This window comes from Panicum hallii, chromosome 3 (genome assembly GCF_002211085.1).
Source record: "Panicum hallii strain FIL2 chromosome 3, PHallii_v3.1, whole genome shotgun sequence".
Taxonomy (NCBI): Eukaryota; Viridiplantae; Streptophyta; class Magnoliopsida; order Poales; family Poaceae; genus Panicum; species Panicum hallii.
The window spans coordinates 19,103,821-19,175,289 of NC_038044.1; the positions used below are offsets into that span (position 1 = coordinate 19,103,821).

The 71,469-nt window shown below is 47.0% G+C and overlaps 3 protein-coding genes, 2 long non-coding RNA genes and 1 pseudogene across 6 annotated transcripts; 3 read left to right on the forward strand and 3 right to left on the reverse strand.

Annotated features, from left to right (window-relative positions):
* Positions 1-2,297: 2,297 nt before the first annotated feature.
* On the reverse strand, positions 2,298-6,384 carry LOC112884671. Of its 2 annotated transcripts, XR_003227156.1 has the most exons (4): positions 6,198-6,384; positions 4,199-4,253; positions 3,980-4,121; positions 2,298-2,619 (listed from the first exon to the last, which is right to left on the reverse strand). It is a non-coding gene; the product is annotated as an uncharacterized LOC112884671 (long non-coding RNA). The 2 variants fall into 2 exon arrangements; XR_003227155.1 differs by lacking the exon at positions 2,298-2,619 and having other exon boundaries at positions 3,812-4,121.
* Positions 6,385-7,700: 1,316 nt separating this feature from the next.
* Positions 7,701-14,063, forward strand: LOC112884669 (LEC14B protein-like). The gene is made up of 10 exons (XM_025950146.1): positions 7,701-7,991; positions 8,682-9,102; positions 9,256-9,375; positions 10,103-10,180; positions 10,858-11,034; positions 11,320-11,397; positions 12,551-12,723; positions 13,093-13,248; positions 13,383-13,443; positions 13,685-14,063. The coding sequence occupies exons 2-10, from the start codon at positions 8,719-8,721 to the stop codon at positions 13,841-13,843; spliced, it is 1,386 nt and encodes a 461-aa protein (XP_025805931.1). The 5' UTR covers positions 7,701-7,991; positions 8,682-8,718; the 3' UTR covers positions 13,844-14,063.
* Positions 14,064-14,246: 183 nt separating this feature from the next.
* On the reverse strand, positions 14,247-15,005 carry LOC112884670 (small EDRK-rich factor 2-like). Its single transcript, XM_025950147.1, has 2 exons — positions 14,863-15,005; positions 14,247-14,640 (listed from the first exon to the last, which is right to left on the reverse strand). Exons 1-2 carry the CDS (start codon positions 14,867-14,869, stop codon positions 14,441-14,443), a joined length of 207 nt encoding a protein of 68 aa, XP_025805932.1. The 5' UTR covers positions 14,870-15,005; the 3' UTR covers positions 14,247-14,440.
* Positions 15,006-17,867: 2,862 nt separating this feature from the next.
* Positions 17,868-23,596, reverse strand: LOC112885317 (annotated as a pseudogene).
* Positions 23,597-24,834: 1,238 nt separating this feature from the next.
* LOC112887232 lies at positions 24,835-26,212 on the forward strand. The gene is made up of 3 exons (XR_003227534.1): positions 24,835-25,465; positions 25,579-25,695; positions 25,892-26,212. It is a non-coding gene; the product is annotated as an uncharacterized LOC112887232 (long non-coding RNA).
* A 36,894-nt stretch (positions 26,213-63,106) lies between these two features.
* LOC112886283 (transcription termination factor MTERF8, chloroplastic-like) lies at positions 63,107-64,485 on the forward strand. The gene has a single exon (XM_025952132.1). The coding sequence runs from the start codon at positions 63,121-63,123 to the stop codon at positions 64,342-64,344; it is 1,224 nt and encodes a 407-aa protein (XP_025807917.1). The 5' UTR covers positions 63,107-63,120; the 3' UTR covers positions 64,345-64,485.
* Positions 64,486-71,469: the final 6,984 nt, after the last annotated feature.

Genomic DNA, 71,469 nt, shown 5'->3' on the forward strand with positions numbered 1-71,469 from the left:
TATCCACCTGCCACCTGGTGCGAGCCACTGTCCCCTCCTTGGCTTTCTCTCTCCCTCTCTCTCCTGTCCTGCGCTATGGATAAGAGGGAGGGGGGAGAGAGAGGAGGACGGTACAGTCCTGCGCCGGGCGTGGTCCAGAGCCTGCCTGTGCCGCCGGTGTAGGCCCAACCGCCCAGGAGCCTACGAGCCGAGCCGACGCGAGAGAGGGCTCATCGTCAGCTCGGCTCGGCTCATCAGCAAATGGATTCGAGGTGGCTATGATTCTTTTTGTGAGGAATCTCAAGGGCTATAGGCGGCCCAAATAACAGTGGCCCACTGCAGCCATGGATTCGATCAGGCCCATCAATTTGCGAAAAACCCCGGTCCAGCCGCGCGCACAGAACAGAACCGCGCCTCTTTCGCCACCGTCTCACCGACCCCGACACCGCTCCCGCTCCCGCCGCCGCCGCCCGCCCGCCCCGCGCGGCGCGGTACGACTTCCTCAACTCCAAGCCGCCACCCAACTATGTCGCGGGTCTCGGCCGCGGCGCCACCAGCTTCACCACCCGCTCCGACATCGAGCCGGCCCGCGCGGCGCCCGCCCTGCCCGACCGCTCCGCCGCCGCCTCAGCCGCCGGCCGCGGCCGCGGGAAGGTGCCCGGAGAGGGCGGCGGCGGCGGCGACGAGAACCAGAAGTTCGACGAGTTCGAAGGCAACGACTCCGGGCTCTTCTCCAACGCCGAGGCGGACGATGACGACCGCGAGGCGGACACGTTCTGGCAAATCGTGTCCGCCTCGCGGTCCTCGCAATGGCAAGAAAGAAGAACCCAGCTACACCTGAACTCTAGCTTGCAGCCATTCGAGCTCAATTGAGGCATGGGAACAAAAAGGAAGCTGATGCTCTACTTGCCAAAGCATTACAAGAGTATCCAACAAGTGGTAGTCTTTAGGCTGCATCTATTGAGATGGTGCTACACCCCCAGCGTAAAGGAAAGAGTTCGGATGCTATTAAGCGATGTGCTCATGATCCACATGTCCTTGCAACTGTGGCCAAACTTTTCTGGCATGACAGGAAGGTTGATAAAGCTACGAATTGGTTGAACAGGGCTGTTACTCTTGCTCCTGATATTGGGGATTTTTGGGCATTGTACCATAAATTTGAACTTCAGCATGGAAACGCGGACACTCAAAAGGATGTTCTGAAAAGATGCGTTGCAGCAGAACCAAAACATGGTGAAAAATGGCAAGCAATAACCAAAGCTGTTGAGAACTCACACCAGCCAGTTGAGGCTCTTTTGAAAAAAGCTGTTGTGGCGCTTGATGCAGAAGAACGTGCGAATGCCACAGGTGCCTAGGCTCCTAGATCATTTTTTATAAGGTATTTGGCGAACGTGTTTTGTGCTACTGTTATATTATCTTTTAGTATTTCAGATTTTCAGTTGAGTTAATATGATTATCGCTGCCTGAGATTTACAAGTGAATTATTATTTTTGTTTGCATAATTAAGTACCTGTATCATGCTCCAAATTTAGTTCCTTTGTATGCCAACTCTGAGGTGTTATCAGAACTCTCTTTAACGGCAGTAGATAGAACGTACTGTTGCTTCTTTGCTTGCAACCAGCTTGCTGCAGAGTTTCTGCTGTAGTGACGTCGTTTTAGTCTAGCATTTCTTATGGATTACTTTTGCATTCCTGTTTGTCGTGACACTAAGGTTGCACCTGTAGCAACTATAGACAACCTATTCAAACCAGGAAGGGTTATGGAAGCCCAGAGTCTCTTGATACTTCAAGCAGGTGCAAGTGCAAAGCCTTACATTTTTTTGGTTGCATAATGCCAAAAAAAAAAAAGGCTATTGCTTATCTGGTAAACAGGACGAAGCAATGAAACACCTCAATGTCTGTGCTCTTGCAGGGCTTGAAAACTGGTGCTATTACACACTTACACTTAATAGTGTACTTGATTGCATGGTCTCTATTGGCTTGCAAGTTGCAACCAATGTTGTTACCTGTAACACTTTGATCAATGGTTACTGCAAGCATGGGTAGGACGTAGGATAGAGGATGCATTAACTCTGTTCAGAGAAATGTTGAGCAAGGGAAACTGATGCAGTGGCGGAGCCAGGAATTTTGGTAAGGGGGGGCCAACTCGATATATCATTATGATTGGATGTTGAACAATTTTTTTTTAGATTAAGGGATGTTGAACGAATGGAAGTCCTATATCCTTCTCAATTCAGATTATATCTTGCAAATCATAAATGAATTGTAGTCTTATATCTTGCAAAGATTAAACATTTAGTTAGCATGTATAAGCCTCGTTGTCTACGCAGTAACAACAAAAAAGTGAAAGTGAAAGTAGCAATTAAACCACAATAATTTGAGTACACAATCCATACTCGGCAATGCCATCGCTGGCCTGGCTCGCTGCAGCCTGCTCGCCTTGCGATTGTCGTGGAGGACTGGAGGCCGGAGGCATAGCGCAAAGCGACGGAGTGAAGTGAAGCCCTGGCGGTGCGCGGGCGCCTCGAGCCATCGAGACATCATGCAGTAGAGCTAGAGATCTGGGGAGGCGGAAAGGCGCGCGGCAGCACGGTGAGCACGAGGGCTTCGTATACTCATGTTGGGAAATTGGGATCGTGGCCTGCGTAACAAAAGGCAGGGGTAAAAACAATCACATTGGCTCATTTGCACTTAAACTACAAGTCTAAAGCGTGCAACATACAGGGGATAAAAAAAACTGTTTTTTGCTGCTTCTTCGTTGGGGGTGGGTGGGTGGGGGTGGGGGGGGGGGGGCACGGCCCCTCCGGCTCCGCCATTGGCTATATTGCTATCACATAAGGCATAATACTGTGTTATTTCAGATTGGAAGGTCTGCTAGGACTCTACCAGAAGATGGTAGAAACTACAAAGTATATAATGCATAGTCTTAACTAAAATGTGCTATCATCCTTTACCTGAAGATGATCGAAAGTGCCATCGATCTGAAGAACCTGTGTGCTTTCTTATCTGATCTGTAATATGTATGCAGTGTTTCAAAGGCGAAGGCAACCCAAGGCGAACTGGGTACACCTGGATGTCTAGGCGACAAGGCGTGACTGTTGCCCAAGGCGAGCTGGGTCTGCCTGGACGCCTAGGCATCCTAGGTGATGCCTTTGAAACACTGTAAGTATGTGGTGGTGCCTCTCTTAGTAAATTTAATGTTCCTGATGGTGCATGCTTGATCCTTGTGAAATGTAGAGGATTTTCTTTTACAATAAATCACATTTATATCTGCCTCTTTATCCTCCATTTTTTTTGTTAAAGAACTGTAGTACTGTACTTTCCTTTTTCTGCCATGGAGGACCAGAAGAAAAAAAATTCGTCAGGACAAGGACATAGACCCAAAATATGATAGCTGTTGCTGTTTTAGTTTGATATATTTGCTTAAAAAGTTTACATGATTTAACACTTGCAGAAGTTGCTCCATGCATGCCAGAAAGCAGGTCCAGAAGGAACCTTACATCACAGGTTAGTTGATTCTGTCGATTCTACTTCAATGTCTACTTAGCACAATAGTTGCATTTACTCCGTGCTTCAGTTTTTCATCTTCTGAGTGGTCTTCAATGTTGTTGAGATAATACAAAACTGAACTTTCTACTGGTCCTGAAAATAGTTCTTACATTGGCTGGGTGGCTATATTTCACCAAGATGTGATACACGGATACGAATATGGGTACGGCGATATGGAATTTGTCCAAAATAAGGATATGCTGGTACAGCAAGTATATACAAATGAATATTTAAATATCACTTAATTGTAAATGATCTCAAAATATATAAAGACACAAAACAAATTGAAGTTTGTTGGTACTTAGCAAGCCGCCAGTGTGAGGCACAACTACTAACTTGCGCTAAATACGTATCCATCACTAAGATAAAAAGTGAAAAGTGGGGAAAATAATAACAGAGAAACATATAATGGCCTTCCGGCCCACTTAGCCTAAATTAGGACCTAAGCTTACCCTAATAGCTCCTCTGCTCCTGCACTGCACGCAAAAGCAGCCGCCGCTGTGTCTACTGCTGTATCTCCAATCTCCCTCTGATTCTCCAAACTCTCCGATTCTCCTTCTCCCCATGACTATGTATGGATGAGAAGAAATGTACCTGCGGAGGTATCGGCAAGCATCAAAAGCCACATCGCTAATTAAATTATTTATTTTAGAATCGCAATTTCCTGATACCTGATGATACACGTTTCGGGCCGTATCACACCGTATCAGATTTGGGTACGGCAGCCTACATGAAGCATTTGTGATGTATGACTGGGTGGTACAAATGAGATCTGGAAAAAAAGCTATTTCTAGTGATACCTATGATACTGCATAGTTAAATTATAGTGGAGCATCAGTGAATATTATGCTCAGTTGTTACTTCTCAATGCAGCTCGATAAGATGTCTTTGTTCCTGAGTGGAATGGGGGTATCTTCTGATTAGATGAGTTGCAGCAAAACCTAGACAGAGAGCTGAAGCAACTACCAAGCCTGTTGAGAACTCACATCACATCAGCAGTTGAGGCCACTCAAAATAGAGCTATAGTGGCTTTTGGTAGAGAAGAAAAATCGCAGATGCCTCGGCTCCTTGATCAGACTGTCTTAATAAGGTATTTGATGCTCTATACTACTATTCTGATCAGGAGAAATATGGTGTGTTCTCCTTGTTCCATAACTCTACAATGCCTTGTGTTGAGATGCGTTTTCTTTCAGTGTCTTACAGTACTGTTCAGTTACAAGTTCTAATTTTGAAGAAGTATCTGACCCTTAAGATTTGAGCAGCAATTAGGTGATTTGGGACAAGCAGAGTTGTTTTATTCTTTTATGCCTAGCATGCTTTTAAGTAGGTGTGTATTGTTGCATGTCAAAGCGTTATCAATACTATATTTGAAGTAGCTATGTATTGTTTGTTGCATGTCAAAGCGGTATCACTTTGACAGTTTTGTTTTAGTTCTTAGGCTGATAGGTGGTTTGTCCTAGCTCACAGATTGATGCGGTTAATACATTTTGATTACGGGCCATCACTTAGTAAGTCCATCGCTACTTGCATTTTTGTGCACAAATGATACTGGTAGTTGTGCAAAGGCCAATCGGCAGAGAGCTGCTCTGTGCAACGAAGTCCAAACAAGCTTTCTGTGACTACTGACTGGGCACTCTTCAAGTTCATTCCAAACAAGCTTCTGTACTGGAAATCGTAGCAGAAATGGTCGGCTAGTCTTCAACTCTTCAAGTTCATTTGGAGAACAATGAAAGTTTGATGAAGTGCCTAGAAGGATATTTAGGCTTGATTGCGAAATGTTTTGTTCCCACTTATACCTGCATTACTCTTGATAGATAATTTTGCTTTGTACTGTGATTTTCCTCCACTTGGAATCAGATTTGTTTTTCCTGTCTGCTCACAGGTCTACATCTTGTGCACGCTGGCATTGGAATAATTGAAGAAAGTAGCAAGCGTTTGGCAGCAAACCAGCTTGGACTCGAGTAACTTTCAGTCGGGCGTCAACACCAAACTGGTTTTTGCATATTGCCCAAGACGAGTTGATGTTGCAGCACTTCCCAAATCAAAAGATCTGATTCGGAGCATTGCCAGAGACATTCTGTTTCAGTGATGATGTGTCTAGAGGATATCCCTCCACCCGCGTGGCTCTCCTAGGCGGCTCCGGGGGCGCCCCGCGCCGCCTCCAGTGGCCGCTGCAATCGTCCGGGCGGCGGCGGTGGCCCGACGCTGAACCGAAGTCGGCTTAGCTCGCAGCCTTCCCCCTTCTCTCTCTCTTCCCCCACCTACCTCCGCTTGGCCCCTTGCCTCGACCTGTCGACAGTCCTTCGCCGGCTGCCGGAGCCGGATCCGGCCTCCCCCTCGCCGGATCCGGGGTTCCCCAGGCCAGATCTGTTGCCGGCGCCCCCTTTCCCGGCCGGCCGGCGTGCTGTGCCTCTGAGGGCTCGGTTGGGCGGGAGGAGGGGGGGGGGGGGGGGGGGCGCGTGGCTGCGTCGCTGCCGCCGCTCGCTCGGGCCTTGCCGCTCCACGTGGCCGGCCCTGCGCCCGTGGCGTGGGCTTGCTGCGCCTCAGGGGGCTCGGTTGGGCAGGGGCATGTGGTGGGGCTGCCGTCGCCGCTTGCTCTGGCCTCGCCGGCCCTATGCCCTCAGTGTGAGCGTGCTGTGCTTCTCTGCTCAGCTGGTCGGGGCCACTCACCTAGGGACGGGTTGCCGGCGCTTATGCCGCCTCCGGACGGGCGCACGTCCTCGTGGGGGTTGGTGCCGACGCCTCTTAGTTCTCGGTTGCCGGGGCCGGCCGGCTCTCCTTCGGCTCGGCTGGCTGGGCTAGCCTTGGTGGTTGCCTTCTGTCCCCTAGTGGCCGCCCCTTCCTGCTAGCCTCCTGCGGCGAGGCGCCGGCCGGCGGGCTCTCTTGCGTTGGGGCGGCGTCGGTTTTGTGGAGGGAACGGGTGAATGTGAAAGCCTAGAGTTTGCTTGCGGGCTGATGACGGCGACGCCCTCGGACGTCGTTTACCTTGAAGGCGTCATCCTTTCCCCTCTTCTCTCCTCTCCGGTGAGCTCTCCGGGTGAAAACCTTGACCCTGGTGGCCAGATGATGACGGCGCTGGTGGCGTCGCTCCCTGCCTTGAGACGTCGTTTTGGAAGCTCTGTTGGTGGTGGTCGTCTGCTCTTCTCGGAGAGTTTCCGCTTCTGCACCTGCCTTTGCTCTGTTTCCTCTTCATCGTCCGGGTTGCGTAGGTCGCGTTTGACGGATGCTTTGCTGCCCCTCTTATCGCTGGTGGATGCTTTGCCGCCGTTCTGCTCTGGCGGATGCTTTGCCGCCATCATCATCTTGGTTGGAGATCGCTTCGGCGGATGCTTTGCCGCCATGGTTGGTTGGTCGGGTGGATGCTTTGCTACCTTGTTGCGTCGTCGACTAGTGTGCCCTTGATGTTGTATGATCTTTTAGCAGGTCCAGTTGTGTGCTCTTGTCTAGGTTTGAGGGTTGGTGAGTCTCCTCCTTCGTATTTCTTGCTGTTCTTGTTCGTTTATGGGGTCCTTGCTTGGTGGTCTGTATCCGCCTTATTAGCCTCTACCTATTAAAATTTCTAATAATGTAGATCTTCTGTTTACCACGATCCGCATCCTGTGCATTCCCATTCCCAGATATTACCAGAAATTGTTGAAACTTTGTAATTGTGTATGTGCAGTTTCTTTTCGTGCCTTGTATGGAAGTCTCGTCGTTCCGTATAATTCGGGTTAATGCTGGCAAAATCCAGCATCTGTTGCCAATGCTCTCTTGGGTGTTTTGCTCAGTATACCTAGCAAAAAGTTTCTCGTCTTTGACGAAGTTATTTTTTCTCTGCGAACGGACAAAACCTTGGTGTTCTAAGTAAGCAAAAATTGTAGTATCTGTAGATTTCACTAAAGAGTGTTTAAAAATGATGAGAAAGAAACAATTTGGAACACTTCTTAACTAAGCTTGTTGAACTTGCACAAATCGCTGATAATGTTCTCGTCCTTGTCCCCAAACCTGTTTTAATACTGAACATGGGCCACACATGAGAAGGTCCATAAACAGCACTGCCTACCTCGCCATTCAGCCTAGTTTTCTCGTGGGCCCGTTCCACCCCTCCACCGTGTTTGGTTGGCGGTTGGCCACCGATGGCTGTCAGCTCGCGGGACCCACTTGCGAGAGAGACACAGGAGAAGTCATATCCAGCAGTTTCCTGAATTCCTCACTCCAGGGGTGAGGGAGCCGGCGCGGCGCGAGCAGGACGGCAGAATCGCCGAGCACGTGGAGTTCCGAACCCGCTCCAGTTCCGGCGCCGCCGCAATCCGCCTCGCTTCATCGGGGGAAGCCTCACAGCAGCCGAGGGGACGCGACAAGCCAGGCCCCGCTTTCCGCACGAACTCTTCCCCCGCCCTCCTCTTCCCCGCCTGCCGTCTTCTGGAGCTTGGTTGCCGTGGGGTGGAAATTCAGCGGAACTTCCGCTGATTTCTTCACTTGTTGGTAAGCAAGGCAAGCTTTCCTCGACGCATTGTTCTCTGGCTGTTCGTTTTGTTCCAGGGGGCAGTCTCTCAAATCCAAATTTTACTTTCTCCTGTTAGACGCCGATTTATGTGCGGTTAGTGCTTAGGAATTCGGATAGTCCAAATTATTAAAAAAACAAATCGCAAGGTCAACTTTGCTTGTTTTTACCAAAAAAGAAGGATGTTCCCCATCCCCACGTTAAGTACACTGCTGCATATGTAACGTTTTTGAGTAAGGAGGTATAATACCTTAAGATTCCTAATTTCTGATAGTAGTAAAATTGATAAATCTACTGCACCTTTTAGCGTTGACTATTTGAATTGTACGCTATCGCTGAGCTAAGAATGAAGTTTTAGAGACTAATTAATTATCTGTAGTAAATCATTATTCCTTCATATTTGTATATGAAGTTGCAGTCATTGTTCCTTCATATTTGTATATGAAGTTGCAAAGCTTTGATATATCACAACAGTGTGGGTTGTATATAGAGCAGGGCTTTGAGTTGGTCTTGTTAATTCTAGTTACTTGAAGCACATTCCATAACCATGGCCAACAAAAGGTGGTCCATGTGATATCTGCACCTTTATGCAATCACAAAGATGTAATATGTCACCCTTGAAATCCTCACAATTTTCTTAAGCAAGCCTTTGACTCTATATTGGTGGGCAGGTACAGAGAAAATCAACCATGACATAAGCTGGAAAGAATGGGTTACGGCATGAGTAGGCTAGAAGATGAATACTATGAGCCTGAAGGGCAGGATACTGATGGATCTAGTTCAGTTCAAGTGAATGATGAGTTCTCAAAATTACATAATGATATTTTCCATATGACTCGAATGAGATCAGGACTTAGTGAAAGCATTTATAAGTCCATGGGTACCAACAGAGGCATAATATCAACGGCCAAGTTGTTATCTGGAAGGGAAGTTGATTGTTCTGGAAAGGGAAAGTTCTCTTCAGGTGACCGTGCATTTGTTCTAGGTCGCTATGTTCCAATGAACGGTCCTGAATTCTTGGATAGGATGGATTCTCGTGCTTATGTTTCACAGTTTTCTGCCGATGGCACTCTTTTTGTTGCTGGTTTTCAGGTACGCTATGCTCAACCAAAAATAGTAAAGGTTTTACAAAGTTCAAGTTGACAAATTTCCTGCAGTTTGTTTTGTTTCCCCCCTGTCACCATTTTGTGCATCTTTTTAAGAGAGAAATTATAGAAAGCATATAACGTTTCTTTTCATTTCCAGGGAAGTCACATAAGAATATATGATGTTGATAGAGGCTGGATCATACACAAGGACATTCATGCTAAAAGTCTGAGATGGACCATCAGTGATGTATCCTTATCACCTGATCAACGGTACCTTGTAAGTTTCTTCTGGCTTTTAACTAGTTTAGCTTGCCACCCTTATTCAACATGACTTTGTACCATTTTGATTTTCATATAACTCCGTTATGCAACTTTTCATCTGTCATTGTTGCAGTTGCAACTAATCTCTTTCATTATTCTTCGTATTGGGAAGAAACATTTCATATGCAACTATGCTCAACAGATTAAAAAATAATCCAAAATGTATCAGGCATCACTGTATTAGATGTGGGTACATGTTTGCAAAAGGTTTTTTTGCATCATGTATCACTGTATTAGATGTGGGTACATGTTTTCAACAGGTTTCCCCTTTTTCCTTATTTCTTTTTAGGGGAGAGGGTAGGGGGCTAGGCAGCATCCAGGTTCTTCAACACGATGAAGTTGGGCAAGGATGTTTAATGTGGACTTATCCAAGAGATTAGTATCCATAAATGAGTTTTTCTGCACTCATGTGGACCTTACCTGTGTCAAGCTACCAACATTAACTGTATGGAGGTTGTTTTAACCATTGAGTAAACTATAATGACAGAAAGTACCTGTAAGATAATTAATTTTACGGGGAGAATTTAGACTTACTAAATCCTTACATATTTCATGTGTTGGTACTAGCATGTCTTGGAGGTTTGCGAATCCATGCTAGCTCTTTTTGTCTGCATATTATTTATGTATATAGCCTTCATCAGTCTCTGTGGCTGAATTACTGTTTTTGATCTTTAAATCTGCAGGTCTACTCTAGTCTGGCACCTATTATCCATATTGTCAATGTTGGAAATGCGGCAAGAGAATCCTATGCTAATGTCACTGTGAGTTCTTATTAGGTTCTTTCAATGCTGCACTCAGGTGCCCGAACTTTTCATTTTGTAGGGTAAAAAAAGTGTGCCTGGTTTTGCACAGCAAATGATCAATTTTAAGAAACATGTCTCTTTCATACGATTTTTATGTTAATAATCAATAACTGCATTTCATCTTTACTTCCATTGTGAATAAATAGAGTGAAATAGACAAGCGCCAAACCTATCTTAGTGAAGGAAGCTCTGGGGATTTTTAGACATGTTTCTTACTAAAATAGTAGCCAGCTCATTAACTTCTTATTTCTTAAAATTGGAATTCGATCCATGATCTGGATTGTGCTAAATATTAGAAGACAAGATTTGTTCCATCAACATACAAATTTATTGACGAGCTCAATTTACGTGGTAGAGCTTATGTAGATGTCTTTGGAGATGGTATTCACTTTGTTTTGCATTTAATTATTCTGGGTGCTTGAAAGTTGAAAGCAGCTAAAATACCTTTTGTCACTTAATGTTGGAATCTGGTGCTGAAATTCACCTTTTTTTAGATAATGGGAAAGTTTCCAGCCTATGCTGTTGTTAGAATTCGACAATTCGCCTACCTCTTTGTATTTTGAAAAACGTACAATGTTAGACATAATACTGTTTACAAAGTCTAAAAGTAATCACAATTTTACATCTTTCTGCAGGACATTCATGATGGATTAGATTTTTCACAGCATGAAGATGTTCAATATGCCTTTGGAATATTTTCTGTGAAATTTTCCTCTGATGGCCGGGAACTTGTTGCTGGCAGCAATGATGAAGCAATATATGTCTATGACCTTCACGCAAACAAATTGACATTGCGTTTACCTGCTCATACAGTATGACAAATTGCTTACATTCTTGGCTTACATAAGCCATCAATTCCTCTTATGCCATTTGTTGGATGTTGTTGGTGCAAAAAAGTAAAAGAATGCTTACTTCTATATGGATATTTTATGATGCACCCCACAGAGGGGACTAATATGTGTCTTGTTACAGCTACAGAAACCTCACTTATTTGCTCTACGGCTGTGGATTGTTACCATGTTGATAGTCTTTCTGTACTTCATACTTTTTCTGTTGGTTTATAGAATGATGTTGTCATTCATTTTTCATGTTTTCAGTCTGATGTCAACACAGTAGCATTTGCTGATGAAAGTGGCAATCTCATATATTCTGGAAGTGATGACACATTATGCAAGGTAGGTTACTGTTCTAAACTATGTAAACTTGTCTTCATTAACATATAAGATCGAATTATTTCTTAGATTTCTTCATCATACATTCATACTCGAACATACCCATTTCTAAGGCGTCTTTATTGGCACTCCATTTTCTTTCTAAGGAAAAGTCAATTTTACTTCCCTCAAGTCATTTAGTTGTCTGGATAGCCCCTTAGGACTATCCACCAGAACAACTAAAACAGGGTCACTTTACCCAACCACCTAATGACATTTGTCCTTTTTTTTATTACTAGCAAATATGTCTGGGTTGCCACACGGTCGAAGGCCCCATACGGGTCGTGGCTGATTTTTTTTCCTACGATGGGTTTTCTTTGACATGGATTTTGTTGTGTTTTCACGTTCTTATTGTATTCGAGTCCGTTTAGGTTACAATATAGTGTTGTTCAATTCTGATTATATGTGCTTTGGGTCCACCCGTCGGTGATTCTATTGGCCGAAATCAAAATTTCAGGTGGAAACGTTGCCTGATTTTGAAATAGGTAAAGATACACATATGTTACGAGTTGAAATTTTGTGGGATGATAGATGGCATCATGCCCTATGTTACAAAATATTTTCGTAACTATCAGTATAGGTTCAAGAGCACTTGAAACTGCTTTAACCCTCAATGTAGGAAAATGTTTGCTAATAGGGAAAAAAAAGAAGGAACTATTTTGTAACATGCTGCATGATGTTATCTACCATCACCAAAACTTAACATGCAACTTTCTCAAGGAGAAAAAAAAGACTAATGCCATCAGGGTTGAAGTGTCCTCGTTTTAGCAGTCCGGAGGCTAATGTGAGCCAAAAAAAATATTTTAGGGGTTATATGGACCATAACCTTGATTCAGAATAGTTTGGAGGCTCTAACTCTTAATGATCAAATTAAACTAGTCTCTGAATTTAATTCAGGATAACTGATTCAGATGACGAAATCAGCTTATCAAACCTGAAATATTTCTTTTGTGCCAGCGATTGTATATTCACCCTTCTGGGTTTTTCCGCAATCTGTTTCAGTGCTTTAGGGTTGGATCTTCTGAGGTTTCCCTGGGAACATATTAAGAAAATGTTAGATGTTCAAAATTCTGCTCATTTCATCAGTGCTATGGTATCTGATCTCTGTAGTCTGCAGGTCTGGGACAGACGTTGTTTGTCCACAGGACAAGCTGCTGGGGTTTTGACTGGACATTTGCATGGAATAACGCATATTGATAGTCGTGGAGATGGCCGGAGTTTCATATCCAATGGAAAAGACCAAGCAATCAAATTGTGGGACATTAGGAAAATGATGTCCAATGCTGATAGGTACTCTCAACAAATTGAAATACAAGTCCATCCCATTCTCACGCTTCTACCAGTATAAATTCATATACAACTTAAAGGAATGTTCTTGCCTCTTTTTCTGCTTTGCTTCTCTCTTCATCTAAAAATACTCTTTGACTTATATTCATGCGTGTCCAAATGAACTTATATGTGGAATGAGATGGAGTATGTGTTGAGATACTGATCTCAAATGTGTCTGATGTACATGAGGATCATGTGTTATTGGGCCCAACACCAGGTCCTCAGCAGTGGCCAGTTTGCCGACTCTATTCTCTTATTGCAAAAAAGGTTGTTCGTATTTCGATTAATTGGCCATCTTACAGTGTGATACTAGTCTATTCTTCCGTGCAGTTGTGCAGATGGAGCCCCGTCTTGGGACTACAGATACTCAAGGTATCCAAAGCAGCTTAAACAATTAAAACATCCGCATGACCAGTCATTAGCTACATACCAGGGTCATTCAGTCCTCCGCACATTGATCCGTTGCTACTTTTCTCCTGCCTATAGGTAACCTTATTCCCTTTATTCTGATATGAAACTCTGTCATACAAACAACCAATATGATTTCCTTTAGTTGTTATTTATCCATTTATGTATATCTAGGTGCTTACATCGTTGATGTATAATTTCTGTTTCTACAGCACCGGGCGAAAGTACATATATACAGGATCATTTGATTCGAACGTTTACATCTATGATGTGGTATGTCTGATCTTGACACGCACTTAGTTTATATTATTATAGAAGTTGATCTCCCTGTGGCAATGTCTGTTCGAAGAAATCATGCCATTTTTTACCGTAGTGGATAAAGAACTTTCTTATACCCATTTGGGAGAACCTGTGCATAATCTTACCAAAAAACAGAGCAAAAGTTGCTGATAATTGATAAGCAATGCCAACTGTTTGTGTATTTGGTTTTGAATTTCGTCGCTTCATGTTTCAGGTTAGCGGATCGCAAGTTGCGAAACTGAACGGGCATCAAAAGGCGATTCGAGACTGTAGTTGGCACCCAATTGAGCCGACGCTTGTGAGCTCATCCTGGGACGGCCGGGTGGCCAAATGGACCAGTGCCCGTGACGAAGAGGCTTCCGATGTCGATTAGCCGAGTGAGCAGTGATCGGTAATGCTCGTGGTCTGCAGAAACATACGCAATCTTATACGGAAAAACTAAGCATAGCTCTTCAAGCAACAGAAAGATCATGTGTTGTAAATTGTAAATTCTGAACAGAAACCAGCTTCGAGTGCCTAAGCACTATTGTGCATATGAAATAGTTTCATACTCTGAATAAAAGCTTCCTACCCTTCGGACGGAAATTGTGTTATCTTGGTTGTCGATGTAACGCAGAAATTGTACGATGTCCTCTTGATTATCGATGCTCCGCTGATCCTTTTTTTGTTAGATTGGTATGCGGAGGTTATCCTTTTTGTGAATGAAAATGTTTGGTTCCTGGAGCTCATCCTTTGTAAAAGAGGGAAAACTTAAAACGGTGTCCCGTAGCAAATTTTGCCAAACTTTGATCGGCCGATATTGTTGTGCTTTTGCAAGACGCATGTTCCAGGCGAAGCTAGTGCCAGCACCGAAGAAATCGAATCCCGTTCCAGATTTCCAGATCCACAAGCAACACAGGTCTTGCAAACACGTACGACAGAGATTTCAATACCTAGCCGCTACGACACAACACGATCTCGCCGGATCCGGCTACTTCTTGCCGGCGTTCTTGCCCGCGCCCTTGGCGTCACCGCCTCCCGCGGCCTGCGCCGCCTTCCTGGCCGCCTTCTCCTGCAGCGCCTTGGCGTCCCGCTCCCGCCGCTGCTCCGGCGTGAGCCCGTCGTCGCGCCCCTTGGCCACCGGCCGCCGCGCCTGCGCCCTCTGCCGGTCCCGCTCCCGCTGGTCGCCGCGTGCAGCCCCGCGCTCAGGTCAAGGACAACAGCAACATTATCCAAAACACACACCAATAGAGAAGAGAAAGGATAAAGAAAAAGAAAAAGATTCTACGAAGATCTACTGCTACTCCAAGCAAAGAACAGTGATCGTCCTCGCAAGAATGGATTGAACAACTGAACAAAATAATAAGATAAAATAAAGAGAGAGAGAGAAAGATTATGCGTGGTGAAGGATATGAGTCATTGTGCTGACTTCTTTAAGCTGTAGTGAGACAAGAGAGAGGAGGGAGGAAGCGTCTAGAAGCAGGGGAGATCGTGAGGTCGAGACGGGGCGGGCCGTGATGGGGGAGGGGTGGGGATTTATGCAGCGTGAGAGGGAACCGTCTTGTTTCCGGAAGCGTCTCCGGGTTCCGGAACCTTCCGCGCGGGGCAAAAAGGTAAAATTAGGAGTACACGCGACGCGCGCGCGCCGACCGGCCGATTCTCTGCTGCGTGCGCTCGACGCGACTGAGCTCGAGTTCAGGTGCGAGCGTGGAAATACAAGAAACCGGAATGTGATCCTTGCTGTCACGCAGCCATTTTCTATTGCTGGTGATAAGGTGAATCTTGGTCGAAATCTCTCCCCACCCAACAATGGTGCCCATGATCGGATGGTCCTTCTCATTCCATCTCAAAATTTGCATCCCACCACTAAAAGATAATTTGATAATCCACGTGTAAACTACGATAATGCATACTGCTGATGTTTTTCAGGGTATTTATTTGTCATCACGGAAACTATCTCTCCTATGCTATTACTGTGTTCATCACACGTGGGGCCCTTAGTCACTGGCATACGAGGGACTAAAGTTTTATAGTCAATGTTTCGAGTCCAATCCCTGATTTTCTCTTTTGTGTACATGTGCACCAGTAGAACGAAAGTTCCATTGTTCAAGCGTGGAACCTTTGATTTTGCCTACTTTCAAAATGAGGGTACGGTTCGTCGAAACTTATCTCTGTACACAGTACATACTACACACTGCTCACAAGAAAAAAAGAAGGGAGTAAAGGCATCCGTTTGCTCTATTTCCTTTAAGCAGGGTCCGCTGCCTTTAGGCCCCGTTTGAAGGGGCTCCCGCAGTGGCTCCGCCGGCAACTTGTGCAGGAGCCGCACCAAACGCCCGCAGCACTGAAGGGCTTCTGCACAGCGCGCTGGGAAAGCCGGAGCTGTTTTGCCTGGGGCTCAGGCGGAGCCAAAAAAGCAAGCTCCGCTGGCTCCAGCTCCGGCTCCACCTCGCGAGGAGCCCTTAGTTGTGCTTGTGCACAGGAAGCTCAATATGTTTCATTAATCCATAGGAAATGGTAGAGGTTAGAAAATCAGCACATTTCATTCCCCCCAAAATGCACTGAAAAAAGAATGTGCCAAAATGGTCGGTGGTGCATGGTTGGCCCGGCATCAGCCGTGACATTTTGCTTGACGGGCCTTGAATACGACGGACAGCCCAGTTGTGTCCCGCTACACCCCCAGGCGTACACCGTGTGTACGTACACGCCTCAGCCGGGTCAGCCTTCAGCCCTTCACGCCATGACAGGAAAAATGAAAAGAAGATTCCTGGGGAGCCTGGCGATGGCATCATACCGGCTTCAGACCTTCAGTGCTAGTTTTTTTAGATCGTCATGAAAGACTTTGACCGATAATTATCGAATTAATATAATATATATGGGATACAAACTCATATTCCTAAGTACTTTTTGAAAACAACTCTAACATAAACGTGGGGAAATGCCCAATTTGTACTATTGAACTATTAAAAAAATTTCGATTTTCAACTTTCAACTGCAAATCAGATAAAATAGTCTATCCAACTATCCAAACCAGACAAATATGACCCTTTAGGTGGTTTTAAAGGTGGTTTTATATTTAAAAAATAAAAAAATTGGTTAGATCTAAAAAAATCAAAACTAATTCATTTCAAATCAGAAAAATATGAAACTACTACCATTTTTTTTAAAAAATATAACCTATATGTTGGTGCTCTATTTGAATCTTATTTATTTAAAAATAATAGGCATAACTACAAGCAAACACATAATAGGAATATGGAAAAATTGAATCTGAATAACTGACGAGTAGAGTGCCAATAGATAGATTATATTTTTTTTAAAAATGTTGGCACCTATTTCGTATTTCTTTTCGATTTGTAATGAATTAATTATGAATTTTTTAATTTAAACTTGAATATTTTATTTTTTCACAAAATAAAAGATCACCTTTGAAACCACTCAAGTGGTAAAATTTGCTCGGTTTTAATAGTTGGATGGTCTTCTTTATCCGATTTTATCGTTGAAAGTTGAAAATTATATTTTTATAATAGTTTGAAGATGTAAACTAAACTTTTCTCTAAACTTTGAGTCACGAATACCACTTATTGATAGAGTGATGTTGGTCAAAGCCCAAAGGGTTGTCCCAACGAAATAAATTAGCCCCTATATTTTGAAAAGAAGAGAGTATTTATTTGGCCAAATTTTTTATCATTATGGGTGACAAACACATGCTCCTACCACAATAGGTTGAATGCAATCTATTCATGTAAGATCATGCGCATTATGATTTGAATTCAGGTGGGTCATGTCTCCGCTAGAGGTTATTGCATAATTATAGCCATACTTTTGTGCAGCCAAGGAGCTCCTTCAATTCCTCGGCAAGGGTTCGGCTTAATTAGAGTCCGGGGTTGGGTTTAGGCCTCCAGAGCAAGATTAGAGGAAAAGCCGTCGAGGGTCGGCAATCTTGGCCTGAGGCCTCGGCTACCCTAGCAATGGTGGCAGATGCGGGACAGGGTGGTGAGGAGGCTTTGAAGGCTCCCCGAGATGGCGGTGGATGATTGCCAATTGCTCGGATAGGGTAAGGTGGATATGAAAAATGAGCTATAACGACAGTGATATGAGGTGGTCGTTGGAGGTACCCGTGAAGAGGTACCACAATGAGAACGAGGGAATCAGGAAGGAATGAGAGAAGATATGGATGTTGGGAGGTAGGAGATCAAGATCAAAATAAAAGGCAGTGGGTGGGAATAACCCATCTCAGAATCCATTTTCTACTGTCGCGAAGCCTTCAGCAAATTGCTGTACAGAACAAGTTTACTGTCCAAGCTTTTATCAAAACTAGACTGAAACAAGTACAAGCTAGCCTCCCTTCATGCAATTCTGAGAGAGAGACATACATATACGAAGTAGACTTATTTATGTTCAATCGCATGGAAGGTTCAGATCTTATGAACAAGAATCTGAGCACCGTACTGGGGTCGGAGGTTGAGCATTAGCACTGGTGCATGAACATAGGATGGCGAGAGAACAAACGCAAACCGCTGAAGGATCATTGCAAGCGCCACCTTCGCCTCAACCATGGCAAGATTCTTACCAACGCAGATTGAAGGACCAAGACTGAAGGGGAAGTACGCGCCGAGGCGATATCTCCTATCGTCAAGCAAACCTTGATGGATTAAACTCGTCAGCATCGGTGCCCCAGACGTCGATGTCATGGTGAACGTCGATGATGGGGAACTCAAGCTGCGTGCCAGCAGGGATGTCAAGTTCACCCAGCTTGACATCCCTAGTGGCAGTCCTGTTGACAACCACCGCTGAGGGATACAGCCTGAGTGTTTCCTTCAGAACCATGTGAACCTGAAAGATCTCATGCCAACATTGCGAAAGCATTGTTACTAGCTCATTAGAATCAAGCCCAACATTGCGAAAGCATTGTTACTAGCTCATTAGAATCAAGCAAGCAAGGGGCAACAAAAAGGATATGAACAGAGATGTTAGTACAGTTTATAAGACTCACAATTTTGAGATTGCTCAGGTTTTCTGCGTTCGGCTGCTCAAGTTTCCCACACACCTGAAGAACTTCATCACGGGCCCTGTCTTGCCACTCTTGATTCTGTGCAAGAAGAAGCGTAGCCCAAGTCAACAACAGAGCTGTTGTTTCCTTCCCAGCAAAGTAGAGGGCCTTGCACTCATCAATTATCTCTTCAATTCCCATTCTGAGTTCGCTCTCTGTTTTGCTCGCTGATAGCATTAGCCCAAGCAAATTTTTTGCATCCTCGCACTTCCTTCCGTTGATCTCGATCAACTTGCGCAACGAACTGTGCAATTCCAAGTTCAGGCTCCACCGCCTCATGTTTTTCTTTGTTGGTACAAACCTATGTAAGGAAAATGGTCCTATTAGGCTATTATTATAATTTTGGTGATTCAGTGACAATATAGTTAATGGGGCTAATAAGTTTATGAGATTATATTTGTAGGATTTCTAGATTCTATAGATAAAGTCCAATTATATTCAAATTACATCCAAAACTCCAATTATATTCAAATTACATCCAAAACACTTAACATATAGGTGTCCAAATGACAGCCGAGGTGTTTTGGACAAGTACAGCGTGAAAGCAAGCGTCCTGGATGAACTGACGCAGTACTGGGCGATCCGGTGCAGCTGCCAAGAGGCTTCGGTGCAAACGTGCTTTGATTACTCAAAGAGCATGTCAAGCAGCAGAAGACCTCGGGGAAAAAAACTCTTCAGTTCCAGATGAATCGACGGGGCGTCGGATAAAGCGTTAGATGAAGCGTCGGTGCAACGACACAAGCAAAAGTGGCTTTGGCCAGAAAGGGACGTACGGCTATGTGGCAAGGGGTACCGGATGATCCGATACCCACCTAAATAGGCTTCGATTCATCCTACGGCTGCTGTACTTTGCCTAGCTGTTGGAATAATGACTCTTTGAAGTGCTGTTGGAATAATGACTCTTTAAAGTTGTTGGGCTATTTATACTCCATTCAATCGTCTGAGATTGTTGGAGTCTGGAAGAAGCCCATACATATTGAAGAAGATATCCAAACCACCATAGTGTTTAGTGATCATATTCAAAGATTTTATCATAAGCTTTGAGAGTGTTAGTACTACATTAGGCTTAGAGAGAGTGAGAGACAGGGTGATGTTGCCTTGTATTTGGTTCTAGAGTGAACCGTCGTTGTAATCTTGGTGCGCCGGCCCTTTGGAGTTTTGGTGGCTCGCCGGCAAGTCATCAACCCTCCGATTTGTTGTGGAGCAGTGATGACGGCTTCATGCGGGGATGAGAAGGTCCCTCCTTCGTGGGAAGATTCGTAGTGAAGATGATGTTAATATGATCGGGCAAGAGATGGTGAAGATTAACTTTATGGCGAAATCTTTATCTATTTGGCGTGAAGCTTAGTGGCGAGACCAAGATTTTAAACGGGAGAGAGTTGGTGAATCGGCCGGGAGCCTATGGTGGGCCGGGTGGGCCGCCCTAAGAATCGGCCCTAACTGCAGACTGACAGACTCACGTTGCGATTCGCGAGACTGCGAGCGATCAGCTCTAGGCTTTTTGGGGGTAGGGCCGCGCCGGAGTGGAGCAGGGCTAGCGACGGCGAGCTAGCTAGCTAGGGTGGGAGGCTGGAGCGTTGCTGTGACCAACGAGCTTCGACGACGCCGACATGGTGGATTAATTCTGGCGGGCGGCGACGGGCGCGAGCAGGCCGGTGCGATGCGCGGTGCCGCGGCGGCGTCCATGGTGGCTCGGCCGGCCGTCGGTGCACTCGCCACTGCAGTTGCGAGGGCTGCCAGCGGCTAGTGGGGACACCATTGGCACTTCAATTTGCATTTTAATTTGCAAGCATCAAGGAACCAATTAACAAGCTATAGCAAGCCAGGCAGTGGGCAAGGTAATTAGTGCGCACAATCGCACTTACATAACTATAATTTTTTTTAAAAAAACGAACCGACAGGAGAGTTGTCTGTTATATTAATTAGAAGGAGAAAAATCAAAGAAGCCTAGAGATACAAAACGATGCTGCCTACTCACGCAAGAAAAAGAGAAGATAAAACTTTACGCTCAACACTTAAACTTTGCTCACTAAACTAGCGTGCTTTGCTCCAGCAAGACTCCAAGTCGAAATTTCTTCTTTGATCTTTGTTGTGACCATGAAAGAAAGAAGGTGCCTCTGAGCCATCGAAAATCCGTGCATTACGCTCTTTCCAAATCTTCCAGCAGATAAGGATGATTAAGAGATCTAATCCCCTTTCACGAAACTCCCGTTGTCCTTGCTAGTGCCGTCCACCGGGCGTCAACTGACTCTGCCAGCTCCCATTTGGCACGAAGCAGTGGTGGTGTCACTAGCCAGCTACTAGCCAGCTACCTAGCTCCGTCCAAATAAGCCTCGTAAATCTACACTCAATTAAAGATGAGGTGGTTTCCGGTCTCAGGTGCTCTTCGGCACAGCGAGCACATCGGGTTGTGAGGCCAGCTTCTCGAGTGCATTCTGTCACCCGTCCAAAGTCCAATTTTGAATTGCTAGCCAGCTGAAAAATTTGCATTTCGGAGATGCTCAGGCTGTCCATATGATTTCACTGAAGTTTATGAAGTTTATACTACTGGCACCAAGAAATAAGTACCTTCTTATCGCTGAAGAAAAGGACGGAAGGCCCTTTGGTTACTGTTACTGATTTGCTAATACGCTGCAGAAATACTGTGTTGGCGCATGTCATGCAGTAGCAGCCGTCGCTGCACGCACTGCCTACGCTGTTGCACAACACTAGCTTGGTCGCACCTACTCTTTCCCCTTGCCACGTATACCTGTGGGGCTATGTTCCCGTGCCTCCAAAAAATGTATCTCCGTACGTATACCGTGGGGCCACGTTCTTGTGCCTAAAAAAAATTCATCTCCAAATTTAGGGCTAATGAAATTACAAGATGACAGGTATATTCATACGAACAGCTAACACTGCTAGAAACAGTCCGAATTCCTAACCTTCTTTAGTCCCAGGTGTGAAAATCGAAACTAGAAATCGGATCATTTATTCCGGCTGCGATACCCGGGATTAAAGGGCATGCGCTAAGAAAAAATTATTCCGCATCTAGAAAAAAATGCAATTCTGTATTTGAAAAAACTCCCACAAAAAGTACAATTCTAGAGGTTGAATCTCAACTACCTACCTAATTAAGTGGTCAGATTTAATTTAAATGCCAAAACTAATCGTATGTGATAAATAAATGAAGGTATGATATTAAAAAATAGAATTACATTTTTTATGGGATGGAGGGAGCACGTTCTCTGGTATTTTGATTACAAATAGCAAGTGATCCATAGGACTACAACATGTGAAGTGGGTATATTGCCTTAGCAGGTGTACCGGCTGGACGAAGCGCGCTGGCCCTCGTAGTTGTGCATGGTAGGCTGAGGTTGCCGAGTATTGGTTGGATTCGGTTAGCTTCCAAGTAATTTTGCATCTAGCTCTAGATTAGTAGGAAATAATAAGGGAATTGCAGGATTGTTTGCTTATTTGAATAGTATTAGTGTACGAGCTTCATTTGATTCAAATTTCATACGCAATTATGGATTTTAAGATGTTTGTAACACTTTATTAAACTATCGTAAATTTTTATTTTTTGCTATATTGGATCACCCTAGCTTCGAATCCTAGATTCGCCACTGTATGCTCGTACCTCTCTCGATTGCGATGTGATGTTTGAAAACTAAGCTTCAAAAAGGAAAGAGGCGACTAACATAAACTGTCCTCGTTGCAAGGGCAACAAGTTTCATCTGCTCTTCTTGCAACTGAAAAATCCGATTCCCCTCCTTATAGCTACTTCCAAATGCCACACGGGAAATGACATCTGCGCTCAAAGTGTGGAATCCTTCATAGACATCTACCTCAAACTCGGTGCGGCTTTCACATTGATCCTCCCATCTATCCAGCATGGACGAGGTGCTGGCTGCTATCTCTGGTATCCAAGCCTGCAAAAGGGTAAAGATTATTGCTGAGATAGTGAAATTACCAAGCAATGCTCATGTTTCAAGTTAAATTCAAGGATTGCACTGTCAGCTCGTCACCTTAACCCTCTCCATGTAGAACGCCGGCGCGATCACGCGGCGGTGGCGCGCCCACTTCTCCCCGGAGAGCCCTGGCAGCCCCTGGCCGAAGAGCTGCCGCGCTGGAGGCCGAGCGGGACCCACAGGTAGCAGTACAGCAGGCGGGTCAGGACCGCGCGCGCCACCGCGGCGAGCAGCAGGAAGAGGAGCGCAGACATGGCTCGCTCTACTGCTCTGCTTCTCGGCGGCACCTGGGTTTGGCTATTGGCTCCGACGGAGGAGACTCTTGGAGCACGAGCACGAGCACCGACCACGAGTCCACGAGGGCGGTTCTGTCTGCTCAGATGCAGCCTGCGCTGCGCGTCGTGCTACCTCGATCTCATTTTCAGGGTCATTTGATTCTGCTCATGTGTGTCTCCAACTCGTGATTGCCTTGCCTGGTTTAAAGCTGCATAAAAAACTGACGGTGCGAGATACGAATTAAGGAAGATATTCGTTCTCAAATTAACAATGTTAGGCACGTGAAAACCATTTCTTTACTGCACACGGGCCGACGATTTCAAATTATTTCTTGGTTCTCATCAATCACCCGATTTGACGTAACAGAAGTTCATTTCTACTATCATAATTATATTTGTAGTTCATTCAATTCCCAACGTATATGGCCGTGACATTAATATCTACCCATTGTTAAAGGCCTTTTTATCAGCACTCCAACTTCGGAAAAATAGCTTCACTCCATTAACTTTATATTTTCAGCTCCACTCCACGAACTTCAGGAAAAATAAGAAGTTGTTCTATTATTTTGCTGATTGGCTGACTCCAGCTCCAGAAAAAGAACGCTTTGGAAGGAATTGTCTTTTTTCAGCTTTCTTTTTTCTACGTACTCGCGCTACAGTATTTTTCGGTGTGCTACAGTACCGACCTGGGCTCGCTGCAGTGTTTTTTGCCAGTTTAGCCACCGTCTGGGTTGAACACTGAAACACCTGCTCCCACCCGTGGGGAGGAAATGTAAGACCGTCTTCATAGGATCATGTCTTGGGCTCAGCGGATTTGATGTCACCAGCTTACTCAATGAGTTGTTGATTATTTAAGAAAAAGTACCCATCTTCTGGAACATGTAATGGTTCCCATTAAATTATAGGTGACCGATTACAAATGAACTCTGACAGGAACACTCGAATACGAAAGAAATTGGAAAGGGAAGACCGGAGGAAACCTTTTTCTCTTTACCAAGACAAACCGGTGTTGTGTGCTTGTTGCATGACGTGATTGAAGCTTAAGGAACTAGGGGGATCCATATAGCCAGTGATGCCGCAATCCAGTATCCTCATGCCTCACGTATATCCTCCCCATCATTACTTGGTTACTTGTCATAGGCTCATGGGCGGCGGCCCACCAGGAGATCATCTCCATCGATAGCGGTGCGCTGTCCTGCCTCAAGCGCGGGCTGTCCACGGCCGGCACCAAGCACGAGGCCTCCTGGCTGGCCACAACCGCGCCCAGCCCCCTGGCTGGCCTCAAGGGTGCTAGGGTCGGCCGCGGTCGGCTGGATGAAGGGGGTTCGCCCCCTAGGCGAGAAGAAAAAATAAAAAGGATTTACAAGGAATTACTCCGTAATACCTAGATGAGAAGGGAGACCATCTTCAGTAGGACCCATTTTGCTTGAAGGCAGAGGCCGTTGGTGACGTCCACTACACGACGGTTGATTATCAGCAACTAATGGTCTGTCGCTATAATGGCTTTTAGCAACCTACCATCTGTCGCTAAAAGCCTTTAGCGACCCACCTGGACGGTCGCTGCAGCCGGGGTCGCTAAAAGTTTTAGCGACCCACCTCTGTATTAGCGACAGACTGTGAGTTGCTATTGAGAACTATATAGCGACCCACTGTGGGATTGTATAGAGTACATTAGCAACCAACTAAAGGTCAGTGATTCCTGACACCAGCATATAAGTAATAGTATTAATTATCGCTATTGACAATAATTATTAGTATTAATAGGAATTATTAGTATCAATGTTGACCATCACAAATACAATATCACTTGATTATATTGAGTACTAAATGGTCCATTCCATCACAAATTGTCATAAGTCATGAGCTAAACAATAACTAGATTAGCTTACAATATCAATCGTCATAAGCTGTGCATTAGCTAAACAGTAGCTAGATTTAGTTACAAAAGAGCTGTTTGCATTCTTGCAAATATATCATTGCATTCATCATGCACAGTATCATTCACAAAACAACTAGCTAGCTAGCAGCTTGCACATATATTTCTTGCCGCTCACAAAAAGAAGCTCCTGCCATGAGTTGCGAGCTTCCAGCTGAACCTGCCCTGTGATTGACTTGATCATGTCCCAACATGCCCTGTGAAGTAATTACAAGACTCCAAGTTACCACATGGCTAGAAAAATAACCAGAAATATATGCACTTTGTTACACTATCATCAATACTAAATATTATGCACTGTCAGGATAAATATTCTGCAAAATCACTTCAATCTAGGATAGAAAGAGCCCCAGAAAATAATATGCACTGGCAGTATTTGGCAGAAATGAGTCACAAGTTTGAAGAGGGAGGACAAGAAAATACTATACATTGGCAGTTTCCATATACTAGCTAATTAATCAACTTGGATTGTGAGAATGACTTATTCTTTGATCATATAACATGAAGAGTTAATAGCACCAGTTTTACAGAAATGAGGTCCACAAAACCAATGGAACCATATCTGACCACATGTTCAGCTACCATTTTTTGCAATGTACTTCCTAGTTACTACTAAATTACAGAAGGAAAAAAAATCTCAGATATTGTATCAGGTTTTAACCAAAACCAAATGATGACAATCACGAAAAAAATAACTCCAAGTATATGTGCTTTCTGTCCTCATTCTTGCCAAAAAAATAACGTGCAGATCACAATCACGAATGGGAGAAGCATGCACTACAACCAGAAAAAATAACAGCAAGTATATGTGCTCCCATTCATTCTTCTGTCCTCATTCTTGCCAAAAAAAATAACAACCCAATCTATCACCAACAGCAAGTATATGTGCTTTCTAATTATTTGTCAAACGTGTAGATCACAATCATGAAAGGGAGAAGCATGCACTACAACCAAAGACACCACCAGAAACACCACCAGCAAGTATATGTGCTTTCTACCTAATCTGAACTAGATCAACCTGCAGAAGAACAAGTATGCACTACAACTCTGTCCTTGATTCAACTCAAACTAAATGGCTGGAGTAAAAAATACCTGGAGTAGCTGGCTTTGATGCCTTCTTTGTTATCTTCAGCTGTCATAAGATAAAGTATAAAACGATGGTCAGCCATATGAAATTGAGGTTAATAAAATGGTTCAAGTTTAGCTAATTACTTTCTTGTATGGCCAGGCAATCGGCATCATGCTAGCATCAGCCAAAGTCTCCATACCATCATATGGACGAGGAAGAATTGTATCCCTTTTCAACACACAAGTCACAATGACCTCACAATATTGCCTACCAATGGGCTGACCTCCAAGTTTGATGCTTGGTTTAGTTCCAATAATTATTCCTTTAGCCACAGCTTGATCAGATCTCAACAAGGCATACAAAATGACTTCCTTTCCAACCTAATACAAATGAGTGAGAATGGAATTCAAAGTACTGCAGGGTAATAAAATGGCAAGTTGAAAATATAAGATAAAAGTATTACTAGAGCATCATGGTCAGAGCGGGGAGCATCAGCAGGCTGTGATGTTGCTGTCGCGATGTGTCCTGCAGGCCGTGATGTTGCTGTCGCGATGTGTCCTGCAGGCCGTGATGTTGCTGTCGCGATGTGTCCTGCAGGCCGTGATGTTGCTGTCGCAATGTGTCCTGCAGGCCGTGATGTTCCTGTTGCAATGTCACCTGCAGGTTGTGATGATTTTGCCCCTTGGATCTGATCCAAGAAATTCTGGTCATCCTCAGCATCCAAGTAGTCATCTCCAGAAGTACGGTCTTCCTCGCCTTGATTGTCCTCATCATCCTTTGTATTCTACATAGAAAGTCTCAATAATGGATGAGATAAATTACTAGATAAAAATTGATTTGTGCATAAATAAAGAAGTGTTATACCAGATTCTGTCGCATATTAGAACCATGTTGCGACCTAGGCTCTTCACTTGCACGGTCTTGTACTGCCCTTTGCTCAAGTTGGTCCTGCAGCTCACGCACCCGCTGTTCTAGAGCAGCTTTCTCACTTTCAGCCCTTTCACGGGCAAATATCTCCATTTGAAGTCTTGTTGGTGCATAACATTTCAGCCCCGGAGTGCCAACATCTTGAGGAGTTGGACCTAGACCCAAACCTCGGACATATCCTTTTGGCTCTTTCAACCCACAAATAACAGCAAATGCATCCCCTTGCTGAATTGTTCGCTCCGTTAACTCAGGATATATCTCAATTATGTCTTTAAGGGTTTTCTAGAAAAGTGTATCATCAGCTCATATGTCATATTATCACTAAATGCATATTATACAATCATTTATAAAAAAGGCCTTACAATTGTTACATCTGCTTGGGGTAAAGGAACTCCATTTTTCCTTGTATGAGTTTTGATAAATATTTCATCTCTTCGTGGAGAGCGTCCTAGTTGTACAGCCTGCAACAATTCCATGTTAAAATAAAGCTTTAAGTATTATCAGATTGAGTACACTCTAGCTATAATTATTATACTACAACAGATTGTTCCATGTTAAAATAAAGCTTGAAGTACTATCGGATTGAGTAAATGCTACAATAATTATATATTACAACAGATTGAGTGTTACCAGATCATGCTCTGAACATGCAAAGCTCACACTACCACATGTATGGGGCATCTCCACATTTTGTCGGTTTGCTTTACCAATTTTGGAGCGATCCTAACACACAAATAGAATATTATGCATTAATATAGAGATTTGCTTGCATATTTTACAAAAGAATACAACATATTATATGGTTCTTACCTCAAATTCAGAAGACATCCAATATGCATAAAGATATTTCCAATCCTCTGGATTGACCCTTTTGTCAGGACATTCTGGAATTTCTTCTATATTTATTTCTGGATTGAAGTACCGTTTCTTTAAATCTGACCTGAAATTTTTCCATTTTTTCCCTGCAGTACGCATAACCCAATTAAAGCCAGCACCGTCGATATCAAAATATTCCTTCACAGCATCCCACAACTTCATCTTATCAGCCTTTTTAACAAGCCTCCAATCAGACTGTCCAATTGAGATTTCCTTTCTAACTAGACACCCAATAGCTCTTGCAAATTTCTTAGAACTTTGACCAACAGGCTGACCATGTGCATTGAGTAATATTTTAATTTTAGGCTCATCTGGTTTCCTTGAGAAAACATTCTCCAGCTTAGTTATGCCTCTTCCAACCCTTTCCTTTTCAGTAGCATTGCTTTGCTCATCATTCTGAATATCTTCAACTATAGAATATAGCACCATAGTGAAAACACATATTAGTGAGCTGAGAATATCTCCAACTATAAAATGTAGTTTCATATCAATATATAGTATAATAATTCAGTACCATTGTCACTTAAAAAACCTCCAACTGGTTGCAAATCAGCAAGCACTGGATCATCTTCAGGCTGGGCAACCTTTTTTTGTGGTCTTGGGCGCAAGGTCCGAGGTGTTGTTGTTGGAATACTTGTGCCACGCTTTTCCTATTATAAAATGACATGTGCATGTGAAAGAAATACTACCACTATTATCCATGTTAAGTAGATTGTATAATAAATAAATTTACAACGCACCTTGCAAATTCTCTTAGCCCGATCTTGTTGTGCCATAGAGTTGACTAGTTCAGGGATGTTAAGCTCTGCCATCCTCCTCTTGTTTCTTTCAATGTTTTCTAGCTTTAGCTGCTCATACTCATTACTTGAGGCCGCTTTATCATTTCCTCTTGCGCTTGACATCTTGTTTCCTAAAAAAAGTTGACAATAAGCTCAGCTATATGTACTTAAATAGTAATAGAAACATAAGGGAATGCAGCTTCTACAGTTCAAGGAACCAGCAAGAGAAGGGGCATTAACAAACTTACTTTCTAGATTTTTTCCCTTGTTTTATTCCAGACACGATAATACCATCTATGTCTGTTCTAGCACAAGGAACACATCGAGGAAACTCATTTACAGCAACATCACAATTTACATCAGGCACTGTCGCAACTATGTCATTACCATCATCAAGGATGTCATTATCAGCATCACCACTTCCATACAAATCTCTAGATTTTGGTTGAATAACACAAACCCATTCATCATCAATTGGATCAGCAACATAGTAAACTTGAGTAGCTTGTGATGCTAAGATGAAGGGCTCATCCGATATCTTATCACCAGTATAGAATAAATGCTTGAAATTAACACTAGTAATCCCGAATTCATCTGTTTTGACCCACTTATTGTCTACACGGTTATCAACCCAATCACACTTGAAAAGCACAATATTTCCTTTGTGATGATAGTTTAGTTCAAGAATTTCTTTTATGATGCCATAATAGATGTGTTTCCCTAATATTTGATTGTCATTATTGCCTCTTTCAAAGCATGTTGACTCCGCAACTAGAGCTATACCGCTACTTTGAACTGGCCTATTCTCATCATGGGACTGCGTATGGAAGCTAAAACCATTTATTGTGTAGCTGTTATATTGTTGTGCAATCATCAATGGCCCCTTAGCTAAAATTTGGATCTCTTCCGAGGCAGCCTCGCCCATTTCCTCAACCTGTGGTTATTAATACTAATGTTAAAGGACAAGAAAATTTGATATCATGATCTACATTACACCTATGTTTGACACTTACATGCAACCTAAACCAATCATGGAAGGTTTCATGATGAAGCCGTTTGATCTCACGTTTATTTCGAACACCCTTTGAGGACAGATAAGTAGCATGCTTGCTGAAAATGCAAGAAAAAAAATTATAAGCATAAAAGACAAATCAGCAAACAACACAACATGAGTTCAAATTCTTACTTTAAGTATGGTTCTATATCAGCATAGTTGAAAAGCACATATCTATGTGCTTGAAGCCATGTCTTGTGATCCAAATTCACAAAACACTTTCCAGCCAGTCCTTGACCCATTTTATAAAAGAATGGAGTTGTCTTGGAAATTTCTGTGGACAGCACACCATGATTTCTAATTCTGTTGCTAAAGCCACTCTCATCTTGTAAATACCGAGAGCAAAATGTAAGAGCATCTTCGAACATAGCACCCTCCATGATTGATCCCTCCGGGTGACTTTTTGTGCGAACATAGCCCTTGCATTTCTTAAGAAACCTTTCTACAGGCCACATGCTGCGAAAATGAATTGGACCAGCCATTCTTGCTTGGGCAGCCAGATGTACCATCAAATGTACATTGATAGTAAAAAAAGATGGAGGGAATATAGTCTCTAGAAGGCTCAAGATCTCAGCTATTTCAGACTCTAACCTTTGCATGTCATTTATTCGAATTACAGGGGAGTACAATTTCCTGAAGAAGTTACTTAAACGAATCAAAACAGCACTAACATCTTTAGGGAGTACTCTCCTCACAGCAAGTGGTAACAAGTCTTGTAGAAGAATGTGGCTACCATGACTATTAAGACCAATTATCTTTTTTTCATTAACAAGAACATTATGCCGTATATCAGCTGCATAGCCATGAGGAAATTTGACCCCTTTTAACACTTTACAAAATATTTTCTTCTCAGCAGGGCTCATTGAGTAAGGTGCAGGAGGTAAATAAAACTGGTTATCTTCTAGTTCAACTGGGTGAAGATCCCTTCTAATATCTAAAGCTTGAAGATCCAAACGAGCATTCAAATTATCCTTAGATTTTCCAGCTATGTCCAGTAACGTATTAATTATGTTGTCACACACATTTTTCTCTATATGCATAGCATCAAAATTATATCGAAGCATCAAGTCCTTCCAATATGGAAGGATGAACCAAATAGGTCTCCTTTTCAAAAAGACTAATGCTTCCCCTTCCTTACGTCTTTGATTCTTTGCTGGCTTACGGGATGGGTCCTTGCCATAAACCGTTTTCAGATTTTTCGTGTATTCCAAAATTTCCTCTCCCGAAAGCGGAGCAGGTGCTGGCCTGACCTCAATGCCACCATCAAATAAATCCACATCAAACCTATATGGGTGGTCCGGGTGCAAAAACCTACGGTGTGCCATGTAACAGGACTTGCCACCATTTCCAAGTCGAACAGAACATACTAAAGAGTGACAATCTGGACATGCTGCTTCACCGGATACAACAAAACCAGAGACGCTTCCAAGACCAGGTAAATCAGTGATAGTCCAAAGAATTGCAGCACGTAATTGAAAATATTCACCCTTCGAAGCATCATAAGTTCTAACTCCGTTAACAAACATATCTAGCAGATCATCAACAAGTGGTTCAAAATAAACATCCATATCACTAGCAGCAGAAGACCGACCAGGAATCAACACAGACAAGATGAAATTTGAATCCTTCATGCACATTGAAGGTGGAAAATTCAATGGAATCAAAATACCAGGCCAAATACTGTAATTAACATTCATAGTCCTATGTGGGTTGAAACCATCAGTAGCAAATGCTAGGCGGATATTACGACTATCAGCAGCAAATTCTGGATGCTTTTTATCAAAATCCTGCCACAAAGGTGAATCGGCAGGATGCCTAAGTAAACCATCTTTCATTCGACTTTCGTCATGCCACCTTGTGAGACTTGAGGTTCTAGAGGACACAAACAATCGCTGAAGTCTTTTTTTGATGGGGAAATAACGAACAACTTTCCTAGGAACCTTGTACTCACGTTTCCCATCTAGGCTTCTCTTTTCTGATTTCCAACGAGATAACTTACATTTTGGACAAGAATTAAAGTTTTCATGCTCTTTCCAAAAGAGAATACAATTATTTTCACATGCATGGATACTAGTATACCCAACTCCAACAGATTTTACCAATTTCTTAGCTTCATGGTAGTTCTTGGGAAGTGCTGAACTTTTAGGTAGTGCATCAGCAAGAAGATCTAGCAGCAAATCAAAACTCCTATCGGTCCAACCCCCAATAAGTTTGATGTGAAGCAATCGAATCAGAAAACGTAACTTGGAGTAATTGTTGCAACCAGGGTACAATTCCTGACTATTATCCGCTAATAGCTTTTGAATACCAGCAAGATCATTAATAGGCAGCTCACAAGACCCATCATCTAGCAAATCCCCTTTATCATCTAAACCACAAGCTAAGTCCCTGATCAACTCAGATATATCATCATCATCGCTAGGCTGTTCAAAAAACTCAGGACGATCATTGTTACCATGGTTCATAGAAGAACTAGCTTCACCATGTAAAGTCCATGTTTTATACCCTTTTAGAAATCCATCACATATCAAATGCTCTCGCACTTCACTACCTTCTCTCCAAAATGTGTTAACACACTTTCTGCAAGGACACAATATTTTTCCCCCTTTCGCTGAATTTTGAAAGGCAAAAGCTAGAAAACTGTTCACCCCTTGTTTATAAGTCTTTGTCTCCCTATGGATAATCTTTATGTTAATTATAAGCTAAAAAACTATTAATTATTCTGAAAAAATGTAGTAATACCTAGACGCATTGTCGATCCACGACTTATCCATACACCTTATATGGGATATGAAATACCATCCAACATAAACATATAAGAAAACATACTTTAATCAGATTCATGCACATACAGAGAAATTCATAGATCCATACACATACAAAGAAATTCACACACAGAAAATTACTAATAAAAACTAAAATATATGAGACAGAAATTTGATGAAATTACCTTCTATGAGAGCTAACGATGCTCAACAATGACAGCTCTGGCAAAGGCACCACTAGCAGCTCGAGCTAACGATGCTCAACAATGACAGCTCTGGTGAAGGCACCAATAGCAGCTCCTAGCAGAACAGCTTCTCTGAACCAAGCTATAACTGCCACTGCAAAGAAAAACAAATGGAGTGCAAAGAAATTCACACGTAATGAAGTAGTAAGAGAAAGGAGTAAGCAAAACCAGCACCTAGGAGAGGACCTAAAAGAATAAGAAAGGAATAAGCAAACCAACACCTAGGAGAGGACCTAACAGAATAAAGGCTGGGAGCAGGGCTGGGCCGGCAAAATCGGAGGCCCTGTGCGAACTTCAAAACAGGGCCTTTTTTCTTAAGAAATAGGATCATAATTTGTAACATCATATATTATAATAAAATATATAAATAAACATACCTATTGAATTTCGAATTACAAAAAAATTATTTGAACAACATCATTCTTTTAGTGTTTCTTGAAATAGCTCTTTTTTAATTCCGGATGACACTTGTGACTCTTTTATAATAAACCTATCCATAGCTTCTTTTTGATATTGAATCTAATTCTCAATTCTTTGTTTTTTCTTACGCTTTTGGTAACCTGAACCATATTTTTTAGATGGATTCGTGGAAGACATTTGCACAAGCACATACATATATAAAAGAAATCAATCAATTCAATGTTGATGACTAGAAAAGTAGTACTAGCAGCTGGAACTAAAAAAGTGTTAAATACATGCACGTAAATTAGTCAAAGTACCTTCAGGCTTCGGTAGCACAGCAGCTTTTGTGAGGGACACCCGTTGAGGTGCTATCACCAAGCCTAACGCAGCACCAGCAGACAACACAGCACTCAGCAGGATGCGACGGGAATGGCACTGGGACAAGCACGGCAACGCTGGGAGGGAGCAGCGAGGCTGGGAAGGAACGGCGAGGCTGGCAGGATGCGGCACTGGGAGTGGACGGCGGGGGCAGGGGCGGCGCTGGGAGCGAAGGCTTCGGCGCTGCTCCCAGCCTCCCAGCGCAGGCGGCCTTCAGCAGGCGGGCTCAGGGAGGGGCCGTGGCTCCCAGCGCAGGCAGGCCTCAGAGGGAGAGGGCCGGCGCTGGAGCAGCCCAGGGGCGGCGTCGCCACCAAATGGTGAGGATGGGAGCGCTGCAGCTGGTTGGTGTCGGGCCTGCAGGGAGTGGCGGCTCTTGGTTGAAGAAAGAAGAAAGCAGGTTAGGGTAGAATAGAAGAGATTGTTCGCGGGAGGAAAAAAAAGACCGCGAAAGAGTAAAATTTTTCCCGCTTTCCGCTTCAGTCTCCCGGGAACGTGGGTTTTCACAGCAATTGGTTTAGCGACGAACCATTGGTTGCTATAAGATGGTTTTACTGACCCATCGTGCGTCGTTGTACTGTAAATGTTTTAGTGACCCACAGTCGGTTATCACAACAAGATATAGCGACCTACTATTGGTCTATAAGTTTTAACGACAGACTATTTGTCGCTAAGATTGGTCGCTAAAAATTGACTGTGGTGTAGTGGTCTCCCTGGAGGATCGGGCGCTAGGGTTCACAGGATAGGGGTGGCGGCGGGTGCCGACGAAGAAGAAAGGGGGTGCAGGGAGAAGAACGGATGGGTTTTTTTTCAGGAAGAGGTACCTTGTGTAACTAGTGGCAATGGTGGGTAATTTTATCCTAACTCCATGAGAATATCTATAACTAGTATTTTTGGAGCACCCCTTGAGGAGCTCCATGAAAAATATGGAGTTGGCCCCCAACTCCAAATTTTTTCTGGAGTTTCCAGATCCGAAGTTTCTGAAACTAGACGTGTTTGGGAGTTTGTGGATCGGAGTTAGAAAATTGGAGTGGAGCTCTTCCAAACATGCCCTTAAAGTTATTGGATTTCCAATTTCCAAATCGGGCTTGCATCACCTGCCAGTTGAACAAAGTTGAGAAGCAGACTTTCACGGATGAAAAGGAAACCAGCTGAGCGTAGTAGCTTAGCTTACCATAAGGTGCAGGTGTTTCGTACACCGGCCAGCGATTATGCGTCGCGCTTCTCCGTAGCTCGACGGTTAACACTCAAATACAAATGATTTATACTGGTTCAGGCGAATACCCTACATTGTCCGGTTCATGCTCGAGTTTGTTTTCCTTGCTTTTGAATGCTAGGGTGCTTACAACGGGATGCTTGAAAGCAGGAGTGTGTAGATGTGAGAGTGTGGGTCGAGAGAGAGTTCAGAGAAAGCCCAGCTCCCCTTACATAGACTTGGGGGGTAGCTAGAATGAGAAAGTAGGGGTCCTATAGCCCGTGGTGGTTGGCTACCTGTGGGTGTGGTCGGGGGCTTCACACGTGTTCGGGTCAGGGGTCCTTTGGTATGGTCCTGTGGCATGTCGTGTCATGACGCTCCGCATTGTGCATCAGGTCAGCCATAGTGCAGGTACGGCCTTGGTCATGTGTGCCAACTCCACAGTAGTTACTGTGGTATGGATCATCTTAGTTGGTGGTGGCGTGCTCTACAGTCTTCGTGGATCGGCTGGGTCAACGCTCCTAACCACCAATCATATGGTCGGGGGCCTATCCCCGTGCTGATAGCCCGAGTGGTAGGCTAGGGTGGTGCGGCGCGTGCCTTAGCCCCATGTCCATCCAGGGACGGCGGCCTCGTACAACCTCGTCATGGGGACGAGACGTGAGCATGTAGCATGGGTGCTCAGGTCCAACTCCCGCAAAATGAATCCATTAAGTTTAAGTAGTCCATAATTTGGCATTGTTGTGCTACAGTAAATATGTGCTAATGATAGATTAAGTAAGCATAATAGATTTCATATCATGAATTAGTCTCAATTTATACAATTAGTTTTATAATTAGTCTATATTTAATACTCCTAATTGGTCTCCAAACATCCAATGTGATGGAACTAAATTTTAGTCACCGGGCTCCCAAACATAATCTATCATCGTTGTCCCTCGTAGGTGGCCGCCGTCCACTCGCAGCAGCCGCTGGTCATACACCGCCATGCCACCCGCCCGGAACGAGATCCTCTAACATATTTGAAATCATGTCCGAGGGGCGTTCAACGCGCATCGTCGTTCTTTTGGCATCCAACGGTGGCATCAGTGAAAGGAGTAGAATTCACCGTTCGGCCCTAAAAAACATGATGTCAAGACTACTCAGTTCAGCCCATTTGCAAACCTCTCGCCTCATCGCCATGGCCGCCGCCTGCTGGCCGCGCCGCATGTGGAGCAGGTCCCCAAGGAAGACCCCTCCGCCGCCGCTCTCCTCCTCCTTGCTCCTCATCCATGTGTCCTCCCCAAGTAGCAGGCCCCAGGCCTCGCTACGAAGGTCGAGGGCGATAACAACGGCTTTAGTAGCTCCTGGTTCAAGGCCATCAGCCGGCGGCAGCAACTGATGCCAAGTCCGCTCCAAACCAGAAGTGTCAGCATCCAAACAAAGACTTTCAGAGAAAGAGGACATTTCTTCAATTCTTTTATTTCATCGGTAATACAGAATGTTAATTGATAACAAATCAATTTGAGAACAGATCATTGATATTGCCAGTTTGCCAATAGAGTTTGACAGTCTGATAACATCTAACGGTGGTGCAGAAACAAGTTACAATCCCAATTCACATCACTCTTGGTCTTAGTTCACATCAATTACAATCTTAAATTTGGCATTTGGCATGTCTTTTTTGCCCCTTCTGGCTGCCTGCAGAGCTGTCTCTGCACAACTGAGATGGAGAACACCATTACGGCATTACGCCAAGGCAAGGCAAGCAGCACAACGGCTATCCAAGAAGACTCGATGGCGCTAGCTTCATGGCCTCGACGTTTCGGCGGCCGCGCGGCCTTGCTGGCTCCACGGCATCATGGCTTGGCAGTGCTCGCTCCTCGGCCTCCATAGCTTGGCGGCATCCCCCTCGATGGGGGAGAGAGCGAGGCAAGAATGATGGGCCGCAAGCCCGCAACATTAGGCCTTACTTGTTCGATATTGTCGAAGGGGATAAACGGTGGGGCACTCAAGCTTGCCGTCGGATGCACCAGGAATGGTCGATGCGCGTTTGACGTCCCTCGGATGTAGTTCCAATAATGTTAGAGGATCCGGACCCCAACACCCCCCCACCCCCCATGGTGATCGAGGCCATCAGTCGGGCCACTCACCCTGCGCCGCCAGTTCGGCCGCTCGAGTTGCTGACCCCGCGGGCGCCTGTGGCTGTGGCCCCAACCGATTGCTTGTGATCCATTCTGCGCTTATCTCCGCAAACCACGCCTCACTTGTTGCAACCTCCGCTACAAATCGTGCCCTTTTCTTAATCGAAGTGTCATATTTCTCAGATCGTGGACAGACAGGGGCGCGGCGGCATAGACAATAAGACCCTCGTTGCCGGAGTGGGGGAGAGAGGAAACACATAGCCACGTAGGAGTGTGGCGATGGGAGGCTGTCATTGTGGTTCCAAGCCCGCCTTTGCGCCAACCATCATCATTGCCAATTCTATCCGCGGAGGAGCTCCTCTTCCTATGCCCAATATCTACTGGTGTATTTGTGGTGGATTTGAGATTTCAAACCAAACCCACAACAGAGCAGCCATGGCCCCCAACCCCTCCCATCGCCCTCCGCCGGCCCGCCGCCGCACCTAGCCGGCGGAGCCCTAGCCACCACCCACGGCCAAACCACCACCCACTGCCAAGCTCCTCCTCCGCCGTGCACTAGCCCAGCAAACACCCACCCAGTTCCACCCCCAAGAGTCCCCGCAGCACCTCTCTGCCTGGGAGAAGTTCTTCTGTGACTCCCCACCGCCGCCGCCCCGCCATGGATGCTCTGTCCCTAATGAGGTGGATTGGGTCCCAACCACGCCAGATTTGGTGTCTGCCATGATAGATCTGGCCCCCTCCTACACAGACATCGTCAAACGTGGCGGATCTGCCGCCGGATTCGCCACAGCAACCTTTACTCCATCCAACTACTCAACAGCGCGTTAGTCCCCACCGGCGCGCCCCTCCACGCGGCAGCCGCAGCCATAGAAGGCATTTACCCCTCCGCGTCGCCCCCTGCAGTGGAGACACATTTACTCCAGCCTCGACGCATGAACGGAGCCTGCTGACCTTGGCAACGGCTGGATGCCTGCTATGGTGCGGCGAAAGCGTCCTCCGTTGTTGCTATTTTATCGCCACGCCCATCGAGGGATACCCCCGAGGCGGTGAGTTTGTAGGTAAGGTGTCGCCGAGATCAGGAATTTAAAAATGCAAGGAACACAAGGTTTAGGTAGGTTTGGGCCCCTGAGAGTGTAATACCCTACGTCCTGTGTGATTTGTATTGCCTTTGATTGTGATTGTCCCCGAGGGGATCTCTATCCGCCCTTATATAGTCTGGGGGGACAGGTTTACATGGAAGTCCTAGTCGGGTACAGTCCATGAGTCCTACCCGAGTACTTCTTGGGTAGTTTCCTACCGTGTCTGACTAGTTTCACTACAGTATGAGTAGTCCTACTGCACTACGAGTAGTTACAACAGATGTAGGGTGTGGGCTATGTCACATCCCTTATCCTAGGAGAAGTACGCCACGTGGACAGTCCCGTGTGCTCGGGTCTGACATCCTCGCGGCGAGACTGCCAGCCTGCATCGACGCGATGGCCGACATGACCGCCACTCAAGCAGTCACGGTGATGCACGCCACCCTTTAAGGGGCTCAACCACCAGGGCTCTCGATGCCTTCAACCGCGTCACGGACCGCCGCTGCTTTAGGTGTTTGGCTAAAGGCCACCTCGCGGCTGCCTGCCGGGACCCCATCAGATGTTTTCATTGCCGTCGATCAGGGCATCGGGAGTGTGAGTGTCGCCACCAAAAGCACCACCCCTCCTACTGCCGTGGGCCGCCGCCTCTACGCACTCCACCACTCCCCCCGGGGACACCGCCACCACCGCCGCCGCCGCCTCCCCCCCTGCGCCCAGGAGTGGTGCCCATAGCGGTTGGGGATCCGCACACGCGCAATGATGAGGAGGCAGTGTTCGTCCCCAGCTCTTTTGATCTGGGCGGGATGTCCGTGACTGGGAAGCTTGCACTCTGGTGCCGTGGGCGATGCATTTGCCGCGCGGCGCAGGGGCGCGATATTGAAGACCTCCTGCTCGACGAGCTGAAGCTGCAGCGCGGTGCCATCAACGTTATTGTCCATCAGCCGGAACCTTTCCTTATCCAGTTCAAGCGGAAGGAGGACTACGACAAGGCTCAAAGCCGCGGAAGGTTCCAGCACCGTGGCATCGACATCTGCTTGCAGCACTGGAGGAGCCTTACGCACACGTTGGGCTACGCCTCTTCTACCGCGTCAGCCTATACCTGGACGGCATCCCCGGCCACGCCTGGACGCCGGACATTGTGGAGCGCATCATCGGCCAGCGGTGTGCCCTCCAATGCATCAACACTGACCTTGTACAGCCACAGGACATGAAGCGCATCGACCTGTGGGCATGGACGGCCGACCCGAGCGCCATCCCCAAGCGGGTGTGGCTCGCGTTCACCCACATACCTTGCGATAGGTCGACCGCGGTCGCCGTCTTGCACGAGCAGCCAGACCAGTGGCTCTATGGCACCAGCTTTGAGGTCTTCCTCCACGTGGGACTCGTCAAGGACTACACGGCGACGGCACTTGATCTTCATGGGGCAATCTCCAACCCGGTGGCCTTCAAGCCAATCAAGCGCATGTACGTCTGGTGCTACGGCCTCGTGGATAGTGCACGACGTCTGCTCGCTCCAGCTTCCCGGCATGTCTCCCCAAGCGGGCACGTGAACTGGCCAACTACGAACGTGGCGCCGATGCTGAATGTGTCGGGGGGGGGGGGGGGGGGGCGAGGAGCGTCAACAACGTGACGCCCTGGAGTGGGGCGGGCGGCGCGAGGAGGAGCGACGCTGCGGCCACGACGTGCTGGTACTGAGCAGGCGCGGCAACGACAAGCTCGAACGCAGCCGCGGCACCAGCCACGACGAGGAGCAGTGCCGCACGGACGGTCGCATGTGCAGGGAGGAGGGCTTCATCTAGCTAAGGCGCCAGGAACCCGACTCCGACGATGACGATGACTACGAGCACCCAGGGCGTGGGGCGGGTGATGGTTGCAAGTATCAAGAATGTTGCGATGGTCGTTATATTCGTCGGGAGCGCACCAGATCGCCACGACACCGTGACAATGACTTCAAGGGCGGCAGCCGGTGGGCTGATGTGGGTCACCGTGTAACGCACTCGTGCCTGCGCACCCTCACCTTAGAGCTACCGAGCAACGCAGAATTGAGGAACAAATCTGCGGAGGAGCTACAAGCCATCTTCAAGAAGCAAGCTCTTTTGTTGAAGACCTCTGCGACAAGGCCGCCTCCTAGCTCCACGATGGACTGGACTACATCAAAAAAGCTGGCTACTTCACCAACAGGCTCGGCCTCGAGGATCAGCCAATCAACGGGAATGGAGCCTGGTCCGAGGTGGTTCTCAGTGAGCATCTAATCCCTATTTCACGTGCTTTCAACAGGATCAATTCGGCTACTGCACCGACCGTTGAGGAGGTCGAGAACGCGTTTGACCAGTTGAAGGTGATGGTGGTAACAAACATGTGCGGAGCCTAGTTTGCTGGCCGGGACAGGGGTGACCTCTGGTTCGGATACGGCGGCAACGCTATGTCCGGATGGGGCTGTCAGCGCGACGGTTGTCGGCGCGGCGGAGTTCACGGCTACTGACGCAGCCTCCGGCACTGTGGAGGAGCCTGAGGCGGGCCACTGCGGTGGCCACCCTTCGGTTCTTGGGCCGGAAGTGGCGGCGGAGCTAGACCAGGCCTTGACTCCGGGCCTTGCGATAGCCCAGCTTCCCGCTGAGCGGGCTACGACGGAGAGCTGCAGGCCTTGTGACTGGCGAGGACAACAACGCGCCGGCTCCCCGGGGGGGGGGGGGGGGGGGGGGGGTCACCGTGGATGACCTCTTCACCACCCCAACGCCGGCAACCATCATCGAGAAGCCGTAACACCCCTAGCGACAATGCCGCACTTACGACATGATGGCGGTACGCCGCAGCGCCTGCCTCGCCAACAAGCCCGCCAACAAGCCCAGCCAGCCGGTGGTCCGATGCGCACAACGAAACCTATGCCGTAAGCTGGGCCTCGATGCTGACAAACCTCACCCAAGTGAAGATGTCCTGCAGGAGTCCATCAGCATGTTCACAGGGCCGCTGCCGAAGCAGATAGTGGCGGTGATGACGGTTGTCTTCGACCTCGACGATGATGAAGCTGAAAACAAGCATGACCAACGTTGCTAAAGAACAAGCATGATCAACCCGCCACTGCCACCCGAGCTACTAAACAGCTGATGTATTTGCAAACTAAAAAAACCTTTACTACTTTGTGTGTTGATGCCCTGCTGGCTGCGACCTTTGGGCATATTCCCGTCTGCACAATGCTGGCTTCAACCCTCGGGTGCATGTCGAGACTGTGACTTGCTTCGCCACCACGTTAAATCAACTCTTCCCCCACGCACGTTGGGGATCGGTTCTGCAACCTGCTCTAGGAGCTCCCGCCGTCCGCCATGAATCACAACGTGTTTAACATTCTCTGCTGGAACGTCCGAGGTCTGAATATGGCAGCGAGATGTCTGGCAGTGCATGAGACAATTGCGGCGAACACCTGCCACATCGCTTGTCTACAAGAAACCAAGCTTCAGCACGTCGATAGTGGCCTTGCACGATTCCTAGGCGTTTACAGCCTGAATTGTTTCGCCTACAAGCCCGCCAATGGCACCAGGGGTGGCATTCTAATCCTCTGGAACGATGCGTTCGTTGATCTCTCGGACATCTCGATCGGCCGCTACTCCGTGTTGGCAACCGTTAACCTGCAGCAAGATGAGACCGCCTCATTTACACTATCAACGGTTTACGGTCCTTCTAGAAGGTAGGATAAAGCTGCTTTTCTGCACCACCTGCGATGCCTCAAACCTCAGGCTGGCATAAATTGGCTTATCTTAGGCGACTTCAATATCATTTACAAAGCAAGAGACAAAAATAACTCTAAGCTCAACCTGCAACTGATGAGGAGGTTCCGAGCAGCGCTCAATTACTGCCAGCTAAAAGAAATACACTTGCAGAATCGCAAGTACACGTGGAGCAACGAGAGGCGGCGGCCGACACTGGTCCGTCTTGACAGGATCTTCTGCAGTGAGGGATGGGATCTTGCCTTTGAGCACCATTCTCTCCACGCCTTATCCTCTTTGCACTCTGACCACTGCCCACTGCTGCTAGCACATCAGGAAGGGTTGCGTAAGCCGACGCCTTTTGAATTCGAAAACTTCTCAACGAAACTCCCAAACTTCCATGAGGTCGTTGCTAGTGCCTGGTTTCAACCAACCACGCACACCGAACCCTTCCACAGGCTTGGGCACAAGCTGCACGTGTCATCAAAGGCCCTGAGGAAGTGGAGCAAATCCTTAATCTCTGACGCGAAGCTCAAGCTGCACATGGCCCAAGAGGTCATCTTAAGACTAGACATTGTCCAAGAAACCAGGGAACTTTCTGAGTCAGAGCATCGCCTGCCGAGCAAACTCAAAAAGCGCATCCTTGGCTGGGCCGTTATCGAAAAGGCTGGGAAATGACAATGCTCAAGAGTCTCCTACCTTCAGGAAGGCGACACTAATACCAAATTCTTCCATCTCAAGGCAAATGCAAGGAGGCGGAAGAACTTTATACAACGACTGCGGAAAAGGCAGGGCTGGGCCTTTTCACACCAAGAGAAACAACACATCATTCATGATCATTTCTATTCGGTAATGGCGGACCCACCGGCAAGATCTCAGGACTTCAACTGGGACGCCCTACGCCTCCCAACGGTGAACCTCTCCTCCTTGGATGACCCCTTCTCGGAGCAGGAAGTTCTTGCAAGCATCAAACAACTTCCGCGCGACAAGGCCCCTGGGCCTGATGGCTACACTGGCTGCTTCTTCAAAGAATGCTAGAGCATTGTCAAATAGGATCTACTTGCGGCTATCAACTACTTCCACATGGGGCGCTGTGTGAACCTCAACTTGGTAACACAAAGTAAACATCATCCTGATACCAAAAAGGATGGGGCAGACGCGATTACGAACTTCCGACCAATCAGCCTCATTCACGCTCGCGAAAATCATCAGTAAAATTCGCGCACTTCGACTAGCGCCGAAAATGCACGAGCTCATCTCTCCATACCAAAGCGCCTTCATAAAGGGAAGAAGTATCCACGACAACTTCCTTTACATTAGAAACATTGCGGCGTTTCCATCGGAACAGGACACCCTCGCTACTAATGAAGCTTGATATCTCCAAAGCCTTTGACTCTATGCGCTAGGACTACCTACTCTCCTTGATGCAGCATCGAGGCTTTCCTCAGCGCTGGAGAAACTGGATCACCACAACCCTAACCTCCTCCACGTCTAGAATCCTGGTCAATGGAATACCGACTGAACCCATCCAGCATGGTCGTGGTCTGAGCTAGGGGGATCCCCTGTCCCCACTGCTCTTCATCCTTGTCTTTGACCCCCGCACCGCCTACTCGCCCAGGCCACAGATCTTAAGCTGCTGCGAAAGTTAGGAGGTAGAGTGGCCCACTTCTGGATTTCCATGTATGCAGATGATGCGGTGATCTTTGTCAAACCGAACCGCAGTGACATCAACAATTTGGCGCTCATCCTAAATAACTTTGGAGAGGTCACAGGCCTAAAGACCAACTTGTTAAAAACAAGTGTCACTCCGATCATGTCACACCCGATTTATAAGAACATAAATCGAGCAATCATATATGCGCCAGGATCAAGTCACGCATATATACAACAGAATTATCAAGATATCACAACACGTATCTTGAAATAAAAGCGTATAAATTATAAATGAATATCTTTATTACAACTGAATCAAGAATCAGTTTAAGGAATGCGGAAGCGTAAAATAAATACATGAAAAGCAGGGCGCCACAGGGACGCCGGCTGGGAGACAACGCCTAGAAATCGTCGAGTCTGCTGATGTAGTCCTCCATGTCGCCTGGTACTGAGCAGCAGTCGAAGATATTCCCAGAGAGAACAGAAGAGTAGAGAAGGCAAGTGTGAGTACACAACTTGTACTCAACAAGTATAACACGAATTATGAGGCTCTAAAGTTAGCTGAGTCAACTGCATTAGCTTTTAATCTTGGCAAACTTTATTAAAGCTATTTACTACAAGTGGATGAATTATCATAACCCAAGTTACATAAAAATTAGTCAAGATTAAACATGAGACTATTGAAAACAAAGCCAAACCACCAAGGTACAACCCCACTAATCAGACGGAGGATCTGGGCCGCTCATGACTGTGAGCACAGCTAGTATACCAGTTTTACACTCTCGAGAGGTTGCACAACTTTACCCACAAGTCGTGAGCTACGCTAGTTATTCATCACACTTCCTTAGGTGAGATGGCTAGCAAGCGCACTACGAGACCGTTACAAAAGATCACGTTAGTAAGGTGTAACCGCTAAGGTTTCTGGATCAGCGACGATAGGGCCCACCTCCGAGGGTACAAGACACACAGCACAGACCAAGCCGGAGGAGCAGGGATCATTGAAGCTTACCACCCCTCTTGCCCCGCAGGTAAGTTACTCCCAAACCAAAATGACCTAATTAGTAAGTCAAGACCGTCCCATTCCAGTCTTGTGGTTGCGCGGTTGTCCCAGGTTGTCACTCTATGAACCGGTCCTTATGGAGAGTGGCCATCCAAGCACTAAGCACCGTGCTGGCCCTCTAAACCAAGTTTCTGACAAAAACATATTTTAAGGAGACGTGAGCCACTCAAGCACACAGCACAGAGGACCACTCTCAGAATTAAGTTGTATATAACCATTAATCAAATTTAATTAAAAGGACCAAGATAGGTGAGAGCGCAGCACCTAGCACAGCTAACCAAAATGCAACCCAAGGTACATATAAAGGATAAAGTGGCTAGGAAGTCCTTATAGGCATACAATATTAAAATGCAGTATGAAATTGTATTTAAAAGTGATGGGATGTTCATGTTATACTTGCCTTCCTCAAAGTTCTCCTGCTGCTGCTCAAACTGCTCTGCAGAAAGGGGCTCCTGGTACTCGTCCAAAGGCTCAGCGTCTACTCACGATCGCAACGCCAAAATATGGTCCAGCACATACACATACATGCACACAAGGACAAAAGATAACAAACAGTACAACATTACATAAAAACAGCACATAACTAAGCTAAAACTATTCTACGTGTTACAGCGATCGCATGAGCACGAAAATCACCTAAAACGGAGCTAAGACGTGAAATCTAGGGCTAGGACAAGGTCCAGGGGCTTTTCTGTAAGAAAATAGGAAGTTCTAAGGGGTTCTGCGCAAAAACCAGGGGCCTAAATGTAATTAAAGGCTAGATCTGGGGTCTAACCCGTGAAAACACAGGGCTTGGACGGCGGAACCAATTTCCAGAAAGCTCAGGGGGCTCCGGCGCTAAAAAACAGGACCTAGATGGAATTTCTTTCGAACTGCGCCGGACCGCGGGTTGATTCCCGAAAAGTCCAGGGACTCTTTAGCAAAAGGGCCAGGCCGAACTGGTATGCTCTAATTAGGGCCGTTGGATCGGGATCTAGTGGTACGAATCAAAGGGGCGGGGATCGGGGGTCCGGCGGCGGCGATTGCTCGCCGGAGACGGTTTCCGCGGCGGCACTTCGCCGGTGCCAGGCAATCTCGGGTCTCCGGTGGCTAATCCTACTCGAGCCTAGGTCGGGCATGATCAACGTGGCACAGGGAAATCATCTAAGGCTGTCGTTAGGCTTGGCGAGGCTCGGGCTTCGCGTGCGACGGTGAGGGGCGGTCTGTGCGGCGGACAACACCAGTGTGCACGTGTTCCTGCACCTAAAGGAGCTTACAGTCCATGACAACTAATGTAGAAGGGCCGGAGGAGAGATGTGTTGCTCACCAGGGGCTTGTGTTGGCCGGAGCCGCCGTGCAGGGGACACGTCGACGATGGCCGGGCGGAGGAAGTATGGCGGCGCTCGCGGACAGGCTGCAGCAGAGGGGGTCGGGGTCTCTGGCTTGCGTAGCCCTACTCCGGGGGCTCCTGCGGAGGTGACCAGAGGGTTAAGACGACCCGAGGTGCATCGACGGCGAGCAACCGTGACGGCGGAACAACTCACCGGTGGCGGCTCCTTCGCGAATCCCCGACGATGCAGAGGCTTAGGGCCCAATTGCCGAGCTCGGGAAGCTTCTAGGCGATAAGACGGAGCGGATGCAGGGGTTGTCGTGGGCTGGGACGCAGCAGGGTGGCGTGCCCACGGCGGTGCAGAAGGGCTGCGCGGCGGAGCGGAGGGGCGGCGGCGCTAGGGTTTGGGGCGGCTGCGGGATAGGAGATGAGATGCAGGGGGTCTGCGGAAGCCAGTTATAGGCCGGGCCAGGGATCTCGGCGTGCGGGCCCGGTGCTAGGGCTCGCCAGAGATTTTGGATGGCCGGTGCACGAGGAGGAGGAAAGAAGAAGAGGAGATGGGAGGCGCTGATGGGTGGGGCTAGAGCCAGGAAGAGAGGGGAGGAGGCACGACTCGGGCTGGCCGATGGAAGCGGGCTGAGCCGATGTAGAGCGGAGCCGGCCGATGGAAGCAGGGGAATCGGCCGATGGAAAAACGGGGTCGGCCGATGTGGGGCGGCCGATGCGGCGAGCTGGGGAATCGGCCGATGGGAAGCGAAATCGGCCCAAGGGGGAGAAAGGAGGCGGCCGGGCTGGGCTGGCTGGAATCTAGATTTACTCTTCCATTTCCTTCCCTTTCTCTTTTCTAATCCTTTTGAAACCCCAAATCTATTTGAATTCAAATGAACTTTTGAATCCAAACCCTGTGCACTCATTCCAATAAAACATATGCACCAGCATGAATGCACAATCATGTTGTTCCTAAAAAAATAGATTTTTAATTCTTTGCATAATTTAATTAGGTTAAATGCAAACTAAGCACATTAAACCCTTAGAAAGTTAATGGAGCCAAATTAAATCCATTATAATTCCTGGAATTTTGCATTAGGGTTTTACAAACCTACCCCCCTTATAGGAATCTCGTCCTGAGATTCGAATAGGCTAGCTAGCAAAGAGATCGGGATATGTCTTCCTCAGCTCATCTTCTTGCTCCCAAGTAGCCTCATCCTCCGTATGATGACTCCACTGAACAGGGCACATCTTGATCTTCTTGTTTCTGGTAACTCTCTCAGACGTCTCCAGAATCTTCACCGGATGTTCGGTGTAGGTCAGATCTTCCTGCACATCTAACCCTTCCAGCGGTACTTGTTCTTCTGGCACCCTCAAGCACTTCTTCAGCTGAGATACATGGAACACATCATGCACTCCCGAGAGGCTGGGAGGTAACTCCAAACGATATGCCACCTCGCCTTTCCTTTCCAACACCTTGAACGGACCAATGTATCGAGGGGTTAGTTTCCCTCTCACGTTAAACCTGCGAATTCCTCTCATCGGTGAGACCTTCAGGTACACATGATCACCCACTGCAAAGGTCAGATCTCGACGACGAACATCCGCATAACTCTTCTGACGAGTCTGTGCGACCCTCAGGTTCTCTCGCACCTGCTGTACCAGCTGTTCTGCTTCCTCAACAATATCTGGACCAAATACCTGCCTCTTGCCAATCTGATCCTAATACAGCGGAGTTCTGTACTTCCGACCATACAGGGCCTCGAAAGGAGATTTCCTCAGACTGGCCTAATAGCTGTTGTTGTATGGAAACTCTGCATACGGCAGACATTTATCCCAGCATGTACCATACTGAATAGCGCAGGCTCGAAACATATCCTTCAACACTTGGTTGGTTCTCTCTGTCTGCCCATCTGTCTAAGGATGATAAGCGGTACTGAAGCGTAGCTTCGTATCCAACGAATCATGCAACTGCTCCCAGAACCGTGAAGTGAACTGAGATCCTCGGTCAGATATGATCTTCTTCGGAACACCATGCAGACAGACGATCCTGGAGATGTACAACTCTGCGAGTCTAGCACCAGAGTAGGTAGTGTTCACCGGAATGAAGTGGGCAACCTTCATCAACCGATCCACTACTACCCATATGGAGTTGTACCCTTTCTGAGTACGAGGCAATCCAACAATGAAGTCCATAGTGATCTCCTCCCATTTCCACTCTAGAATCTTCAATGGCTGCAATAGACCTGCTGTTCTCTGATGCTCTGCCTTGACACGCTGACAAGTGTCACAAATAGCCACATACTCCGCAACGGAACGCTTCATTCCATACCACCAGAATCGTTCCTTAAGGTCATAATACATCTTCGTGCTGCCCGGATGAATGGAATACGCCGTATCATGAGCCTCACTCAAGATCAGCTTCCTGAGATCCTTCACATCTGGCACACATATCCGACCCTTGTACCACAAGGTACCCTGATCATCCTCTCTGAAATGAGGTGCTTTACCAATCTTGAGCAGTTCGCGGATCTCCTGCAGCTTCTTATCATCTCTCTGATGCTGCCTGATCTCTGCCTCTAGAGTAGGTTCTGCCTCGAATGATGCACTCGAGGTGTGATGTAAGAAACCCAGACTCAACTGCTCAAACTCCTCGCATAACTCCTGAGGCATCTGAAAAGCCACGGCCATATTAACATAGCTCTTCCTGCTCAGAGCATCTGCTACAACATTGGCCTTGCCCGGATGATAGTGAATCTCCAGGTCATAATCCTTGACCAACTCTAGCCATCTTCTCTGCCGCATGTTCAGCTCATTCTGAGTGAAAATGTACTTGAGACTCTTGTGATCAGTATAAATATCACACCTTTGCCCAAACAAGTAATGCCTCCATATCTTCAGAGCATGCACAACTGCGGCTAACTCCAGATCATGAGTGGGATAATTCAGCTCATGCCGGCGCAACTGTCACGAAGCATAAGCTATCACTCTGCCTTCCTGCATCAGGACGCAACCAAGACCATCCCTCGAAGCATCACAATAAACTGTGAACCTCTTGCTCTGGTCTGGCAGAGTAAGGACTGGCGCCATAGTCAACCTCTTCTTCAGCTCCTCGAAGGCCTTCTGACGCTCATCAGTCCAAGAGAAATCCACACCCTTCTCTAGCAAGGAAGTCAAAGGCTTTGCAATCTTGGAAAAATTCTCAATGAACCTCCGATAATATCCTGCTAAGCCCAGAAAAGAGCGGACTTCCTTCACTATCTGCGGTACCACCCAGTTATGCACATCCTTTACCTTCCCGGGGTCCACAACAATACCTCCCTTGGAGATGACATGACCGAGGAATGGGACCTCGTCAATCCAGAATTCGCACTTGCTGAGCTTGGCATACAGCTTGTGCTCTCTGAGCCTCTGTAACACGAGCCTCAGATGTTTCTCATGCTCTGCCTCTGACTTGGAGTATACTAGGATATCATCAATGAATACCACCACAAAGGTGTCCAGATAATCCATGAAAACCTTGTTCATCAGATGCATGAAGAAAGTCGGAGCATTGGTCAAACCAAAGGACATGACCGTATACTCGTATAGCCCATACTTGCAGGTGAATGCCGTCTTCGGAATATCCTCGGGACGAATCTTCAGCTGATGATAACCGAACGCAGATCAATCTTCGAGAATACACAAGAACCCTGAAGCTGATCAAAGAGATCCTCAATACGGGGCAATGGATGCTTGTTCTTGATGGTGACTGCATTCAGATCCTGATAATCGATGCACATCCTCTTCGCACCATCCTTCTCCTCTACGAGCAAGATAGGAAAAGCCCAAGGAGAGAAGCTGCGACGGATATAGCCCTTTGCTAGCAACTCATCGATGGTCTTCTTGACTTCCTCGTGCTCAACGAGTGCCATACGATAGGGCCTATTAGCAATAGGAGCTGTGCCAGGCAAGAGATCAATAGAAAACTCGATGTTGCGATCAGGCAGCATACCTGGCAAATCATCCGGAAAGACATCCGGGAAATCAGACACCACACGAATACCATCCGTGGGTCTAGCCTCCATCTGACAAAGAATTCTGGAAGGCTCCGAAGCACTGACCGTGATCTCCTGTCCATCCGGTGCTGACAGGTCGACAGTCCTCTGAGCACAATCAATCCTGACACCCCATCTAACAAGGGTCTCCATTCCCAAGATCACATCGATACCCTTGGTGTCTAGCACCATCAGATTTGCACTGAACTCTACCCCCCTTATGACAACACTGACTCTGGGGCAGAAGATATGAGAACTCAACTGCCTTCCCGGTGAAGATACTAACATGCCACTCTTTAAGGTGCTAGTATGAATGCCACGATGCTCGATAAAAGACCGAGAAATGAAGGAATGCGTAGCACCAGTATCAAAAAGCACAGTAGCAGGGTGAGTATTGACCATGAACGTACCAATAACCACGTTGGGAGCCTCGGCCGCTGACTCGGCCATCACGTGGCTCACCCTGCCCTAGGATGGCGCCTTGGGCTGAGCTGGGCGCCCCTGCTGTCCGGACTGCGCCTTCCGAGGAAAAACGTTGGCGTAGTGTCCCGGCTCGTCACAGTGGAAGCACACTCGTGGGAGTGCTGGAGCCTGCTGCCCGGCAGGAGGAGTAGGCATCCCCTGCCGCAGAGTTGGTGGAGCCGGTGGAGCAGAGCGTGCCGGAGGCGCTGGAAGCCTCTGGCCCTGTCCCGCCTGCTGCTGCTGCTGAGGACGAGGCGGGTACTGCTGCTGTCGCTGCTGGTACTGCTGGACCTGCCGCTGCTGCTGCTGCTGCGGGTACTGGTACCGAGACCGGGTGTTGCTGCTAGAAGCAGCAGGAGCCATCTTCCTCTTCTTGTCCTCGATCTCCCGGCGCTTGCGCTCGGTGTTGAGGGTAGCGTCAACCAGCTGGTTGAAGGTGTCGAAGTGGTGGTTCATGAGCGCGTACTCCAGGTGGTCATCGAGTCCCTCCCTGAAGCGCTCCTGCTTATCGCCATCATCGGCGACCTCAGCGGGGGCATAGCGAGCGAGCTGGAGGAGACGATCACGGTACTCGGTCACCGTCATAGTTCCCTGCTTAAGCGCAAGAAATTCCTTGTGCTTCATGTTCATCACTCCAGCAGGGATGTGGTGGTTCCTGAAATGCTCCCGGAACTGGACCCAAGTGAGGGCGTCGCGGTCCCGAGCCAAGTAGGACTCCCACCAATCGAGAGCTGAGCCTCGCAGCTGCCCTGCTGCGTACAGAACTCGCTCCCTGTCGTCGCACTGAGCGACATCCAACTGGCGCTCCACTGAACGAAGCCAGTCGTCAGCCTGGAGTGGATCCGCCGCATGAGAGAACGTCGGCGGGTGACCCCTCAGAAAGTCCGCGCGCCTGTCGCGGGGCTGCGGCGGTGGAGGAGGTGGCGGCTGAGCGTGGATCTGCTGCAGAGTCTGAACAGTGTTGTTCAGAGTGGCCATCATCTGCATCTGGAGCTAGAATAACTGCTCCAGGGTCAGAGGTGGAGCCATCGACAGCGGCTGGTCGGTACTCTGGTTGTTCTGCCCCTGCTGGCAAGAACCTGTGCCTGTGCTCCTGGTGTTCACCATCTGTTTCGGCAGAACAAAGCTTATAAGAGGCAGATATTGTACAACTTCTGGGAAGAAAACTCTGACAGGATAAAATAGAGAGAAAGAATGTACGGTTTTCTTACCCCCAACGTTCTAACTCAATTTTGATTACTTAATTCAGGTTCGTATTAAAGTCGATTTGTATGAGCAAGTTTAACTTTTAAACTATGCAATCAACCAAAAATCCAAATCAAACATTTCGCACAATCACAAACATTCAATATTCACACGTTAGTCGAGTTTATCACTCCACCCGACTAAAACAAACAGGCGCCCTAGCGTATTTTTGCAAAGGCATCCTAGACTTATAAGGACAGTCAGAAAATTGCAGGCCACGTCTACTGAAAATATCAGACTAATTCTCGGAAAATGCGGAGAGGGTTAGCAAAATCGAGGTTTAGAGCTCAAGGAATAGAAGCAGAAACGAATGTGTGAGTATTGCAGAAGCAAAGCATGCGAAAGGAAATCCCTAAACTCGACCATTTCTATCTAGACTTCGTCCTACAGTCGACACGGCTCTGATACCAATTCTGTCACACCCGATTTATAAGAACATAAATCGAGCAATCATATATGCGCCAGGATCAAGTCACGCATATATACAACAGAATTATCAAGATATCACAACACGTATCTCAAAATAAAAGCGTATAAATTATAAATGAATATCTTAATTACAACTGAATCAATAATCAGTTCAAGGAATACGGAAGCGTAAAATAAATACATGAAAAGCAGGGCGCCATAGGGACGTCGGCTGGGAGACAACGCCTAGAAATCGTCGAGTCTGCTGATGTAGTCCTCCATATCGCCTGGTACTGAGCAGCAGTCGAAGATATTCCTAGAGAGAACAGAAGAGTAGAGAAGGCAAGTGTGAGTACACAACTTGTACTCAACAAGTATAATACGAATTATGAGGCTCTAAGGTTAGCTGACTCAACTGCATTAGCTTTTAATCTTGGCAAACTTTATTAAAGCTATTTACTACAAGTGGATGAATTACCATAACCCAAGTTACATAAAAATTAATCAAGATTAAACATGAGACTACTGAAAACCAAGCCAAACCACCAAGGTACAACCCCACTAATCAGACGGAGGATCTGGGCCGCTCATGACTGTGAGCACAGCTAGTATACCAGTTTTACACTCTCGAGAGATTGCACAACTTTACCCACAAGTCGTGAGCTATGCTAGTTGTTCATCACACTTTCTTAGGTGAGATGGCTAGCAAGCGTACTACGAGACTGTTACAAAGGATCACGTTAGTAAGGTGTAACCGCTAAGGTTTCTGGATCAGCGACGATGGGGCCCACCTCCAGGGGTACAAGACACACAGCACAGACCAAGCCGGAGGAGCAGGGATCATTGAAGCTTACAACCCCTCTTGCCCCACAGGTAAGTTACTCCCAAACCAAAATGACCTAATTAGTAAGTCAAGACCGTCCCATTCCAGTCTTGTGGTTGCGCGGTTGTCCAAGGTTGTCACTCTATGAACCGGTCCTTACGGAGAGTGGCCAACCAAGCACTAAGCACCGTGCTGGCCCCCTAAACCAAGTTTCTGATAAAAATATATTTTAAGGAGACGCGAGCCACTCAAGCACACAGCACAGAGGACCACTCTCAGAATTAAGTTGCATATAACCATTAATCAAATTTAATTAAAAGGACCGAGATAGGTGAGAGCGCAGCACCTAGCACAGCTAACCAAAATGCAACCCAAGGTACATATAAAGGATAAAGTGGCTAGGAAGTCCTTATAGGCATACAGTATTAAAATGCAGTATAAAATTGTATTTAAAAGTGATGGGATGTTCATGTTATACTTGCCTTCCTCAAAGTTCTCCTGCTGCTGCTCAAACTGCTCTGTAGAAAGGGGCTCCTGGTACTCGTCCAAAGGCTCAGCGTCTACTCACGATCGTGTGACAGTTCATATACTTGTAATGCTAGACATATATTTGTTAGTGTGAAGTATGTGCTTGTGAGTGTAAAGCTTGTGTGTGTTTGTGTGAAGCTTTTGAAAATTTAAAGTGCAAGTAAAAAGGGTATTTTTGTAATTACAGAAAAACTTAGGGTTGTTTTTGCAAATGTATATGGATAAGGGGTATCTTCAAAAAAATATGAAGGGTGGTTTTGCAAATATATTTTTCTTACTTTACCCCTGCAAGAAATATATATTTATCCAAAGTTTCATTTGAAATGTATGTGTTGAAGTGTGTAAAAATTTTGGGTAAATTTGTGAAAATAAGGATGTTTATGTAACTTTATAAAAATATAAGTCCTTTTGTGCAAGTAGTTGATTTACAATGGTAATTTTTAAAGTTACTTAGGACTAAAGTGTAAAAGGTGCAAGTTATTATGACATGATTATCCAATCATTATGACGTGTCTATCCCGTCATCGTGACGTGTCATAAATTCTTGCATTTAGGTCCTAAATGTTATAAAGTTATACTTTTTAGGACAAAAGTAATTCAAATCCAACCTTTGTTCAAAAATTCACGTGTAAAGATATAAGTTTTGGGTTTTTGAACTTGGGCGCTAAAGCAATGTTATAGAGCTTGAAAAACTCTCCAACTTTCGTTTTGGGCATTTCTTCATTAGGATTTTAGATTGATGAGAAATTATGCTTTATAGAAAGGCCCTTGCAGTTTTCTGAAATTGCGTATAAGTCCTTGGGAAGTCTCTTTTCCCTTTCTCCTCTGTTCTTCCTCTCTCTCTTTCCGTGGCGTTTCCTTCTTTGTTTCTTCCACCGGCAGCACAGCCCCAAGCCTTATCCACCTCTCTCTCTCTCTCTCTCTATCTCCAAGCGGCGGCACAGCCCCAGGCGGCGGCTCGGCTCAGGCGACGCGGGGCGCTGCGCGGGCGGCGGCGCGGCTCGACGCAGGCACGCGCGCGAGCGCGCGCGGCTCGGGCGGCCGGCCGCGGGAGGAGCGAGCGCTAGCGGCTGGCGCGGCTGCGGCGCGGCTGAGCGAGCAGGCAGCAGGCGCGCGCGGGCAGAGGCAGCGGCAGGCGCTGGGCCGAGCGGGCGCGTGCGCAAGGCCGAAGCGGCGGCGCGCGGGCGTGCTGGCGCGGGTGGCCCCAGGCGGCGCAGGTGCTGGATGGCGTGGCTCCGGGCGGCGTAGGCGCGGCGGGAGCTGATGGAGCGCGCTGGAACAGGAGAAGGGCAGGCATTGGCGGGGCGCGCGGCAGGCGCTGAAGTGCGCGAAGCAGAGCGCGGCGCGAGCAGGAGCGGAGGCTGGTAATGCGGGCACGCGGGTGGAGCAGCAGGGCGCAGGTGCGCGCGCGTGAGCAGAGCTGCGGCGCCGGTAGGCCTTGTGCTGCGGAAGGGCCGGCTTGGGAGAGTCAGCTGCGGCGCGGGCAGCGCAGGACGTGGCGGTGGAGAGCTTCTGCGCGAGCCGGTGCGGGCACCACAGGTCGAACGGCGGCGACGTCCTGGGATTTACTCCCCCGCGACCTCCGGTGTAGACGAGCAGCTGCGGCACACAGGCGGTGTAAGCAAGACGTGACATGGCCAAGAACGCACGCGGTTCGGGCGTGCGAGGGAGCGATGCGACAAGGACGAGGCGAGTGCGGGTCTGGCAACAGGAGGAAGAAGAGTAACCATGCAGGGCGATGACGTGCAGAGCGATGATGTGCGGGGCGGCGACCGGATGCGACGAGCTCGGAGGAGCCACACACGGCGAGCTCCCTTCATCCTTGCGGAGGCGGAGGGGCGGTTATGGCGCGGCGAGCCGGAGGAAAGGCGGCGAAGCGAAGGCGAAGGTCCGAACGGATTTCGACTAACGCGTCCGCGGATGCGAGCAAGAGTGTTCTACCGGTGGCCGGCTCGGTTCGTTTCCGCAGGCGTGAGCGCATGCAAGGCAACAGGCCACGCGCGAGCAGTTTAAGGGCCAGTGGTGTGAGAGCAATACAGGAACAGTGTGCAGGAGATGCGACCAGGCGCGGCGATCGTGCAGGAGGCTACGCGGGTGTGCCGGCCGTGTTTCTGCAGCACACGCGCGTGAGCAGTGGAGGTTTAACCCGTGAGCAGGAAAACCTTGAGGTTCGCGGAGGAATTGGCATAGCGAACCAATCCGTCTCTATCGTCTCGTCCCAGGGGTCCACGACATCCAATAGTTCTTACCCCTCGTGGATCACTCAACCGACAATCGTCGCCACGGATCACGGGAGGAATACCTCTCCGGTTATCCTTCACCCACTGCAACCCTTCCCGGCAAACTTCTTCGTCACCCACGGAACCTCGTCACCGTCGAGCACTTCCTATCACTGATCCTGTTCGCCACGGGAGTTCACTTTCCATCCGTTCTTCTCCACGACCAAGGCTACCCCAAGGTTTGCCCTGATTCACTAAATCTTCCTAATACCGGCGACTCCTTTGCCGGAACATTGTCATTATCTTCCTGTTCTCTGTTTTCCCCGACCAGGGACTTAATTGCTTTGATTTAGAAAGTTCTAGGGTGGTCTTTATAAAATTTCCAAAGCCTTCTTTATTTCAAATCAGTGAACTTCTACATTTCATAGATTTTCGTAAGAAGTTCATAAAAATGCAAAATCAATTTTGTTTGAACCTTTAGGTCAAAATCTACAAGTTTTATGTTGTGATCTTGAATTGAAAGTTTTTGAAGTGTGGTCTAGGTTAAATATTAGGGAATGTGTGCTTTATTTGTACCTTGTGTTATATGCATGTGTTGTAGCTGACTGGTAAAGCATAGGATGTATGTCTCAAGTGAAGACGTGTGATGTTTAGATAATCCTTTCACACGAGTACTCATATCCCTGCCATCAAGACGTTATTCTGGTCTTGATTGCGGTCTTCTTAATGTCCTTTCCGTATAAAGATCCTTGTTATTTTAGGTATATTTGCTGCTTAGCTAATACATCTCTGTAGCTATGCTACAGTGGCGGCTATTAGCTCAGCCACTAAGCATCCGTTTCCTTGAGTCTATGATGTTCCTGTGTAACAGCTGTCAGTCGATACTTCTACCATCGGCTGGTTAGCTGATAAGGTTATTACCTTTCTAGTATCAGCTACTGCCGATACAGTTCTTTTGTTCTGTCCTACATCGGCTGCATATAGTCGATATATCAAAGGTGTATACACAATCTTAGGATTCTTGCCATCGGCCAATCCAAGCCGATTTTAGTTGCTCTCCATATCGGTCAAATAGAGCCGATCAATCTTTAGTTTTCCCATCCTTATCCACACACTTCTATCAGCCGATTTATCGACTGAGAGATCGGCTATATATCTATCGGTCACATACCCTCAATCACACTCCAATCGGCTGTACGTAACTCAATTGTTGTGTTGACGTAATCAAGCCGATACAACCACACCTAGTTACCCAGGATAATACTTAAGCACCTCTCAATTAAGACACAACTGCTTTAGGAATCACCCCTCTGTTAAAATAGTCGATGCTTTCATCGATCAATTAGGAAAACCGGTGCACCTATCAATCGGCTAAACCTGATGCATCCTCATAGGTTAAGGCCAATACCAATGCACCAACCAAGTAGATAGCTCAAAGACATGCTGATAATCCAATCGGCAAGATCCTCCCTTGTTCTATCCTTGAAGCACTGTACCTTTAACATTCCTATCCATATTAGCTGATTTGACCCCAGGTGAACTCAAATCGGCTAACCTCTTCTGCTTATATACAGAGACCATTTCTGCCGTTTTCTCTTCCGAACGGAAATCAGCCGATTTCCTAAGGCAAAGTGGATAGCTCCCTCCTTTACCAATTCTATCGGCTAAACCCCTGTTGTTCCAATCGGCTCTGTTGTAATCTTCAACAAGTAGCCGATTCTAATTAGTTGTCCCCCTAAAGCTCTGTCTAAGTTTAGATCAGATCTTTTTGTGTGTTATGTGAATAGTATGTTAAGTGAATGTTGAATTGCAGCTTTATTGTGAAGTAAGATAGTTTTATGTGCGCACCTTGAATGTAATGTTGCATTACATGTAGATACGACTACTTCTGCAATGGTACCTACGAGATCTCCCCGGAATCTACAGAGGATGTTTCTGAAGACCAAGTGAATGTCACTAAGGGATTATCTGAAGCCCCGAACTAAGTTCGGAGGATAACAACACTAACATCCCTGACTCCAGTCCCACCAGTAAAGGCAAGCCCCGGACATAACCCCTACTTTATCTACACTGCAACTTATAATGTTTATATCTCTCTATGCATTACGTCTAGGAGTTGAAATGAAACCCTAGTTGCATAAGATCTTAGGAATCCAATGTATTGTACCCGAGTCCTTATCGCTTAGATGCTCTGCTAAATAGGGCCGGTAAAAGTCGGGTGATTTCCTGTCACTCGCGCGATATAGGAGTTGCTTGTTTACAATTCTGCAATCACTATAAGGATGATGGACAGGGTCATGTGTTGTATCATGACCTGAAGGTTTACCCTGTCTGTTTTGTTAAAAGTGGTTAAGGTCGCAGCATGTGGTAGTGGTGGCTAAGCGTTTGAAAGTATTAGCCACATACCGCGAAATATGGTAAGCGGTAAGCCTAGTACCCGAATGGCCCGGCAAATGGACGCGTTTCCACCACTCGACTTTTATTTTATGTTTACACGCACCGACGTGTGGGAGTACGTTCTGCATGGCAGACAGGAATAAGGGTTTTGTAGTCGCGCTACAGACGTATGTCCTGCACAATTGGTGTGCGTACGGTCCTGCAGTCGCTTGTGGTGGCCCTGATCCATAACCCGGAATATGAGGGAGACGGTTGCTTCGGAACGCCCTGTTGGTATTCCAAGCGTGTGTGTTAGGTTTACCTTGCAAGGTTAAATTCGATTCGGATCGTCCGCCTCTCATTTTACCACAGAGAGTAAAAAGTGTAATTATTGATAAAGTAATCTTGATGAATGATAATATCTATCTTGCTTGTTTAGTATAGGTGCTTACCTAGATAACTAATCAAGCTAGAATCTGGATGCTAAAACTTGAAAGTAGGTTATACTCTTAGTTGCTTTTCAGCTAAAAATAACCCAGAACCCTTGCAATGCCTTCATGAGTCTAGTTATGGGCTAAAGTATACCCAATCCCAGGTAAGCCTTGCTGAGTATTAGTATACTCAGTCTTGCTAGTTTTATATTTTTAGGTAAAGTCTTGAAGACCCTACTCTTTCCTCGTCTTGGCCCTGTGCTCTTCCAGATGGTTGGTTCGTGGAATGGGATCCGTCCCCGGCCAACATTGAGGATACCGAGTGATGTCGTGCCCGGGCTTAGCATGGCATCCGTCTTGACGACGTGTTAGGAACCGTCGCGTATGTTTTCCGCTGCTAAGAACCTTAACTTTAACAGTTTGTAATAATCTCTCTGAGTTCAAACTTCGTACTACTTTTGGAAACTCTTATAATGTAATTCCCTGTGATGTAAGATATGATGGTGACTGTATCTCTAGACTCACCTTCATGTGAGGTAACCTTATTGATCCTGTATTCGGTGGTTTATCGGGACGTTACCCGACAGGCCAAGGGATTATACCGTTTGAAGCACGTTGGAGCCCTCAGGAATGGACTCACGTACTTGAGCCGGTATAATTCAGGTTGGTTCTGCCACAGATCGCAACGCCAAAACATGGTCCAGCACATACACATACATGCACACAAGGACAAAAGATAAGAAACAGTAAAACATTACATAAAAACAGCACATAACTAAGCTAAAACTATTCTACGTGTTACAGCGATCGCGTGAGCGCGAAAATCACGTAAAACGGAGCTAAGACGTGAAATCTAGGGCTAAGACAAGATCCAGGGGCTTTTCTGTAAGAAAACAGGAAGTTCTAAGGGGTTCTGCGCAAAAATTGGAGGCCTAAATGTAATTAAAGGCTAGATCTGGGGTCTAACCCGTGAAAACACAGGGCTTGGACGGCGGACCCAATTTCCAGAAAGCTCAGGGGGCTCCGGCGCTAAAAAACAGGACCTAGATGGAATTTCTTTCGAACTGCGCCAGACCGCGGGTTGATTCCCGGAAAGTCCAGGGACTCTTTAGCAAAAGGGCCAGGCCGAACTAGTATGCTCTAATTAGGGCCGTTGGATCAGGATCTAGTGGTACGAATCAAAGGGGCGGGGATCGGGGGTCCGGCGGCGGCGATTGCTCGCCGGCGACGGTTTCCGCGGCGGCGCTTCGCCGGCGCTAGGCAATCTCGGGTCTCCGGTGGCTAATCCTACTCGAGCCTAGGTCGGGCATGATCAACGTGGCACAGGGAAATCATCTAAGGCTGTGGTTAGGCTTGGCGAGGCTCGGGCTTCGCGTGCGACGGTGAGGGGTGGTCTGTGCGGCGGACAACACCAGTGTGCACGCGTTCCTGCACCTAAAGGAGCCTACAGTCCACGACAACTAACGCAGAAGGGCCGGAGGAGAGATGTGTTGCTCACCAGGGGCTTGTGGTGGTCGGAGCCGCCGTGCAGGGGACACGTCGACGATGGCCAGGCGGAGGAAGTATGGCGGCGCTCGCGGACAGGCTGCAGCAGAGGGGGTCGGGGTCTCTGGCTTGCGTAGCCCTACTCCGGGGGCTCCTGCGGAGGTGACCAGAGGGTTAAGACGACCCGAGGTGCATCGACGGCGAGCAACCGTGACGGCGGAACAACTCACCGGTGGCGGCTCCTTCGCGAATCCCCGACGATGCAGAGGCTTAGGGCCCAATTGCCGAGCTCGGGAAGCTTCTAGGCGATGAGACGGAGCGGATGCAGGGGTTGTCGTGGGCTGGGACGCAGCGGGGTGGCGTGCCCACGGCGGTGCAGAAGGGCTGCGCGGCGGAGCGGAGGGGCGGCGGCGCTAGGGTTTGGGGCGGCTGCGGGATAGGAGATGAGATGCAGGAGGTCTGCGGAAGCCAATTATAGGCCGGGCCGGGGATCTCGGCGTGCGGGCCCGGTGCTAGGGCTCGCCGGAGATTTCGGACGGCCGGTGTGCGAGGAGGAGGAAAGAAGAAGAGGGGAGGGGAGGCGCTGACGGGTAGGGCCAGAGCCAGGAAGAGAGGGGAGGAGGCACGACTCGGGCTGGCCGATGGAAGCGGGCTGAGCCGATGTAGAGCGGAGCCGGCCGATGGAAGTAGGGGAATCGGCCGATGGAAAAACGGGGTCGGCCGATGTGGGGCGGCCGATGCGGCGAGCTAGGGAATCAGCCGATGGGAAGCGAAATCGGCCCAAGGGGAAGAAAGGAGGCGGCCGGGCTGGGCTGGCTGAAATCTAGATTTACTCTTCCATTTCCTTCCCTTTCTCTTTTCTAATCCTTTTGAAACCCCAAATCTATTTGAATTCAAATGAACTTTTGAATCCAAACCCTGTGCACTCATTCCAATAAAACATATGCACCAGCATGAATGCACAATCATGTTGTTCCTAAAAAATAAATTTTTAATTCTTTGCATAATTTAATTAGGTTAAATGCAAACTAAGCACATTAAACCCTTAGAAAATTAATGGAGCCAAATTAAATCCATTATAATTCCTGGAATTTTGTATTAGGGTGTTACAGATCAGCTGCGGAGACATAGACCTAGAAGACACTCTGTCCGGCTTCCGGTGGTTCGCACCAGCTTCCCCATCAAATACCTTGGGTTACCTCTCGCGGTGAAGAGACTACGGAAAATTGATTTTCGATCGCTGGTGGAAAAGGCAACTTCCAAGGTATCAGGCTGGCATGGGCGACATCTCACGCAGGCCGGTCAGGTTTGCTTGTCAAAATCGGTGCTTTCATCGCAACCAGTCTACCTGCTAACAGTTCTGAAAGCGCCTAAAGAGATCCTAGAAGAGATTGACAATACATGGAAAAGATTCCTCTAGGCTGGGGACTCGGCGCTCACGGGAGGCAAATGCAAAGTTAACTGGACAAGATGCAGCCTACCTAAAGAGAACGGTGGCTTGGGCATTCTGAACCTGGAAAGGTTTGCTTGAGCCCTCAGGCTACGATGGCTTTGGCATGAATGGGTCTCGTTGGAAAATGCATGGATAGGCACACAAACACCGTGCGACAACACCGATCAGCTCCTCTTCGTGGCTTGCACAACAATTACGATTGCCAATGTTAAAAGGACGAGCTTCTGGCACTGAGACTGGTTGTAGGGCCACAGGTCGAAGGACATAGCACCAAACCTTTTCAAGATCAGCTGGCCAAAAAACAGAACAGTGGCGGAGGCGCTACAACGTGACACTTGGATACGAGACATAAGAAGCGCAGAAGGAATTACGCTAATGCACATCCAAGAATACTTCACTCTCTAGGATATGCTTCGAGGCACCCAGCTGCAGCAGAACCAGGAAGACCAGATCATTTGGAAGCTTAAGACGTCTGGAGAGTACACTGCGGTCTCGGCCTACAAAGCGCAATTTCTTAGCAGTGTTAAAATGCCAAAAATTCTGATGATTTGGAAAGCGTGGGCGCCACCAAAGAGCAAATTTTTTGCTTGGCTGGTAACTCAAAACCGAGTGTGGACCTCGGATAGGTTGCAAACCCTCCTGCCCACTTTGCCGGAGTGCTCCTGAAACCACGCTTCACCTTTTGGCAGAGTACCATTTTAAAAAAGGTTGTGGAGCCTTCTATCGTCCTGGATGGCGTAGTCTACTCTGCACCCTCAGATGTGGAGACCAAGTGAACATATGTTAGGACCAACATCACTTCCAGTGAACACGTGCCCCGAAAAGCGATGCATTCTTTAACCCTTTTGATAATTTGGGAGATCTGGCTAGAGAGAAGTGCGAGTCTTTAGGAAGCAAGAGACGTTGGTACCGGGGCTACCGGCCAAAATCAAGAATGAGGCAGCTCTTTGGGCTCTAGCAGGAGCCAAGGATTTAGCGTCTCTATTTTTGCGAGATTAAACTCTTAACTCTTTACTAGCCGGTTGTACTCTCCTTCTCTATCAATGTATTAGGCACACTCTCATGCCCCTTCATTCAAAAAAAATTGTGGTGGATTTGTAGATTGTTTTCTAGTAGTGATATCTTCTTGATGTGATGATATTTTCCCTATGTTCTTTTTTTGGCCCCGGCAAGCATACCCATCCTCCTCTTCTCCATCTTCACTGGTTGAACCTGTCAGATGCCCACCACCATCTGCCTCCACTCCTACCATTTCGAGGATTCTTGCCCCCAACACGTCTCGCTCATTGCCTACCACCATCACCAAAGCCCGAGGGCCACAAATGCTACTAAACCTTAGATCCCGAACTCGAACCAAACTTACTAGAGTCAGAGCCGTCACGAGAGAAGATGAGGAGTTCGTTGGCCACATGAATCACCATTTGGATACTACTAGATAAATACTGGTATTACTCTTAAATTACTTAATAATCTTGTCCCACCTTGACCCGGCCCTCTCAATAATCGTATGGAGGTGGCACGCCAACTTCTCCCTGGAGAGCTGCTATGTTAGTGGCTGTTTGAACCAAACTTTTCAAAAGCCTTGAGGAGTCGGTCTCAGCACTTCCTTCATGACCTCTAGTTATGTGATCACCCTCCATGGTTGAGGGCCGAACCAGTAGACGAGCTAGCTGCCGTGCTGCGATGACCCCTTGCGGTAGTGCAGCGCGAGCCGTAGAACTAGCAACGAACGCCAGAGCGCGGGAGTTGGTGGCTAAGCCATACTGAAATTGTAAGGGGCCAACTTTATATGGTCAAATTCATGGTGCAGTACCAAACATAGGGGGCGGCCAGGCCATGAAGGCGGGTCCTACGGATCACGCACGGCACCGTGGCGAGGGCGGTGGTGAGGAGGATGGAGAAGAGGGCAGCCATGGCTTGGCTTCTTGCCTTGCTGGCTTAATCCGATGGACAAGAAGGATAGGGTTTTGAGGACGCGGATGCGGATTATGTAATTATTGGCTGATTTTCGATAAGATAAGATGCGAGATTCATTGGAGTATAGACCAATCAAGTTATCAATTCTCAAAGTTGCATGACTAAAAACGCTGGCACGTGGAAACGTGCGCAAAATTTATTTCAGGAGCCAAGCCGAGCCGAGACAAGCGTTGGTTGGCCTACAGGCTCTGGTGGGTTGTTGATCAGCTGTGTAAGTGGGCTGTCAATTTTGATACGGAAGACGGGGCGGGCCCCGACAACGCTGGGGCGCAGTTAGGCTGACGTGGGCTATGATACTGGGCTTTAGTTGGGCTGCCGTTGGGTGGTTCGTGCGCGGCCCGTAGCGTACTAAAACCCTCGAAAAACAACAGCATGGTCTGAACACAAGTCAACACTGAATCCAGCGTCCAAGCATGCTCGCATCCGTCTGCCGGCGGCGGCTCGCCATCCCCCTGCCCCAAATCCTCGCCGGAGGCGGAGGCGGCGGCTGCACGAACCCCGTTCGGTCCAGCCCCGTCGCCTTCCTCCTCTCCCACGGCTACTACTCGACCGCCGTCGCGGCGGCCCCCGACCCCGAGCCATGCCCCGCCACGGTCTCCTACCTGGTCTCCTGCGGCCTCTCCCCCGCCGCCGCCGCCGCCGCCCGCTACGTCCGCATCCGGGACCGGGACCGGGCCGACGCCGTCCGGGCCCTCCTCCGCGAGTACGGCTTCTCCGAGGCGGAGGTCACCCGCACGGTGCGCCAGGACCCGGTGCTCCTCAACTTCGATCCCGACCGCATCATCCGCCCCAAGCTCGACTTCTTCCTCTCGCTCGGCTTCGAACCCCGCTTCCTCGCCGCCGAGCCCCACATCCTGGCGCGCAGCCTGGACAACCACCTCGTCCCCTGCATCGAGTTCCTCCGAGGCATCCTCGGTTCCGACGACAGCGTCCGCACGGCGGTCTGCCGCGTGCCCCGCGCGCTCTTGGTCGACCTCGACAACAACATGCGCCCCGCTGTGGAAGCGTTCCGCCGCCACGGCCTCCCCGAGGAATCCATCGCCAAGCTCCTCCTCATCCACATGGGCGTGCTCATGGTACCCCTCGACCGCATCGCCGAGGCCTTTGATGACCTCAAGGAGCTCGGCCTGAGCGTCACGGACACGGCCTTCCTCTACAGCTTCCGCGTGATGTGCAGCCTCAAGAGGGAGACGTGGGTGCGCAAGGTGGCGCTGTACCGGAGCTTCGGGGTGTGCGAGGCTGACCTGCTCAGGGCGTTCAAGACGCAGCCGACCATACTGCTCGTCTCCGAGGAGAGCGTAAAGAAGAAGTTCAGGTTTTACCTGGACGTGCTGAAGCTTGAGATAGGTGATGTGATGGCGCAGCCAATGACTCTGTCATTGAGCTTGGAGAAGAACGTCATGCCAAGGTGCGCCGTGCTGAGCCTGTTGATGAGGGAGGGCAAAATTGAGCAGAAAATGAAGTTGCTTTCAGCATTGCTCAGCAATTCTACGGTCTTCTCGGAGAGGTTCGTGTGGAAGTATGCTAAGGACGTGCCTGATGTTGTTAAGGCATTTGAGGGTAAGATTAAATTTCAAGGATTCGGGGATCGGGAGTTTGAACTTTTGTCACACCACATGACTGGAGCCAAAAGCTGAGTCTTCTGGAACGAAATCATGCTTATGTTTAGGCGGTTAGGCTATACAATGTCATTATTAAGATCAAGGCATGTTGTAATTCTAACTTTGTTCCATTCATAGTAATGCAAAAGTCCATTTTGGGGGCTATGTTGACTGTTATAGTTTTGAATTTATGGGCCCTATGCATCCAGGAACATGGGCATTGTGATGTTCTCAGTTGTAATTGATCTAGCACGTGTGAACTGCCAATTCTCACATCATCCGATTCATATGCTCATGACTGGAATGGACTTATTGTTGATCTTGAAACTGTGATTTTTTGTACCGCTCTGCTGAGCGGAAATCCTCATGTTATTGAAAGTTGTCTGATTTGATCTCTGCCTGAATGTAAATGTGCTACCCAATGGTTTGTGTTGCAGCTTGTAAGGCGCTATGTAAATGTAACGATGTGCCAGTCTGCCGGATAGTGTTAGGCTGTCTCCAACGGTATCCTCTAAACCGTTCTGTACCCTGTATATAGAGAAGATTCCGTTCTCTATTGCTCCAGCAGCGTTCTCTAAATGGTCCTGTAAAATAGAGAACGCTACAGGTTTCCTCTATATATATAGAGATTCTCTCTCCTCTTCTCTATTTTTTCTTTACGTTTTAAACACTGAATTAAATAAAAATAAAATATGTCCATAGCATTTGAGGTATGATAAATACGTACGTACAAAAATTTGGAACAAAATACGTTTCTAATATAGGGTTTAATGTATAGAGAACGAGATTTAAAGAACGTTGTTGGAGAGAAATGAGATATAGAGGAGAGAATCTCGTAGAGAATTCTGTAAATGAAGGATATAGAGAAGGATATAGAGAACGACGGTTGGAGATAGCCTTAAGGTATTTGAGTGTACAATAAGTTTGAAAGATTCACATATATGGAGATCCAGAATGTTTGTGGAGTCGAGTGATAGAATTTGCCAAAACTTAATTTTAGCGGCACGATTATCCAGAATCTTAACATAACCTAGTTCATGACAAATCAATCTAATGCGGAATAAACAGTAATCATTATACCTGCGTTAGCAGTAGCAGCAGCCATTTACGCTTGATCCGTAGAGGAAGTAGGCGTTCTTGTCGGTGTAGGAAATGCAGCGGCGAATCGGCGTCCTCCGGGCGCCAACAGGAGTGTTTGGCCTTCCAAACCCCTCCAATGCCCTTAGCGATCAGACTAGCGGTGGCTAGAGTTTTAGATTGAGATAATTAGGTCATTAAGGTGCTAACCACGACCTTATGTTTATAGGCACTGTGGGGCTGGGGGCCAGCCTCTGGAAATAGGCCTAATGGGCCTGCTGATCACAGCCCATTAGAGTTTTATCATTAGGTTTCCTTAATCACATTTAAATGGTTTAAACATTTCCTTAACAGTGAAGATCACAATATCTTAACAGAAATTTATTTCCAACATTCTCCTACTTGATCGAACGGTTAAGTCTAATGTTCGTATCATACTAATGTTCACCCTTAGTAGTAACAGAAAGTACCGGAGCAATGCGTCGTCAGTAGCTTGATGCACTACTGGGACCCCATTACCCACAGTCTCACTGAAACACCTCGGTAGAATGCTTATTCGTTAGTTGGGAGTTATAATGGTCCTAAACCAGGACCTAAAGACTATCCACCAAACCCATATTAGTAACGTGCTGCTTAAACACGTTCGGTGGCAAGACTTTAGTGAGCGGATCCGCTAACATAGAATTAGTTCTTATGTGCTCAATCTTAATGGTTCGATCCTCACATCTTTCTTTCACAACACGATACTTAAGGTCAATGTGTTTGGAAGCACCACTTGACTTGTTGTTACTCGAAAAGAATACTGCAGACTGATTATCGCAGTATAACGTTATAGGTTTCGTAATGCTGTCAATTACCTTAAGGACCGGATATAAAATTCTTAAGCCAAACAACCTATCCAGTTGCTTCATAGCATGCCACAAACTCAGCTTGCATCGTCGACGCTGCAACTAAACTTTGCTTAGAGCTTTTCCATGATATAGCTCCACCAGCTTACGTGTAAATATATCCTGATGTAGATTTCCTACTATCCACACATCCAGCAAAGTCAACATCAGTATAACCCACAACTTCAAGGTTATCTGATCTTCTGTATGTGAGCATGAAGTCTTTAGTGACTTGGCAGTAACGTAATGCCTTCTTGACCCCAACCTAGTGGACCTTCCCGGTATTTTTCTGATATCTTCCAAACATTCTGGTAGCAAAAGCCAAGTTAGGACGCGTACAGACTTGTGCATACATCAGGCTTCCGACAGCTGAAGCATAAGGTATGTCCTTCATCTCATCTGATTCCAATTGGTTTTTAGGAAATTGGACTTCATTAAACTTATCGCCCTTCGCTAATGGAACAGGTATGGCCTTACTCTTATCCATATTAAATCTCTTAAGCATTTTCTCAATATATGCCTTTTGAGACAATCCTAGTACTCCTTTGGTCCTATCTCGGTGTATCTTAATGCCCAGAACATAAGAGGCTTCACCAAGATCTTTCATATCAAAATTGGATGAAAGAAATCCCTTTGTCTCATGAAGCATACGCTTATCGCTGCTCGCTAATAGGATATCATCCACATAAAGCACTGGAATTATAAATTTACCACCCTTTATCTTAGTGTAGATACAATCATCCACATCATTCTCCTTAAATCCGAATTTCTTAATCACTTGATCGAATTTAAGGTTCCACTGTCTTGACGCTTGCTTAAGCCCGTAAATAGATTTCTTAAGTCTGCATCCTAAATGTTCCTTGCCCTTCATAACAAAACCTTCCGGTTGTGCCATGAAGATGGTCTCATCCAAATCACCATTCAGGAACGCAGTTTTGACAACCATCTGATGTAGCTCTAAGTCATAATGAGCTACTAGCGCCATAACGATTCTGAATGAATCTTTCTTAGACACAGGGGAGAAAGTTTCATTATAATCGACCCCTTCCTTTTGTGTAAAACCTTTGGCTACAAGCCTTGCTTTAAATCGTTCGACATTCCCTTTAGAATCACGTTTAGTCTTGTAGACCCATTTACAGTCTACTGGTTTGACTCCATTAGGAATATCTACCAGATCCCAAATATCATTGGAACTCATGGACTTAAGCTCTTCTTCCATGGCCTCAACCCATTTGGCAGAGTTCTCACATGATACTGCCTCTCTAAACGTGTTCGGATCATCAGCTTTCCCAATATCATACGTATCTTCACTTAAGTATGTCTCATAATCAGGGAAAACTATCTTTTTCCTAACCCGCTGTGATCTTCTTAATGGTTCTACAGGCTGAGGTGCTGGTTGAGGTGCAGCCTGAGACACCTCGACAGGGTTCTCATCTTCAGCATTAGGCGCTATTTGCTCAACTTGTTGTTCGCTCGCAGGCTCAGGAGCTACTTCAACAGGCGGAGTAGCGCTAGTACTCTGAACAGGAGGCGTATTCTGAACAGATGGTGTACTCTGAATGGAAGGAACAAACAGCGGCACTAACTGAGATGTTACTGTTTCTTGAATTACCGGGATGGGAAGCTCAGCCCATATTTTTTCAAGATTAATTTCCCTCCTCGGAAAGCTCCCACTGATTCCTGTATCCTCTAGGAATACAGCCTGCCTGGTCTCAACGAACTTAGTGAGGCGATCAAGACAGTAGAATCGGTATCCGATGATATAGCAGCTCACTGTCTTATTATCTAATTTCTTTTGCTGTGGATTAAATAACTTAGCTTCGGCTGGACAGCCCCACACATGTAGATAATTAAGCGATGGTTTCTTCCCAAACCACAACTCATAAGGTGTTTTTGGCACGGATTTAGAAGGAACACGATTTAGTACGTGCGCGGCTGTTTTTAATGCTTCCATCCACAGCTCCACAGATAAAGTAGAATAACTAAGCATGCTACGTACCATGTCCATTAGTGTACGATTACGATGCTCAGCAACTCCATTTTGCTGTGGTTCGTCCGGCATACTGTACTGTGCCTTTATACCATTCTCTTCAAGATACTTAGCGAATGGTCCGGGTACTTGGCCGAATGGAGCATGTGTCCCATAATATTCACCACCTCGATCCGATCTCACTAATTTAATAGTGACATTATGCTGATTTTCCACTTCAGCCTTGAATATTTTGAATTTCTCTAATGACTCGGATCGATCACGAATGGGGTAAATATAACCATAACGAGAGAAGTCATCTGTGAAAGTAATGAAGGAGTCAAAACCATCAACAGACTTTACTGGAAACGGGCCACAAATATCAGTATGAATTATTTCTAATAGGTCCGAACTTCGAGTAGCTCCTTTCTTAATTGTCTTAGCGAATTTTCCCTTAATACAATCAACGCATTGTTGATCTAAGTTTGAGAGATCTAATGAATGGAGTATCTCTTCTTTTATGAGACGCTCAATTCTCCCCCTCAAAATATGGCCCAAACGACAATGCCACAATTTCGAAGAAGTCTCATCATCACGCTTACGCTTACGCGTTACATCATCCACATTCATTGCAGAATAAACATTATCAAGAGAGAGCAAATAAAGATCCTCTTGCAAATGACCAAGGCCCACACTTAAATTATAAAATTTAATGTTGCACACAGAGTTGCCAAACTCACAAATATGTCCCGACTTATCTAAACGCGAAACAGAAATAAGGTTTCTCTTCAAACTGGGAATATAAAGAACATCATGCAAACTAAGGTTGAAGCCGCCTGGTAACTCCAAATCGAAGCTCCCAATGCCTTCAACCTTCACTTCATTGCCATCAGTCACTCTTAGGCTTCGTTCCCCCTCTCTTATAGTTCGGATCGAACTGAATACCTGCAGTGAATTGGAAATGTGCACAGTGGCACCTAAGTCAATCCACCAAGTATTAGGAGAAAAATTCACTAAGAACGATTTATCAATAAAAGATACAAAATCAGTAATTGTACCTTTGTTCTTAAGCCACTCCTTAAATACATGGCATTCCTTCTGCTCATGTTTAGATGACTTGCAGAACTTGCACAGCCTCTCATTAGAGGTCTTCTTATGTGACACGGCCTTTCTCTTATGGCCTTTAAACTTTTTCATATGCTGGCTGTTGCTGCCAGACTCAGCCTGATGCTTAGGAGTGTTATTCATGCTAACACACCCAAAGCGCTCGCTGACCATGTTGACAGCATCCTTTATCCTTTTAGCTTTCTGCCTTTCTTCTTCCTCAACACAGTAGCTAATGAGCTCAGCCATGCTCCAAGTCGCTTTCTGAGTGTTGTAGCTTATTTTGAAGGGACTGTACTGTACTGGCAGAGAAGTTATGATGAAGTGCACCAGAAAACCATCGGAGATAGCCATATCCAGTGTCTTCAGCTTATTTGCCATGTCACATATGCTCATAATATGCTTCCTGATTCCACTTTGCCCATCATACTGTGAAGTCAGCATCTTCATGATCAGAGTGCTAGCATAAGTCTTGGAAGAACACTTAAAGTTCTCCTCCACCTTGGCAAGATATGCCCTGGCGCTCAGATCATTACCATCCTGGTCTTTATCAGGAATAGCACCACAGATGGCCGGAATGATCGTGTTCTTAATGATCATGTTGGCCATCCTGTCTGATCTCTCCCACTTCTCAGTGGCAGTACGATCACCATCGGGATCAGCGGGCTCTGCTGGCTTGTCTTGATGTAAGGCGAGATCATACTCGCACATAGCAATGGCAACATTAACATCTTTATACCAGCTTGGATAGTTGGTGCCATTCAGTGGCTCAATGGATTTCAGGTAGCCCGTCACAGTGTTCACTGAAAAATTATGAGAACAATAACTTCATTAAACTCACAATTAAGATGCGCATAAGAAGTATGAAATTAACCCTACGATGGTCTGATTAAAATCATACATAAATTTCAATTTGCATCACCGATGGGGAAAACAAACGAAATTTATCATTAAACTCATAATTAAATCAACGATGGTCAGAATTAATTATAAGTGCTCTAAATAAACTTCCCGATGGTTCCATTTAAATAGAGTGCATCTTAATTGCTTATGGTGGATGAACATAATTTTCAGCGAATAAATGCAACTAAAACAGGATTAAAAAACATTTACATAACACATGGAAATTAATTAACATAATGCTTATAATAATAAGTGCAACAGAAATAATTAAAGCTTTAAACATAAGAAACAGTAAATAAAAGACTTTAAACATTAACTGGGCTAAAACTCGTAAACAGCCCAAAATATCCCCTCTATATGCGCAGCCCAATCTGCACATTTGGCCCATTTGGCCCATCCCGCGAAAACCCTAATGCGGGTGAATCTGGACGCTCCATTCCGATCGGAGGGCCAGAAACTCACGGCAACTCGTATAAAACACCTTGGTTGGAACGAAACCCTAACACTCTCACTCCACTTCATCCTTTCCCCCACAGCACGGCCGCCGCTCAGGCAGAGAGGCGGCGCGCGGGGCCGCATGGCGCTGCACAGGCGGCGCGGGACTGAGGAGCGGGGCGGCGCGCGGGCGGGCCCAGCAGCGCGCCGAGCGGCGCTGGCGCGCGGGGCGGGCGCGCGGGCCCGGTGGCCGGCCGCAGGAGCTGCGGGGCCGGGCGACGCAGCGTGAGCTGGCCCAGCAGCGCAGGAGGCGCGCGGGCAGGCCGGCCCAGCAGCGCGGCGCGCAGGGGCGCGCTGCGCAGGGCGCGGCCGCAGGCTGACGCGCACGTGGCACGCAGCTTGGCACGCGGCGGCCAGGCCAGAGTGTGCTGGCGCACACATGGCCGCCCGAGGGTGCCGGCGCAGGCGCGTAGGCGGAGCTGCGAGGCCCGCAGCGCAGGCGGCGCGCAGCACAGGGCCGAGCAGTGCTGCGCACAGTAAGGGATTTAGGGATTTCTCAAATCACGATCTAATATTTGTATTCCCTTTCCTCTCAGTGCTTACTTATGCATCTTGTTCATGATTTTTGGATCTAATTTTGCGGAAATTAAACATGAACAGGGATCTAATTTGGGAACAGATTAATTAGCAGTATGCCCTAACCTTAATTGCATAGCTAATCATCAATTTTAGCTCGGTTTAACCATGAATTAGAATAAATGTTAAACATTTGCATCTAATCCGAGA

Excerpts from the sequence above, each read along its gene's own strand:
- LOC112884669 (XM_025950146.1), top strand. The coding sequence starts at position 8,719 with ATGGGTTACGGCATGAGTAGGCTAGAAGATGAATACTATGAGCCTGAA. Across the intron at positions 9,103-9,255 it reads TTTTTGTTGCTGGTTTTCAG|GGAAGTCACATAAGAATATA; the intron begins GTACGCTATGCT and ends TTTCATTTCCAG. Across the intron at positions 10,181-10,857 it reads AATCCTATGCTAATGTCACT|GACATTCATGATGGATTAGA; the intron begins GTGAGTTCTTAT and ends ATCTTTCTGCAG.
- LOC112886283 (XM_025952132.1), top strand. The coding sequence starts at position 63,121 with ATGCTCGCATCCGTCTGCCGGCGGCGGCTCGCCATCCCCCTGCCCCAA.